The sequence below is a fragment of the Thalassophryne amazonica genome, chromosome 10, assembly GCF_902500255.1.
Source record: "Thalassophryne amazonica chromosome 10, fThaAma1.1, whole genome shotgun sequence".
Taxonomy (NCBI): domain Eukaryota; kingdom Metazoa; phylum Chordata; class Actinopteri; order Batrachoidiformes; family Batrachoididae; genus Thalassophryne; species Thalassophryne amazonica.
The window spans coordinates 9,688,127-9,760,215 of NC_047112.1; the positions used below are offsets into that span (position 1 = coordinate 9,688,127).

The following is a 72,089-nucleotide window of genomic DNA, read 5'->3' on the forward strand; positions in this document are numbered from 1 at the left end:
GTGGCATCCCCCAGGGGTCAACACTGGGTCCAAAACTGTTTACTCTTTATATAATGATATTTCTAAGATATCAAAAACATTAAAACTACTATTGTTTCTGATGAGACAAATATTTTTTTGTTCTGGGGGGATTTAAAGGAACTACTGGTGACAATCACTGCAGAAATGTGCAAATTAAAGAGGTGGTTCGATACGAACAAATTATCATTAAACTTAAGTTAAACTATAATCATGTTATTTGGCAACTGTAATATGGAGACTCAAGTGCAGGTACAAATAGATGGTGTGCATACAGAAAGAGTTCATGAAACTAAGTTTCTTGGTGTTATACTAGATGATATAGTATTTACCACATTTAAATTACTGTGCAGAGGTTTGGGGCAGTACTTACAAATGTACACTACACTCACTATCAATACTACAAAGAGCCATGAAGATCATTCATAATCCCAGTTACAAAGAATATACAACTTCATTATTCTAAAAAAAGTTCATACGGCGGTAGAACAAAATGGTTTTGACAGGGTACAGGGAGGATGAAGGACTTTGATGGTCACCAGTAGTTTCATGTATCCATTTATTACTCACATTTATTTATTGTTTTCTTTTTTGTCTGTAAATATGCACATATGTAAATATGTGTATTCATGAAATGTTTTTACATAAATCTAAGTGCAAATTTGTTTAAAATAATATTTTGAAATCAACCGATGATGAAGAAAAGGACTTCGATATGACAAGGGGTAGGATTGAATAAGCAGATGCTTCTTTCTGTTCCCTTTCTGACACATTATGTTGATGATGTTCTTTGTTTTGTCTTTGTTTTTGTGATTTGTTACTTTTCTATGTTTGTTGTTTGTTTCTTCTTTGTTTTGTTTTTCATGTCAAAAATAAAACCTTCAATCAATCAATCAATCAATCAATCAATCAATCAATCAATCAATCAATCAATCAATCAATCAAACTGTTTCTGGTGGTACCCAAGGATGCCCCAAATACCTGGTACTAAAGACAATTAGTTATTGATTTAGGTCAGTGGTTTGTCTCCAAGTCTTAGACAATCAGACAGGAAGCACCGGGACCCTAAAGACTTGGACCTCCATCTCCAAGGTGAAGGATCAACACTTTCACCGTAAACAGATACACTGCTGACAGCCGAGTCCACGAAGTCATTAAAAGCCTGGATCTTAGTTTGGATCCAGAACCATCACAAACCCAGACAATCTGATGTTTTTACATCGGAGCCTGAAGCTTAAATGTCCCTGATAAGAACAAAGAAACGACAGCGTGTGTCACAGTTACCCGATACAGACGCCGTCACACACATCAGCTCTCCATTAGTACATGTGTGAAGGGATGAGTTTGTACATGAACTCGAACTTGAACCTCCACACCAGAAACACTGAAGTGCTTCAGCTGTGAGAGAAAAACAAATCAGTCAAGGAATTAAAATATGATTTTAAAAGATTGTTAAAAGATGAAACAGAAAGAGAATTAAAAGATGAAAAATGCAATATTTTTGGACATTTTTGAAACCAGTACATCATCAGGAATTTATCAAATTACAAATACAGAAAAATAATGTTTGGTGTTCAAAATTTGTCAGTTGTCTGAATTTATGATGACAGCTTTAATTTTGTTGTTCTTGCAATTATTAATAGTCTTACTTCAAAGAGAATGTTCCATTTTTTAAAGAAATAAGGACAACACATATCAATCCTCGATTGTTATGAAATTGTTGCTATAAAAAAAGACTAAAGGCTAGAAAGTTGCATGTTTTACAGAAATGCATTTGTAATGTTCCATAATGTGTAATTATGTTCTACAAATACTTTAAAACACTGAAAATAAACCACAGTCATTCAACAGATTTTATATGTGGCATGTTAAGAGTGTGCGGTGTTACCGGTGCTGGAGACGGTCCAGATGAGTGTCAGAGTCAGAACCATCTTCATGATGAGGAGTCGGTGATCAGATTCACGTCCGGGGATGAAGTTTGTGGTTCTTAGTCTGATCTGATGTTTTATTCTAGCACAGGGGTGGCCAGGTTCGGTCCTGGAGAGCCACATTCCTGACACTCTTAATTCTCTCCCTGCTCCAACACACGTGAATTCAATGAAAGGCTCATTAAAAGTCTGCTAATGAGTCTTTCATTGGATTCAGGTGTGGTGGAGCAGGGAGACAACTAAGAGTGTCAGAAATGTGGCTCTTGAGGACCGAACTTGGCCACCCCTGTTCTAGCAGCTGTTTAAAGACTGTGCTGTATAAAAACATGAAACCAATTGTTGCTTACATAATGATGATGATGATGAACCAGTTTTGTTGCATTTCAAGACATCAACAATGTTAGGGTGTGTGGCAGGACTGAACTCAAAAATGCAGACATAGACCAAACAAGTGCTGGGGAAAAAAGTGATTATGAAAATGATTTATTTGCAAGATGCTGAGAAGCAGTTCAAAAAAACAAGGGCACATGAGGAGAGTCAGCAGCAAAATCAGGTCAAGTAGATAAGAACAAATACAGGAAAACTAACCAAACACGAAGATGTTGAACCAGAAAAACCCAGCAACTGAGGACCACACGGTGACAAACTAAAGTAGTGACACAGAAATGAGTAGGCAAGCAACAGGTGGTGTGATTGGGAATGTGAGACAGCTGTGAGGGAGACCTGTGACAGACACACACACACACACACACACACACACACACACACACACACACACACACACACACACACACACACACACACACACACACACACACACACACACACACACACAGGGCTGACAATAACAGAGTGACACAAACCGCAAAGAACTCTGTGATGAGTAAAACAAACAGATACCATAACTAAATACTAAACTACAAGAGGAACCACAAAGTAACAAAGTCTGAAAACCAAGGACCAAAAGCTAAAACTAAAGTAGAACTCAAAAATGGCAAAACCATGCAAAACAACACAGCTAACAGATAAGACATAGACAGGGGACAGACCACAATGACATCTGACATAAGGACATAAGACACAGACAGGGGACAGACCACAATGACATCTGACATAATGACATAAGACACAGACAGGGGACATACTACAATGACAGCTAATATAAGGACATAAGACACAGACAGGGGACAGACCACAACAGACAAGTTGAACTGATAATCAAGGAAATTACTTCAAAAGGAGGGGAGCTGAACTGACAAATGAAAATTATTAATTGACTAGTTGGGCGACAATAGTCTTTGAGTCATCAACAACTTATATGGACAATGAATTAAAAAGCTCAAATCTAAGCACTGAAACTCCAAAGTAAATTTAATTTAAATAGACAACTGTAGAACTCTGAGTTGAAAACAGGGTGTGAAAACAGTGAAACACACTGACGTCTCAGTGTTTAGTTCCTCATTCTTTAGTTCCAAACTCTTTCGTCAGACCTGCACAGATGCCGATCAACATCAGATCTGCAGCGTGAAAACCAGATAAGGACTTTTTGTTCCTTGTGTGCGCTTGTGAACATGCAAACTTTACAACCTGCATTAAATTTCTTTGTTTGTTTGTTTGCTTGTTTCTTTCTTTCTTTCTTTCTCTTCATTTTCTTTTTCTTTTCCCGTTTTTCTTTTAACTTGTGTCTCCCTGATGCTTGGACTTGCCGTTTCTGGAGACCCACATTCTGTCACCAAAACATATGTTGAACGCAGTCTTCACTATATTTTACTGAAATATATTTATTGCTTGGAAAGTCCCATTGTGCTGACTGTCATCCTTCTAAGAGAGCGGCACAGTGGTCCATCAAGGTCTCTTTCAATCTTTTTCCTGATGGACTGCAGATCTCCAGATATGTGTACACACACACACACACACACACACACATATATATATATATATATATATATATATATATATACGAGGTCTGTCAATAAAGTATCGTACCTTTTTATTTTTTTTTAAACTATATGGATTTGATTCATATGTTTTCATGTCAGACAAGCTTGAGCACTCCTTGTGGGAGGAGTCATCGGAATTCCTTTGTCTGAGAAGTTGCTGAGAGACTGGCGCTTTGTTTGATCAAACTTTTTTTCTAAACCTGTGAGGCACATCGAAGTGGACACAGTTTGAAAAATTAAGCTGGTTTTCGGTGAAAATTTTAACGGCTGATAAGAGATTTTGAGGTGATACTGTCGCTTTAAGGACTTCCCACGGTGCGAGATGTCGCGCAGCGGTCTCAGGCGCCGTCGTCAGCCTGCTTCAAGCTGAAAACCTCCACATTTCAGGCTCTATTGATCCAGGACGTCGTGAGAGAACAGAGAAGTTTCAGAAGAAGTCGTTTCAGCATTTTATCCGGATATTCCACTGTTAAAGGAGATTTTTTTGTATGCAGAGTGGTGCATACAGAGCAAAAAGAGAAAGAAACACTCAGTGCATCATGGGAACCCCCCAGCAGTCTAAGTCTATAGCAGCATAACTAAGGGATGGTTCAGGGTCACCTGATCCAGCCCTAAATATAAGCTTTAGCAAAAAGGAAAGTTTTAAGCCTAATCTTAAAAGTAGAGAGGGTGTCTGTCTCCCTGATCCGAATTGGGAGCTGGTTCCACAGGAGAGGAGCCTGAAAGCTGAAGGCTCTGCCTCCCATTCTACTCTTACAAACCCTAGGAACTACAAGTAAGCCTGCAGTCTGAGAGCGAAGCGCTCTGTTGGGGCGGATATATATATATATATATATATATATATATATATATATATATATATATATATATATATATATATATCCGGATATATATATATATCCGCACCGTGCATGTTTTATACTGCATTGTATTTGCCTTTCAAACTGTATATATGACAGTAAATATAAGCAAAACATATTCCTGTTTTTAATTGGGACTTTATTTGTAAAAACTAAATATTTACAAAGCCAGCATGAAAAAGTGACATTACAATTTGATAGTTTTGCACGTAAAGTTTTGTATCACTGAGTCTTTGTAAATATGCAAAGTATATTTTTTAGGACATTGTTTAGGGCCCCTTCACACATAACACAATTGAGGCAGAATAGCAGATGAAGGAGGAGTCAAATGGCACTCATGGAAAGTCGGAGATGCACTTGAACGCCTCATAGAACAGTTGCCACCGCCATTCAGGCATGGCTCATGCACTCCATAATTGCGTGCCTTTCGCGCCAGAAACACATTCAAATGGCGGCAACATGAGGTTTCACTGCCATCTGACAGTGTTTGCACCATTCACATGGCATGTCACACGCAAGTCGGGCATATTGTGCTGCGACTGAGGAGCTGCAAATTCATCGGCCATGTCGAAACAATGGCGTGATCAAGGCAGTCTTCACACCAGTGACTGAATGTTGGCGAATTCCATGGGAGTGCCAATTCAACCCACAAAACTAGAGAGCAGTCAGCTAATTTTGAGCTGGATGTGCGGATGGCCCCACATTTTCTAAGTGCCACACAAGTGTGTTAAGGCCCACGTGGTCACATGGCATACAGCGATTCTTGAACGAAAGTAAAAAAGTAAAAAAATCACAAATCATTGAAAAAAGGTCGACGAATGAGCTTTGACTTTTCACGGAATAGCCTGTGAATCAAGAGTGCAAAGGGGACAAAAGAGGAACAAAACGAAACCAAAGCTAACGTTGATCTCCACACTTTAAACAAAATGTGCCTGGAGCCACTGCTGGAGCAGTGTGTTTCTGCATCTCTGTGTTCCAGGACTCGGCACTGGGGCAAAGCTCAGCTGCAAATAGAAGCGTGTGATCCGACCCACTGTGGAGATCTGTGCACACGTTGGTGGATCCACCTGCTCTGGTTCCTCATCCAGAACAAAAGAGGGATCACCTCATTCATCATCAGAATCCTCACTGATCCTCACTCCGTCTTGCTCCAATTTAACAAAAAAACTAAAGCAGTTGTTCAATATTCACTTTTACAAAAAAGAAAAACCACCACCACACAGAGCTGACGGAACCAAGTACACTAAGAGCTGCTGACAGAACCAAGTGCACTAAGAGCTGCTGACAGAACCAAGTGCACTAAGAGCTGCTGACGAAAGCATTAACTGATGGAGCTAAGTGTGCAAAGAGCTGCTGATGAAACCATGATCTGATGGAGCCAAGTGCGCAAAGAGAGGCTGATGAAACCGTGATCTGATGGAGCCCAGTGTGCAAAGAGCTGCTGATGAAACCATGATCTGATGGAGCCAAGTGCGCAAAGAGCTGCTGATGAAACCATGAGCTGATGGAACCAAGTGCGCAAACAGCTGCTGACGAAAGCATTAACTGATGGAGCCAAGTGTGCAAAGAGCTGCTGATGAAACCATGATCTGATGGAGCCAAGTGCGCAAAGACCTGCTCACAAAACCATGATCTGATGGAGCCAAGTGCACAAAGAGCTGCTGATGAAACCATCGTCTGATGGAGCCAAGTGCGCAAAGAGCTGCTGATGAAACCGTGATTTGATGGAGCCAAGTGTGCAAAGAGCTGCTGATGAAACCATGATCTGATGGAGCCAAGTGCGCAAAGAGCTGCTGATGAAACCCTGATCTGATGGAGCCAAGTGCGCAAAGAGCTGCTGCTGAAACTGTGATCTGATGAAGCCAAGTGCGCAAAGAGCTGCTGATGAAACCATGATCTGATGGAGCCAAGTGCGCAAAGAGCTGTTGATGAAATCATCATCTGATGGATCCAAGTGCGCAAAGAGCCTCTGACGAAACCATGATCTGATGGAGCCAAGTGCGCAAAGAGCTGTTGACGAAACCATGCTCTGATGGAACCAAGTGCACAAAGAGCTGCTGATGAAATCATGATCTGATGGATCCAAGTGCGCAAAGAGCCTCTGACGAAACCATGATCTGATGGAGCCAAGTGCACAAAGAGCTGTTGACGAAACCATGCTCTGATGGAGCCAAGTGCACAGAGAGCTGCTGATGAAATCATGATCTGACGGAGCCAAGTGCGCAAAGAACTGTTGACGAAACCATGCTCTGATGGAACCAAGTGCACAAAGAGCTGCTGATGAAATCATGATCTGATGGATCCAAGTGCGCAAAGAGCCTCTGATGAAACCATGATCTGATGGAGCCAAGTGCACAAAGAGCTGTTGACGAAACCATGCTCTGATGGAGCCAAGTGCACAGAGAGCTGCTGATGAAATCATGATCTGACGGATCCAAGTGCGCAAAGAGCCTCTGATGAAACCATGATCTGATGGAGCCAAGTGCGCAAAGAGCTGTTGATGAAATCATCATCTGACGGATCCAAGTGCGCAAAGAGCCTCTGACGAAACCATGATCTGATGGAGCCAAGTGTGCAAAGAGCTGCTGATGAAATCATGATCTGATGGATCCAAGTGCGCAAAGAGCTGCTGACGAAACCATGCTCTGATGGAGCCAAGTGCACAAAGAGCTGCTGATGAAATCATGATCTGACGGATCCAAGTGCGCAAAGAGCCTCTGATGAAACCATGATCTGATGGAGCCAAGTGCGCAAAGAGCTGTTGATGAAACCATGCTCTGATGGAGCCAAGTGCACAGAGAGCTGCTGATGAAATCATGATCTGACGGATCCAAGTGCGCAAAGAGCCTCTGACAAAACCATGATCTGATGGAGCCAAGTGCGCAAAGAGCTGTTGACGAAACCATGATCTGATGGAGCCAAGTGCGCAAAGAGCTGCTGACGAAACCATGATCTGATGGAGCCAAGTGTGCAAAGAGCTGCTGATGAAATCGTGATCTGATGGATCCAAGTGCGCAAAGAGCCTCTGACGAAACCATGATCTGATGGAGCCAAGTGCGCAAAGAGCTGCTGACGAAACCATGATCTGATGGAGCCAAGTGCGCAAAGAGCTGCTGACGAAACCATGATCTGACGGATCCAAGTGCGCAAAGAGCTGTTGACGAAACCATGCTCTGATGGAGCCAAGTCAATCAATCAATCAATTTTTCTATATAGCGCCAAATCACAACAAACAGCCGCCCCAAGGCGCTCCACACTGTAAGGCAAGGCCATACAATAATTATGCCAAGAGCACAAAGAGCTGCTGACAAAACCATGATCTGATGGAGCCAAGTGTGCAAAGAGCCGGTGGCACAGACAGATATTCCTTCAGCTATGACAAGGATTTAAAGTATTGTCAGACTTCATTTTCCTTGAGGCTTTATATGGATATACTTTTTGCCAGACTGTGATGTTAAAATTAACAGGTGAGACTTTATATTTACTCTGTGTGTGAATGGTTTCATATTGAAACAGTCTCTTTGCGTGAGGATGCATCTTTCAGCCAATCAGTGGACAGCATTACACGTATTTCAACTTATTAAGACATATTTTGCAGTAAGAAATTAATTGCAGAGAGCAAATGAATTAAATGATTTTTATTTAAGGTTCAAGTCACAAGATCATTTAGAGAAATGCCATAATTTGCTACAGTCACTGCCTGATACTGATGTGAAACCCAGAGTCAAGGTCGTCCCCACTGATGTGCGGTGCCTCTTTAAATGTCTGCTCACCAATAAGGCAACTGGACCTGACGGCCTGCCAGCTTTCTTACTAAAAAACTGTGCCGAGGAACTTTCTGTGGCTTGGTGTCCTCTATTTCAACAGTCACTTGACCTGCAGAAAGTGCCTTCTTTGTGGAAATTATCACACATATCGCCAATTCCCAAAAAGCCTGGCACCACAGCTAACAATGATCTGCGCCCAGTAGCTTTGACCTCAAATGTAATGAAATGTTTTGAGAGGTTTGTTGTGTCACTATTGGAGAGAGAAGTGGTCTCAATGGTGGACACTAATCAGTTTGCTTACAACAAAAACAGGAGCACTGAAGACGCTGTCCTAAGCATTGTCCATCTTGTGTCTCAACATCTGGAAGATACCAAGGCCTATGCACGCATTCTATTTGTTGATTTTAGTTCTGCTTTTAATACAGTACAAACACATCTGCTTTTAGAGAAACTGTCTGCAATGGGAGTCAGTGCTTTTTTAATAAAATGGTTTTATGCTTTTTTTAAACAACAGAACTCAATGTGTTAAGGTCAGTGGGACACTATCAGACGTCAGACACAGCAACACCGGGGTTCCACAAGGCAGTGTGTCATCACCAGTGCTTTTCACCATTTATACAAATGACTGTAAAAGCACACATCAAAATAATAGCATTTTGAAATATGCAGATGACACTGCTATTGTGAGTCTTTTATCTAAGGATACGGACACATCCTTATATCACAATGAAACTGACAGCTTCACAAAAAGGTGTGAAAGGAACTTTCTTGTGATTAATCCAACAAAAACACAAGAAATTGTTTTTGACCCTTGGCATATATGTGAGCATGAACCTGTCCACATAGATAATATGATCATCCAGCAAGTGGACTCCTACAAATATCTTGGGGTCCACTTGGACAGTGCTCTCTCTCCTGAAAGGCTCACACTGACTCTCTCTGCTCACGGCTGCAGCAGAGGCTGTACTTTTTAAGGAGGCTGAGGCTGTATGGAGTGGGAATAAACATCCTGCTTGTTTTTACAGAGCAACACTTGAGAGCCTCATCTGTTATGGGATCACAGTGTGGTTTGGTACCCTGTCTGTCCAGCTGAAAAACAAGCTTGCTCACATCCATAAAACAGCCATGAATGTAGTAGGGCTAAAAGATTACCTTCCTATTCAAGCCTTATATGAAGAGGCAGTGGTAAGAAGAGGGAAAATCATTTCAAAGGACCCAGAGCATCCTCTTCACAGTATGTCCTGCTGCCTTCGGGACGGAGACTGAGGGTGCCACAGTGTAGGACTAACAGATTTTAGTTGTCCTTTGTCCCATCTTCTATTAAACTGCTGAACACTAGATCTTCACGTACATCAGATTCTCTGCACAGCACTTAACCTGCACTTTACCAACTCTGTGGCTGAATGTGTGTTGTTTGTATCTGTTTTATTGTTTTCTGTACTGTTTTTAAGCAACATGTAGCACTGTGCCCAGGACAAATTTCCCTTTGGGGACAATAAAGTTTTTTCTATTCATTTTTATTCTATGAGTAAATTACAAGAAACGTGTGTCAACAATCGCATAACCTAGGGCCCCTTCACACATAGTACGAATAAGTACACAAATCATGGTGGAACAGCTAGTTTGAGCGAACCACGACAACACTGAGCTGACGGGCAGGCGTGAACAAACCTGCTGCGATGGGTTCATGTAAGTGATGGTTTCGTGCATGAACGTGCATGAAACCATCGCAGTGGGAACACAGTGCAAGGGGTAGGTAAGGTTTGACCTTACTTGTGTGAAGTGCCTTGAGGCAACTTTGTTGTGATTTGGTGCTATATGTATGAAAATAAGTTGAAATTGAGCAGCTGGATTATGTGTAACCACATGACACAGCTGCTGTAAAAAAAACAAAAAAAACATGCCACCCACGGGATTCGAATCTGCAATTTACAATAGCTCTGATGTGAGCCAGAAACTTTACCCCTGCACTATCATTGCTGTCCTGTAAAAGTTGTGGAAAAATGCCTAAAATCAAAAGTACATGAATGTTTTTTTTTGAAAGAGAAAAAAAGTGCCATGATAACTGACCAAACTGCATTTGTTGCGGCGTATTTCTGCTGATATGAGACTGAAATTGGCATATTTGTTGCACTGTTGGCTTGTCATGCAGTCCTGCAGCACGCCGCTCACAGGACAACGCGTGTTCTGTCAGACAGACGTGACATTCAGATCGACTACTGGATGTCCACATGAACTGACAGTTTGTTTCAGCTGGGACAGTTGTCAATGTGCGCACATCTCCAGCCCATCGCAAAACCGATATATGTTTTTATGTATTTCCGCGTGAGGACAGCAAGCACACACATGCGCTCAATGACGTCAAACCCTATCACCCCAACCAAAGGAAAGTCAGCCATGTTACATCATTACTTCCTGGTGTAGGTCCAGGAGGAGGATCATCCTTGTATTGTCTGTGCTTTATAACAGGAATTAAATATTCAAAAATGCGGTTGTGCTTTTGTGTGTGCGTGTGTGTGTGTGTGTGTGTGTGTGTTTGCGGCAGTGTGAGCAGTGCGGCAGCTCTCCTGTATTCTAGCTGATACGTTCCAGATAGCGAGATCGAAAACTGGAACCCTGCAGTTTCTGCTACCTGGGTGATCAATGAAGGTGTCCCCAAAGTAGTCGACTGCAGGCTGGAGCTCCTCAGGCAGTCTCTTCTGAACTAGCTCAAGCAAAGCGACCACATCTTCTGGTGGCACAAAGGCCAGAGCAGGCAACACCCTGGATGCAAGTCAGAGCTTGGCATCAGCAGCATATCTCTCCTGGAGCTCCTCTGCCTGCACCTATGGTACACACACTGAGCCAAATGGTAAAGGTACCCTTGCTTTTACCATTGGTTATATGATATGGACAGTGGTTATATCCTTCTAACCCCCCTTAAGGAGGCTGGTATGTGTGTTCCTCAAGCTCAGGTCCTCTACCAGAGACCTGGGAGTTTGAGGGTTCCGCACTGTATCTTAGCTGTTTCTAGGACTGAACTATTCTAGACAAAGACCTCTGGTGTTGTGTCTGGAGTCTGATGGAGCTGCTCTTCCAATTTGGGGGATACAGCTCCTAGTGCTGCTGTTACCAGTGGGACCACTTTGGACTTTACTTTCCACATCTGCTCCAGTTGCTCCTTCAGTCCTTGGTACTTCTCTATTTTCTCGTGCTCTTTCTGATGATGATGCTGTAGGGCAGCAATAGGGCAGTGCAGGCTCGTTTGAACCCCTACGTAAAATGGTGGGATTTGACAATGTTTTGGGACAGCCGGTGTCAGGATGGCAGAGAATCCCAGGGTGAAGTGTGGGAGTTTCAGCACAAACCATTCGGCTCGGCTCGGTAAACTTAAAAGCATAGCGGACCTGCTGGTTTAAGATGTGCCAGTTTAAATGGTTTCCGCTGAAACTCCCATCCTCCGAGTGGTTGTGCTGACACGCCTACACTCCGCCCAGGGATTAGTCTCTTCCCACAAATAGTGTCAGTTCAAACAGGAAAATGGTGTACTGTTTTGTTTTCAGCTGCAATCACTGAAACAGCCATGAAAAGTGCAGTTTTTTGGTCCCAGTGGAGAAGGGAAAACAAGGCAAATGGGAGAGGTTGTGTTGGTGTTAGTCTACACAGCTAGCCAGAGTAGCTTTGTTCTCTCGCTTACACAACCACCTTGACACATTTGAGCTCCGGGTCATAAACAAACCACAACATGTCCACTTTCCTCCGCATGGTCACTTTTTCTTTGCATTCTTACTTTGCTTGTGTGTAATTTGCACAAAAACTCAGAGAAAGTACTGTGTTTCTGTCCATGGAAGTAGCGAAATTACGTCATAACGCATTACATTTTACTCCTTTAAGTGAGACTGCATTGCTACATTGATGACAAATTTCCCTTATCAACCACTTTATCTTTTTGTTTGGCCAACAGCTGCTTGTCTGTTTAAAATTTGAAGTCCCATAGGACATTAGCCCTGGCATTCTCAACTACCTTCGTGGCGTCTCCCATCAGGACTTGGGGACTTCCTGTACAAGATTCCCAACACTTGGTTGTGCCTCTCAGTGTACACTGTCCCAGCTTGCATCTTGCATCTTGCTACTATGTGCTGAACTGTCTCTGGGTCACATTTGCACAGCCTGCAATTTGGGTCCTGACGGCTGTGGTAGACTCCTGCCTCTATGGATCTGGTGCTTAGGGCTTGTTTCTTGTGCCGACATGATCAGAGCCTCTGTGCTGTCCTTTAGGCTGGCCTTTTCTAGACATAAGGTCCATGTCAGTTGTTGAGGAACCACAACAAACTGATGGGAAATGGGCAACTAGAACAAGATGTACATGGACAAGGATTGACAACATGGAACTGATAGAATGCTGATATGACAGCAGACCCAATGACAGTGGTTATATGCAACGCAAGTTGGAACTATGGGTGAACAGAAGATGAACCTTCACACTCAGTGCTCCAACATCAATAGAAGGAAGCTACTCTCAAAACTGAATACACACACACACAAACACACACACACACACACACACACACACACATATATATATATATATATATATATATATATATATATATATATATATAGACTCACCGTTTGTTGTCCATTCTGTTATTTATCACCAGTTAATGTCAGATTAGTTCTTTATCACCTTTTGTTCTATTTATTTTTATGTGTGGCTTATGTTCTAGTACAAGTTTTCTTGGTTCGTGTTAGTTTGTTTCCCCGATGTCTTTCTCTCTTTTGTGACCACTGTTTTTGGATACTCTTTTTGTGCACCTGTTACCTGACAAACTGTTGGAATGTTTTCACCTGGCTCTGCCAATAAATGACTATGTTTTGATACATCCCTCGAGTGTAACCTGTCTGCATACTCGGGTGCATTATTATAACTAAACCATAACAATTTGTCAATAAATGCGTGCATAAAGTTGTGAATGTCCCACACTATCAGCTGTGGTGCACTTCAGTATTCATGAATAGTGTGGTTCATTTAAGTGGTATACGAGGTCTGTTAGAAAAGTATCGGACCTTTTTATTTTTTTCAAAAACCTGATGAATTTGAATCACGTGTGCTTGCATGAGCCAACCTTGAACCTTCGTGCGCATGCGTGAACTTTTCACGCCTGTCGATTTCATTATTTCCTGGTAAGCAGCCTTTGTGTGAGGTGTGTGTTGTGCGCTCGGTAGATTTCATTTCAAGGAAAAAGACATCAAATTTTGCCAGAAACTGGGCGACAGCCAGGTGGAAACCATTCAGATGATTCAGACGGCTTTCGGTGACGATGCTTTGGGCATCACACAGATTAAGGAGCGGTACAACCGGTTTAAAGACGTCTGCACAACGGTGGAGAGCGAGCCACACTCCGGTCGGCCATCAACATGCTGAAATGACCAGATCATTTCCAAAGTGAACGCTGTGGTGATGCGGGACTGTCGTGTGACTGTCCGAGAAATTGCGGATGAGGTGGGCATCAGCACTTTTCGGTACATTCCACTGTGACAGAAGATTTGGCCATGAAAAGAGTGGCGGTGAAATTCATGCTGCTGCTGACGGTGGAGCAAAAGCGCCTCCGTGTTGAAGTCTCACAGGACATGCTGTGACATGCCCACCTCTTCCACAATGTCTCAGATAGTCACACCACTGAAAAGTCACAGAAAGCCGCCTGAATTATCTGAATGGTTTCCACCTGGCTGTTGCCCAGTTTCTGGCAAAATTTGATGCGGCGCTGCTCCAGTCGTTCTGTCTTTGTCCTTGGAATGAAAAAAAACACCGAGCGCACGACACACACCTCACACAAAGGCTGCTTACCAGGAAATGATGCAATCGACAGGCGTGAAAAAGTTCACACATGCGCACGAAGGTTCAAGGTTTGCTCATGCAAGCACACGTGATTCAAATCCATCAGGTTTTTGCAAAAACTAAAAAGGTACAATACTTTTCTAACAGACCTTGTATTGTATTCTGCCTTCATCTGACCCCAGGGGGCCATGGCTATCCTCTAACAATGTAGCTGATGACTCCTCAAATGAACCCAACACAATGAACTCCATTCCCACACACACAGAGAGTAGTGAAGACGGCAATCAGCCTGTTGAAGGGGCGGTGGTGCTGCCTGGCCAGGTTGGGGGTGCTGCTGTACCCACCTGAGGTGTGCTGCATTGTGATGGCCTGTGGTGTCCTCCACATCTCGCTGATCTCTTGTGATGGCCCCGGCGTCTCCACTGGCTCTGCTGGCAGAGCTGGTGGGGGAGTCTGTGCTGTCTCAAAGGAAACTAAACATAAGTCAATGTCTTTTATATCCTGGAGACTTTACACAGGAGCTGTGTGTATTGTGAGCAGCCTATTGTATGACCAGTATAATGACAACATTTATGAGTTCATCATATGTTTGGGGGGAGGCGATGGTCTAATGGTTTAAGCGTTGGGCTTGAGACCAGAAGATCCTCAGTTGAAATCCCAGCATGACCGAAAAATCACTAAGGTCCTTGGGCAAGGTCCTTAATCCCCTGTGTAGTGTGTAGTGAATGCATTGTATCGCAACACCCTCACATCGGGGTTTTGTAAAGTGCTTTGAGTGTCTGATGCGGATGGAAAAGCACTATATATATATATATATATATATATATATATATATATATATTTATATACACAGTCCATTTACCATTTTACCATTTCTATTAGGGATGATCCTCCACTTAATTGTCCACATTTATATCTGACCATTTTTTACTTCAGTGTGTGTGCTGCTCTGAGCCAACAGCATTTAGTGTCTTCCACATACACTCACTTCTTTCCTTTCATAGTTATCCCAGTTGACAGAGTACCAAATAAACTATCCCTGCATGTCTCCATGTCATTTCCAGTAATCTGTAGCTCACACTCTGTACAATTAATTTTTTGTGTTATGTTGAATTACCAGACTGAGAGGGGAATCCCATGTACCAGGGTCTATTTACAAGGGCTGCAGCTATCGATTATTTTTGTAATTGAAATATTCTATTGATTATTCTGGTGATTAATCGAGTAATCAGATAAAAAGTACTTTTGCATTTTAAAGGTCATCAATAGTCCAGGGCTCTCCTAAACAATGGCACAATGTCGCTGCACCAAAGTCTTGACCACTCTGGCACGTCGGAAGCCATACGGCCGACCGCAAGCAACACTCTGTTAAAGCAGAAGATGCTTTGTGAATCTTTATCTTCCAAGGGAAAATTCTAAGAAATGTCTAAGAATTTGAGAAATTCTAAGATTTTTATTTGAATGACATCACTAAGAGCTACTTCTACTCTTAGGATGCTTTGTGAAAATGGGCCCAGGTCTTTAAGAAGCTCACAGAAGATGTCAAACCAAATTAGCATCATCTCCACCTCAGATCTAATGTGCTTCTGGAGATGTGATCTAGAATTGTGCAGAAATATCATATATACTCATGGGAGTGGAACTTTGTCACATAATCACGTATCAGTCCTGACTGGATCATTTTAAGTACTTTAAATGTGGATAAATGTCTTGGGGATGACTGGGTATTAAATAAACAAATGTTTGGGATTTCACGAGTGACAATGTTATCAATTAATTGTTTTTTTTCTTTTATTATCTAATCTTCTCGTCTATGTTTCAATTGTAATAAAATTGAAATTAGCTCAGTTAGCATTTTAATTTGCATTTTATTGGTTCTTTTCTTCATTTTATTCTATTTAATTTGTCTTATGTGTTTCATCTACAGCACTTTGTGTCAGCTCTGTCTGCCTTAAGGTGCTTTATTAATAAAGTTGGTATGTATGGTATGGTGGTATGGTGTGGTCACAATAAACAGTAATTGAAACATTAAACATGATGTGTATTCCTGCTTCATCTTGAACCAAATGTTTGCCAGAATAAAATATCAGGGGGAGTCTGGTGGTGGTTCCAGATTGTGCAATACGACCAGACACCAAGAGATATTCAGCAGGACGTCCATGTTGATATTTTGGCCATGTGGTGGATTCATCTGTGTGCGATGAGAGGGTTAAAGGGTTAACAACAGATTAAATTTCAATTATTTTCATTTTATTTCACTTATATAGCATCAAATCACGATAAAGCTGCCTCAAGGTGCTTCACACAAGTAAGGCTGAACCTTATCAACCCCAAGAGCAAGAACACAGTGGTAAGAAAAAAACTCCCTCTGATGATATTGATGGAGAAACCTCAAGCAGACCAGACTCAGAGGGGTGACCGTCTGTTTAGGTCATTCTAAGATTTGCAAGATTTTGCAAAGTTTTACAAAACAGAACATAACAGAACATAAGTAGATGCATTTAATGAGAAGTCCATTCAGGCGTCCAGTCCACAGGCAGGGGTCATCCAGCAGCTCATTTCATTCAGTGGGCCTGTTCCCGTGGCAGAGTCCGATCCATGATCAGTTTCAGAAATTATTCAGTCGTCAAATCCAGCCTGTGACTTCATGACATCATCCGCACCTCAGACAGATGACAACAACAAAAAAAATCAGAGTCAGTCAGACAGAAAAAATAAACCTAAGATACAATCATTTACAAGTTTTGTTGAGACAAAATAAAAAAACAAAAACAAACAAACAAGGGAAGCTGGGAGTGGACCACTTGTCTGCCTGGGTGATTGTCACCCAGTGCTCAAGGTGGTTCCATGATTTGGGGAAGATGCATTGCACCAGCACACACTTCTAGACATCATCTGAACAAGAAAACAGGTCAGATGGAAGTGATCCTGTGCACGAGACTATAATTAGACCAACACCAACCAAGCATGTGACCCCCAATCTGGCAACACAGCCGTGTCTGTGAACAAAAAACAAAAAGGGGAAAGAACCTCTTCTACACTTTAATATAGTTTCACTGTGTTCAGTGATGCAACAATAAAGTGGGAGTTCAGAGGTCAGCTGTGAGTAATGCAGGTGACTCATTTTGTTGCGTGTAAAAAAACAGATGACCTTCTTCTTTAGATTAGATGGAACTTTATTGATCCTTTGGGAAGACTCCTCAGGGAAATTGGCCCAATACGTGGATACAGTTACAGATACAGATATAGATTCTTTATTGTCATTGTAACCAGTGCAATGAAAGGTAAGGTGCAGCCTTTCAGTGCAAATACACCCCTGGCAAAAAATGATGGAATCACCAGCCTCTGAGGATGTTCATTCAGTTGTTTAATTTTATAGAAAAAAAGCAGATCACAGACATGACACAAAACTAAAGTCATTTCAAATGGCAACTTTCTGGCTTTAAGAAACACTATAAGAAATCAGGAAAAAAAAATTGTGGCAGTCAGTAACGGTTACTTTTTAGACCAAGCAGAGGGAAAAAAAAATATGGAATCACTCAATTCTGAGGAATAAATGATGGAATCATGAAAAACAAAAGAACGCTCCAACACATCACTAGTATTTTGTTGCACCACCTCTGGCTTTTCTAACAGCTTGCAGTCTCTGAGGCATGGACGTAATGAGTGACAAACAGTACTCTTCATCAGTCTGGCTCCAACTTCTCTGATTGCTGTTGCCAGATCAGCTTTGCAGGTTGGAGCCTTGTCATGGACCATTGTCTTCAACTTCCACCAAAGATTTCAATTGGATTAAGATCCAGACTATTTGCAGGCCATGACATTGACCCAATGTGTCTTTTTGCAAGGAATGTTTTCACAGTTTTTGCTCTACGGTAAGATGCATTATAATCTTGAAAAATGATTTCATCATCCCCAAATGTTGGGGATGATGACTGAATGTTGGCAAATGCCATTGGAGTGCCAATTCAACCCACAATTTGAGTTGGATGTGCAGATGCCCCCCCCATTTTCTAGTGCCACACAAGTGTGTTAAGGCCCGCGCGGTCACATGGCATACAGCGATTCTTGAACGAAGGGAAAAAAAGTAAAAAATCACAAATCGTTGAAAAAAGGTCAATGAATGAGCTTTGAATTTCATGGAATAGCTTATGATAAAGAGCGCAAAAGGGACAAAAGAGGAACAAAATCAACTCAACTCAACTTCACCTTTTTTTCTTATATAGCGCCAAATCACAACAAACAGTGCCCCAAGGCGCTCCATATTGTAAGGCAAGGCCATACAATAATTATGAAAAACCCCAACGGTCAAAACGACCCCCCTATGAGCAAGCACTTGGCAACAGTGGGAAGGAAAAACTCCCTTTTAACAGGAAGAAACCTCCAGCAGAACCAGGCTCAGGGAGGGGCAGTCTTCTGCTGAGACTGGTTGGGGCTGAGGGAAAAAACCAGGAAAAAGACATGCCGTGAAGGGGGGCAGAGATCGATCACTAATGATTAAATACAGAGTGATGCATACGGAGCAAAAAGAGAAAGAAACAGTGCATCATGGGAACCCCCCCACAATCTACGTCTAAAGCAGCATAACCAAGGGATGGTCCAGGGTCACCCGATCCAGCCCTAACTATAAGCCTTAGCGAAAAGGAAAGTTTTAAGCCTAATCTTAAAAGTAGAGAGGGTATCTGTCTCCCTGATCTGAATTGGGAGCTGGTTCCACAGGAGAGGAGCCTGAAAACTGAAGGCTCTGCCTCCCATTCTACTCTTACAAACCCTAGGAACTACAAGTAAGCCCGCAGTCTGAGAGCGAAGCGCTCTAATGGGGTAATATGGTACTACGAGGTCCCTAAGATAAGATGGGACCTGATTATTCAAAACCTTATAAGTAAGAAGAAGAATTTTAAATTCTATTCTAGAATTAACAGGAAGCCAATGAAGAGAGGCCAACACGGGTGAGATATGCTCTCTCCTGCTAGTCCCCGTCAGTACTCTAGCTGCAGCATTCTGAACCAACTGAAGGCTTTTTAGGGAACTTTTAGGACAACCTGATAATAATGAATTACAATAGTCCAGCCTAGAGGAAATAAATGCATGAATTAGTTTTTCAGCATCACTCTGAGACAAGACCTTTCTGATTTTAGAGATATTGCGTAAATGCAAAAAGGCAGTCCTACATGTTTGTTTAATATGCGCTTTGAATGACATATCCTGATCAAAATGACTCCAAGATTTCTCACAGTATTACTAGAGATCAGGGAAATGCCATCCAGAGTAACGATCTGGTTAGACACCATGCTTCTAAGATTTGTGGGGCCAAGTACAATAACTTCAGTTTTATCTGAGTTTAAAAGCAGGAAATTAGAGGTCATCCATGTCTTTATGTCTGTAAGACAATCCTGTAGTTTAGCTAATTGGTGTGTATCCTCTGGCTTCATGGATAGATAAAGCTGGGTATCATCTGCGTAACAATGAAATTTAAGCAATACCGTCTAATAATACTGCCTAAGGGAAGCATGTATAAAGTGAATAAAATTGGTCCTAGCACAGAACCTTGTGGAACTCCATAATTAACTTTAGTCTGTGAAGAAGATTCCCCATTTACATGAACAAACTGTAATCTATTAGACAAATATGATTCAAACCACCGCAGCGCAGTGCCTTTAACCTATGGCATGCTCTAATCTCTGTAATAAAATTTTATGGTCAACAGTATCAAAAGCAGCACTGAGGTCTAACAGAACAAGCACAGAGATAAGTCCACTGTCCGAAGCCATAAGAAGATCATTTGTAACCTTCACTAATGCTGTTTCTGTACTATGAATTCTAAAACCTGACTGAAACTCTTCAAATAGACCATTCCTCTGCAGATGATCAGTTAGCTGTTTTACAACTACCCTCTCAAGAATCTTTGAGAGAAAAGGAAGGTTGGAAATTGGCCTATAATTAGCTAAGATAGCTGGGTCAAGTGATGGCTTTTTAAGTAATGGTTTAATTACTGCCACCTTAAAGGCCTGTGGTACATAACCAACTAACAAAGATAGATTGATCATATTTAAGATTGAAGCATTAAATAATGGTAGGACTTCCTTGAGCAGCCTGGCAGGAATGGGGTCCAATAAACATGCCGATGGTTTGGACGAAGCAACCAATGAAAATAACTCAGACAGAACAACCGGAGAGAAGAGTCTAACCAAATACCGGCATCACTGAAAGCAGCCAAAGATAACGATACATCTTTGGGATGGTTATGAGTAATTTTTCTCTAATAGTCAAAATTTTGTTAGCAAAGAAAGTCATGAAGTCATTACTAGTTAAAGTTAATGGAATACTCAGCTCAAAATGAAACCAAGCTATCTTTGATCTCCACACTTTAAACAAAATCTGCCTGGAGCCACTGCTGGAGCAGTGTGTTTCTGCATCTCTGTGTTCCAGGACTCAGCACTGGGGCAAAGCTCAGCTGCAAATAGAAGCGTGTGATCCGACCCACTGTGGAGATATGTGCACACGTTGGTGGATCCACCTGCTTTGGTTCCTCATCCAGAACAAAAGAGGCATCACCTCATTCATCATCAGAATCCTCACTGATCCTCACTCCGTCTTGCTCCAATTTAAAAAAAAAAAAAAAAACTGAAGCAGTTGTTCAATATTCACTTTTACAAAAAAACCCCACCACATAGAGCTGACGGAACCAAGTACATTAAGAGCTGCTGACCAAACCATGAGCTGATGGAACCAAGTGCCCAAAGAGCTGCTGACAAAACCATGATCTGATGGAGCCAAGTGTACAAAGAGCTGCTGATGAAACCGTGATCTGATGGAGCCAAGTGCACAAAGAGCTGCTGATGAAACCCTGATCTGATGGAGCCAAGTGCGCAAAGAGCTGTTGCTGAAACTGTGATCTGATGGCCAAGTGCACAAAGAGCTGCTGATGAAACCCTGATCTGATGGAGCCAAGTGCGCAAGGAGCTGCTGATGAAACCCTGATCTGATGGAGCCAAGTGCAAAAAGAGCTGCTGACGAAACCGTGATCTCATGGAGCCAATTGCGCAAAGAGCTGCTGACCAAACCATTGTGATGGAGCCAAGTACGCAAAGAGCCTCTGATGAAACCATCGTCTGATGGCGCCAAGTTCGCAAAGAGCCGGTGGCACAGACAGATATTCCTTCAGCTATGACAAGGATTTAAAGTATTTTCAGACTTCATTTTCCATGAGGCTTTATATGGATATACTTTTTGCCAGACTGTGATGTTAAAATTAACAGGTAAGACTTTATATTTACTCTGTGAGTGAATGGTTTAATATTTGAAACAGTCTGTTTGCGTGAGTATGCATCTTTCAGCCAATCAGTGCACAGCATTACACGTATTTCAGCTTATTAAGACACATTTTACAGTAAGAAATTAATTGCAGAGAGCAAATGAATTAAATGATTTTTATTTAAGGTTCGAGTCACAAGATCATTAGAGAAATGCCATAATTTGCTACAGTCACTGCCTGATACTGATGTGAAACCCAGAGTCAAGGTTGACCCCACTGATGTGCAGCGCCTCTTTAAACATCTGCTCACCAATAAGGCAACTGGACCTGACAGTCTGCCAGCTTTCTTACTAAAAACTGTGCCGAGGAACTTTCTGTGGCTTGGTGTCCTCTATTTCAGCAGTCACTTGATCTGCAGAAAGTGCCGCCTTTGTGGAAATTATCACACATATCGCCAATTCCCAAAAAGCCTGGCACCACAGCTAACAATGATCTGCGCCCAGTAGCTTTGACCTCAAATGTAATTAAATGTTTTGAGAGGTTTGTTGTGTCACTATTGGAGAGAGAAGTGGACTCAATGGTGGACACTAATCAGTTTGCTTACAAATAAAAAAGGAGCACTGAAGACGCTGTCCTAAGCATTGTCCATCTTGTGTCTCAATATCTGGAAGATACCAAGGCCTATGCACGCATTCTATTTGTTGATTTTAGTTCTGCTTTTAATACAGTACAAACACATAGCTCTGCTTTTAGGGAAACTGTCTGCAATGGGAGTCAGTGCTTTTTTAATAAATGGTTTTATGCTTTTTTAAACAACAGAACTCAACGTGTTAAGGTCAATGGGACACTATCAGACGTCAGACACAGCAACACCGGGGTTCCACAAGGCAATGTGTCATCGCCAGTGCTTTTCACCATTTATAGTAAAATGACTGTAAAAGCACACATCAAAATAATAGCATTTTGAAATATGCAGATGACACTGCTATTGTGAGTCTTTTATCTGTGTGAAGTGCCTTGAGGCAACTTTGTTGTGATTTGGCGCTATATGTATGAAAATAAATTGAAATTGAGCAGCTGGATTATGTGTAACCACATGACACAGCTGCTTTAAAAAAAAAAAAATACATGCCACCCACGGGATTCAAATCTGCAATTTACAATAGCTCTGATGCGAGCCAGAAACTTTACCCCTGCACTATCATTGCTGTCCTGTAAAAGGTGTGGAAAAATGCCTAAAATCAAAAGTACATAAATGTATTTTTTTGAAAAAGAGAAAAAAGCGCCATGATAACTGACCAAACTGCATTTGTTGCGGCGTATTTCTGCTGATATGTGACTGAAATTGGCATATTTCTTGCACTGTTGGCTTGTCATGCAGTCCAGCTGCACGTCCTGTCAGACAGATGTGACATTCAGATCGACTACTGCGTGTCCACATGAACTGACAGTTCGTTTCAGCTGGGACAGTTGTCAATGTGCGCACTCTCCAGCCCATCGCAAAACCGATATATGTTTTTATGTATTTCCACGTGAGGACAGCAAGCACACACATGCGCTTAATGACGGCAAAACCTATCGCCCCAACCAAAGGAAAGTAAACCATGTTGCGTCATTACTTCCTGGTGTAGTTCCAGGAGGAGGATCATCCTTGTATTGTCTGTGCTTTATAATAGGAATTAAATATTCAAAAGTGCGGTTGTGCTTTTGTGTGTGTGTGTGTGTTTTGAGGCAGTGAGAGCAGTGCGGCAGCTCTTCCTGTGTTCTAGCTGATAGGTTCCAGATAGCGAGGTCGAAAACTGGAACCCTGCACTTTCTCCTACCTAGGTGATCAATGAAGGTGTTCCCAAAGTAGTCGACTGCAGGCTGGAGCTCCTCAGGCAGTCTCTTCTGAACTAGCTCAAGCAAAGCGACCACATCTTCTGGTGGCACAAAGGGCAGAGCAGGCAACACCCTGGATGCAAGTCAGAGCTTGGCATCAGCAGCATATCTCTCCTGGAGCTCCTCTGCCTGCACCTATGGTACACACACTGAGCCAAATGGTAAAGGTACCCTTGCTTTTGCCATTGGTTATATGATATGGACAGTGGTTATATCCTTCTAACCCCCCTTACGGAGTCTGGTATGTGTGTTCCTCAAGCTCAGGTCCTCTACCAGAGACCTGGGAGTTTGAGGGTTCCGCACCGTATCTTAGCTGTTTCTAGGACTGCACTATTCTAGACAAAGACCTCTGGTGTTGTGTCTGGAGTCTGATGGAGCTGCTCTTCCAATTTGGGGGATACAGCTCCTAGTGCTGCTGTTACCACTGGGACCACTTTGGACTTTACTTTCCACATCTGCTCCAGTTGCTCCTTCAGTCCTTGGTACTTCTCTATTTTTTCATGCTCTTTCTGATGATGTTGCTGTAGGGCAGCAATAGGGCAGTACAGGCTCATTTGAACCCCTACGTAAAATGGTGGGATTTGACAATGTTTTGGGACAGCCGGTGTCAGGATGGCAGAGAATCCCAGGGTGAAGTGTGGGAGTTTCAGCACAAAGCATTCGGCTCAGCTTGGAAAACTTAAAAGCATAGCGGACCTGCTGGTTTAAGATGTGCCAGTTTAAATGGTTTCCGCTGAAACTCCCATCCTCCGAGTGGTTGTGCTGACACGCCTACACTCCGCCCAGGGATTAGTCTCTTCCCACAAATAGTGTCAGTTCAAACAGGAAAATGGTGTACTGTTTTGTTTTCAGCTGCAATCACTGAAACAGCCATGAAAAGTGCAGTTTTTTTGGTCCCAGTGGAGAAGGGAAAACAAGGCAAATGGGAGAGGTTGTGTTGGTGTTAGTCTACACAGCTAGCCAGAGTAGCTTTGTTCTCTCGCTTACACAACCACCTTGACACATTTGAGCTCCGGGTCATAAACAAACCACAACATGTCCACTTTCCTCCGATGGTCACTTTTTCTTTGCATTCTTACTTTGCTTGTGTGTAATTTGCACAAAAACTCAGAGAAAGTACTGTGTTTCTGTCCACAGAAGTAGCGAAATTACGTCATATGCATTACATTTTACTCCTTTAAGCGAGACTGCATTGCCCAATTGCTACATTGATGACAAATTTCCCTTATCAACCACTTTATCTTTTTGTTTGGCCAACAGCTGCTTGTCTGTTTAGAATTTGAAGTCCCGTAGGACATTAGCCCTGGCATTCTCAACTACCTTCGGTGGTGTCTCCCATCAGGACTTGGGAACTTCCTGTACAAGATTCCCAACACTTGGTTGTGCCTCTCAGTGTACACTGTCCCAGCTTGCATCTTGCTGCTATGTGCTGAACTGTCTCTGGGTCACATTTGCACAGCCTGCAATTTGGGTCCTGACGGCTGTGGTAGACTCCTGCCTCTATGGATCTGGTGCTTAGGGCTTGTTCTTGCCGACATGATCAGAGCCTCTGTGCTGTCCTTTAGGCTGGCCTTTTCTAGACATAAGGTCCACATCAGTTGTTGAGGAACCACGACAAACTGATGGGAAATAGACAACTGGAACAAGATGTACATGGACAAGGATTGACAACATGGAACTGATAGAATGCTGCTATGACAGCAGACCCAATGACAGTGGTTATATGCAACGCAAGTTGGAACTATGGGTGAACAGAAGATGAACCTTCACACTTACTGAGAAGCACCTGTTAGCTCAGTGCTGTCTTTTGTGACCACTGTTTTTGGATACTCTTTTTGTGCACCTCTTACCTGACAAACTGTTGGACTGTTTTCACCTGGCTCTGCCAATAAATCACTATGTTTTGATACTTGGGTTCATTATTACGACTAAACCATAACAATTTGTCAATAAATGCGTGCATAAAGTTGTAAATGTCCCACACTATCAGCTGTGGTGCACTTCAGTATTCATGAATAGTGGTGTTCATTTATACGAGGTCTGTTAGAAAAGTATTGGACCTTTTTATTTTTTGGAAAAACCTGATGGATTTGAAGCAGGTGTGCTTGCATGAGCCAACCTTGAATTCAAGATTCAAGATTCAAGATTCAAGATTAGTTTATTGCCATTTGTAGTTAAAAAAAAACACATAGGAAATGTTTGTGCAAAAAGCTCAGTGCATCCCACACAAGAAAACGACATTAGACAGACATGAAACAAATTATCACATAAAGACACTTTAACATAACACTAACACTGTGAAATACAAGATACAGAGATCAAGTTAAAAAGTTAAAAAGTTAAGATCAAATAAATAAAATAAAATAAGGTATTGTAGGATTAAAGTGCACTATTCAGGCTAATCACAGCTTGTGGGAAAAAGCTCCTTGCATAACGAGACGTCTTACACCTAATGGTGCGGTACCTTCTTCCAGAGGGAAGAAGCTCAAACATGAGTCTTCCAGGATGGCCAGAAGGATTACTTATGATCTGAGAAGTCTGCTTTTGTACAGAGCCTCCAGCACCGGCAGGTCACAGTTCACAATTTTTTTGGCTGAGCGGACCACCTTATATAACGCTCTCTTGTCTTTGGCAGTAACGTTTCCAAACCAGACTGTGATGGAGCTAACAAGAAGACTTTCAATCATGCACCGATAAAAATTCACAAGGATTTTAGAGTTGATGGTGAATTCTCTAAGTTTCCTCAGGAAGAAGAGACACTGACAAGGCTTTTTAACAATATTTGTGGTGTTTTTGTTCCAACTGAGATCATTGGACAACGTCAGCCCCAGAAATTTACATTCTTCCACAATTTCGACTTTTGAGTCCTCAATAAGGAGAGTGAATGGCTGTTATTTCGACCGAAGTCAACAACAAGTTCGCAAGTTTTAGAAGTGTTCAGGAGCAGATTATTTTCTTTGCTCCAATCCACAACTCTCTGAACTGCTCCTTAATCTGTGTGATGCCCACAGGATCGTCACCGAAAGCAGCCTGAATCATCTGAATGGTTTCCACCTGGCTTTCGCCCAGTTTCTGGCAAAATTTGATGCGGCGCTGCTCCAGTCGTTCCGTCTTTTCCTTGAAATGAAAATCTGCCGAGAGCACTGCACATGTCCTCACACAAAGGCTACTTACCAGAAAATGATGCAATCGACAGGCGTGAAAAAGTTCACTCATGGTTCAAGGTTGGCTCATGTAAGCACACGTGATTCAAATCCTTCAGGTTTTTGCAAAAAATAAAAAGGTACGATACTTTTCTAACAGACCTCGTATTGTATTCTGTCTTCATCTGACCCCAGGGGGCCATGGCTATCCTCTAAAAATGTAGCTGATGACTCCTCAAATGTACCCCAACACATTGAACTCCATTCCCACACACAGAGAGTAGTGGAGAGGGCAATCAGCCTGTTGAAGGGGCGGTGGTGCTGCCTGACCAGGTTGGGGGGTGCTGCTGTACCCACCTGAGGTGTGCTGCATTGTAATGGCCTGTGGTGTCCTCCACATCTCGGTGATCTCTTGTGATGGCCCCGGCATCTCCACCAACAGAGCCGGTGGAGATGCCAGGGCCATCAGAGCCGGTGGGGGAGTCTGTGCTGTCTCAAAGGAAATTAAACATAAGTCAATGTCTTTTATATCCTGGAGATTTTACACAGGAGCTGTGTGTATTGTGAGCAGCCTATTGTATGACCAGTATAATGACAACATTTATGGGTTCATCATATGTTTGGGGGGAGGTGATGGTCTAGTGGTTTACGCGTTGGACTTGAGACCAGAAGATCCTCAGTTGAAATCCCAGCCTGACCGAAAAATCACTAAGGTCCTTGGGCAAGGTCCTTAATCCCCTGTGTGTGTGTGTGAATGCATTGTATCGCAACACCCTCACATCGGGTGAATGTGAGGCATTATTTGTAAAGTGCTTCGAGTGTCTGATGCAGATGGAAAAGTGATATATATATATATATATATATATATATATATATATATATATATATATATATATATATATATACAGTCCATTTACCATTTTACCATTTCTATTTGGGATGATCCTCCACTTAATTGTCCACATTTATATCTGACCATTTTTTACTTTAGTGTGTGTGTCCTGCTCTGAGCCAACAGCATTTACAGTCTTCCACACACACACTTTTTTCCTTTCATATTTATCCCAGTTGACAGAGTACCAAATAAACTATCCCTGCATGTCTCCATGTCATTTCCAGTAATCTGTAGCTCACACTCTGTATAATTAATTTTTTGTGTTAATGTTGAATTACTGGACTGAGAGGGGAATCCCACATACCAGGGTCTATTTACAAGGGCTGCAGCTATTGATTATTTTTGTAATTGAAATATTCTATCGATTATTCTGGCGATTAATTGAGTAATCAGATAAAAAGTACTTTTGCATTTTTAAAGGTCATCAATAGTCCAGGGCTCTCCTAAACAATGGCACAATGTCGCTACACCAAAGTCTTGACACTTTGCTGAAATGGCGATGGGATGTGTCTTTCTGTTTTGTTTTATTTACCATTTTTTAGTTTTTTTATGTTGGTGGACAGGGTCCCTGCATGATTTTTTTTTTCCCTGTCTGCATATATAGTAATGGTAAATGTCACACTGGCAGAACCATTTATTAACATTAATACACATATATGCAATTTATTCTTGCAGGACAGAAGGTATGTAGTGCATGAGTGAATGTGGTGTGCGTGTGTGACCCCCATCCGCCCTTCCCGATCACCCTATAACATCCTACTCAAAGCCAACTGACAACTTCTATCAGGAGGGACAGACCACCAAAACAACATGAAGACAGACAAAAACGAAAGACAAGTGGTGAAAGCAATAACTGTGAAGTGAGACACCGAGGAGACGGGGCCCCAACATAAAACATGGCGAACAAACCACCACACATGAACAAGCAGTGACAGCGACAGTCTGTTGTCTAGTTAGTGAACATTCATTCCCTAATGTAGGACACCAGAGTCTCGATCCCCTTAAGAGCACCCAAATCCGAATTGTGGTGTCGGCCACGAACACGTAACCAGCCACACACAGAGACCCAGATCACAGCCATATCTGATCACTACTGTGGCTGGTGTGTGGAGCCAAGATAATAGTACAGAACCTTACCGTAAGACATGGACCACTCTGGCACGTCAAAAGCCATACGGCCGGCCGCAAGCAACAATGGAAAAGGGCCCAGGACGCAGGGCCCCAGGAGGAACCAGGCGAAAAAGGGAAGCGGAAGGGCACAGGGGCCAGGAAGGGCAGCCAGCAGAGCCACCGGGGCAGCACGACGGACCAACAAGGGAGCGGCCAGACGGCGCCGGAACGCACCCCCTGCATGATTTTTTTAATCCCTCTTTCTCTATGATTCAGCAGATGTATTTCAGCTGGAGGTAGCCTCAACGTCAGTTTTTTTATTTTATTTAAATCAGTTTTTGTGAAGAGTTTGTGTTGTCCAAAAAAGAAAAAAATTAAAAAGCGAAACATTCAGTGTGAGTCTGAACAAAACAGACTCTTTTTAAGTTGAAAGAGTTGAAAGAGTGGACTGTTGCTGAGAGGATCTTCTTTCAGTGACTGTTTGTCAGTGTGGCCGGGGACGGAGCTGTAGCTCAGACCTAGACAGAGACAGAGAGCAGCTGGCCGCCGTGCAAATAGTCACTCCCCATGTGAGAGGACCGTGTGTTTTTTAAAATAGACAAACACACTGCTTTGCTTTAAATGCACATTAAGTCTATTTCAGATGATCAGCCTGGACCGTCTTTCTCTTAAAAGGCTATTTTTTAACTTTTTAACTGTGTGTGATGTTGGAAAGTGGTAGTTATCATTGCTAATTTGATTAGCTGTTATGCTCCAGTCATCTTCTGTTTTTTTTTTTTTCTGGGGTCGTTGTAGCGCCACACACCCGCCTAACATATGTACTCAGTGTTGCCACAGTTACTTTGAAAAAGTAATCCAATTACTGATTACTGATTACTCCTTGAAAAGTAACTTAGTTACTTTACTGATTACTCAATTGTAAAAGTAACTAAGTTAGATTACTAGTTACGCGTTACTAAGTAACGCGTTACCGGCATCACTGTATGTACTACAACGTTAAACAAAGCTTCGAGGCACAGAATTTGCCTCGAACAATTTTTTGTAATCAAATTATTTGAGTTACTCGGCTAATTGTTTCAACCCTACTATTTATATGGATTTGCATATTTAAATAGATGTGTGGACAGGGAGGAATTTGATACTTTTGCATGTGAACTCAGTTCCATGTTGATTGGGATGTACAAAAGGAAGGTGTTAAGATCCATTTATACGCAGACTTTGATACATCTGACTTTTTTGTGCGTCGACATTTTCTGGGTTTTAGCATACGTCGTGTTTCAACAGGAAATTCACGCACATCTTCTTACATGAGGCCCCTGGTGTTCACTCTGCAGATCTGATGTGGATTGACGTGTGTGCAGGTCTGAGGAATGAGTTGGGAGCCAAAGAATGAGGAATTAAACACTGAGACGTCAGTGTGCTTCACTGTGTTCACACCCTGTTTTCAACTCAGAGTTGTTTATTTAAATTAAAGTTACTTTGGCATTTCAGTGCTTAGATTTGACCTTTTTAATTTATGGTCCAGATGAGTCGTTGTTGTCCAACTCCTTAATTAATGAGTTTCATGATTCGATCCAGTTCTCCGTTCAGCCCCCCTCCTTTTGGAGAATTTTCCTTGATTATCTGTTCAGCTTATCAATGTCCTGAAATGCAGCAAAACTGGTTGATCATCGTCATCATCATGTGAGCAACAAAGATATTTCTGGTTTCTGGTTGACATTTCATACAGTCTTTTCACAGCTGCTGCAGTGAATAACACATCAGATCAGACAGAGAACCATCGACTTCATCCCATCATCTGATCACCAACTCCACATCATGAAGCTGCTTCTGACTCTGACCCTCCTCTGGACCATCTACAGCAGCGGTAACACCGCACACTCTTAGCATGTCACATTTAAAATCTGTTGCATGAGTAATTTTTGATGTTTTGAAGTATTTGTAGAACAGAATTATGTATTTTGGAACATTTTGCATTTCTACAAGACAACTTTCTAGCCTTTCATCTTTTTTTTATAGCAACAATTTCATCGAGGGTGATATGTGTCGTCCTTATTTCTGCCTGAAATTCTAAATGAAAACATTTTCTCAAAAAGCACCATCTGTAAATCCCGTTTAGACCAGAATTATTGATATTGCTGAAAATTTAAAACTTTTTTGGAAGAGTTTCAGCCAGAACAGTTTAAACCCAGACTGTGTAATTACAAGATCAACAAAATTAAAGCTGTCATCAGAAATTCAGACTTCACCTGACACATTTTACACTAAACATGATTTTTTTTTTTCTATTTATAGTTTGTTAAATTCCTACTTGTTTAAAGAATGTCCAAAAATGTTGAATTTGTTTCATGCTGCTGTTACTCTGAAGATCATATTTTACTTCACTGACTGATTTCTTTTTTCTCTCACAGCTGGAGCACTTCAGTGTTCCACGTGCTCTGGTTCATGTACTAACCCAGTCCTTCTCAACTGTGCTAATGGAGAGCAGATGTGTGGAACGGCGTCTGTATCAGGTAGCTGTGACACACGCTGTCGTCTCTTTGTTCTTATCAGGGAAATTTAAGCTTCAGGCTCCGATGTGAAAACATCAGAGTGACTCAGTTTGTGATGGTCCAGGATCAAAACTAAGATCCAGGGCCTGTATTCATGATGCAAACTCTGACCAAAGAGTGGACAGAAACCTTTATCTTTGTGAGGAGGTGAGTTGACCCCGTTGATATGGGTGACAACAGTCTTGTAAGAGCTGTGATTGGTTGTCTGTGCTGCTTGTTATGAATGTACAGTAAAATCAACCGATCATATAACCTGAACTCTATTAAGAAATGTGTCATCGTGAAAATAATTTAATGTCATGATGATGAAACTCAGCAAAAATAAATGAATTGTTACACAGCTTCAAAATGTTTGAACAAACCTCATTCACATGCAGATTATTATATTGATTAGTTTATTGTTATGCTACCATCTCCAGCAGCGCCTGAGCAAACATGTGCAGCACCTGAACTTGACTCCAAAATGTTTTCAGTCACCTTTAACAAATATCTCCTTGATTTTCTAGCAAATTTAACTTCACTAGCTGTTGGCACCCAACAGTTCTTCAGGGGATGTGCTGGTTCCAACCTGTGTACGTCAGCAGGACCTCTAACAGCTTCACTTCATGTTGGTGTTGCATCTGTGCGCATATCAGCTGAGTGCTGTAACACAGATAACTGCAACAACAAGACTCTGCCTGGTAAATCAGTTCTGATGGTTTGATGATCAACAGTCAGACTGCATCCTGGTGTTAGTTTGTGTTCTGGAAACATCAATCAGATTCTGATTCCTCTCTGTTTCAGTCCCCATCGCTCCTGCAAATGTCGCAAACAGTCTGAAGTGTTTCACTTGTGATCCAATAACATCTCAGTGCAACATTACAATACAGTGTGAAGGAGTGGAGGACCGCTGTTTCAATACCAAAGGTCAGTCTTTATGATGCAACAACATCAAAGCACACACTCATTTTCTTCATCATCACAGTTTGATATTTACAAGACTCAGGTGATTTCAGGGTATTTAAGTTCATTTGTGTTTAAAACTGGTTTCATCATTTATAGTGTCGCTTCCAAGTTTTGGAGTCAACGGGACCATCTCTGGCTGTGCCTCTTCAAACTTGTGCTCAAACTTTGCCAGTGCTGTGATGCAATTTGTGCCAAACATTGGGAACATCACCAGTGGACCCACCTGCTGCACGGGCAATTTGTGTAATTCTGCAACAACAACTTCCGGTCACTCCTGTTTCACACTGAGCCTGATGCATCTCCTGCTTGGATTCTTAATTTTTTCCTTTTTCTAGGATTTTCCATCTTTCATGAATCTGAATCTTTTTCCATCTGTCATTTGTGTACGTTATTTTGGGGTTTTAAACACATACGTATTTGTGTTGTATTGAGCTTAATTAATCGATCTTTACACATTTGTGGCTATTCTGTGATTTCAATTATTGAATCTGACTTGCTGAGAATCCACAAAGCATCAGGGCTCATATTCACAAAGCATCCTAAGGCTCAAAGTATTTCTTAGTGACGTCGTTCTCCTCCCTCTTCTTAACAGTTTTGCACCTTTGGAGCTCTGTTAAAGCAGAAGATGCTTTGTGAATATCTTTTATCTTCCAAGGGAAAATTCTAAGAAATGTCTGAGAATTTGAGAAATTCTAAGATTTTTATTTGAATGACATCACTAAGAGCTACTTCTACTCTTAGGATGCTTTGTGAAAATGGGCCCAGGTCTTTCAGAAGCTCACAGAAGATGTCGAACCAAATTCTCATCATCTCCACCTCAGACCTAATGTGCTTCTGGAGATGTGATCTAGAATTGCACAGAAATATCATATATACTCATGGGAGTGGAACTTTGTCACATAATCACGTATCAGTCCTGACTGGATCATTTTAAGTACTTTAAATGTGGATAAATGTCTTGGGGATGACTGGGTATTAAATAAACAAATGTTTGGGATTTAATGAGTGACAATGTTATCAATTACTTGTTTTTTTCTTTTATTATCTAATCTTGTCTTCTATGTTTCAATTGTAATAAAATGGAAATTAGCTCAGTTAGTGTTTTAATTTGCATTTTATTGGTTCTTTTCTTCATTTTATTGTATTTTAATTTGTCTTATGTGTTTCATCTACAGCACTTTGTGTCAGCTCTGTCTGCCTTAAGGTGCTTTATTAATAAAGTTGGTATGTTATGGTATGGTGGTATGGTGTGGTCACATATGCACATTGAAGGACATTCCTGATCAAAATGACTCCAAGATTTCTCACAGTATTACTAGAGGTCAGGGTAATGCCATCCAGAGTAAGAATCAGGTTAGACACCATGTTTCTAAGATTTGTGGGGCCAAGTACAATAACTTCAGTTTTAACTGAATTTAAAGCAGGAAATTAGAGGTCATCCATGTCTTTATGTCTGTAAGTCATTCCTGCAGTTTAACTAATTGGTGTGTGTCCTCTGCCTTCATGGATAGATAAAGTTGGGTATCATCTGCGTCACAATGAAAATTTAAGCAATGCTTTCTAATAAGTAATGGTTTAATTACTGCCACCTTAAAAGCCTGTGGTACATAGCCAACTAATAAGATAGATTGATCATATTTAAGATCGAAGCATTAATTAATGGTAGGGCTTCCTTGAGCAGCCTGGTAGGAATGGGGTCTAATAGACATGTTGATGGTTTGAAGGAAGTGACTAATGAAAATAACTCAGACAGAACAATCGGAGAGAAAGAGTCTAAACAAATACCAGCATTACTGAAAGCCGCCAAAGATAACGATATGTCTTTGGGATGGTTATGAGTAATTTTTTCTCTAATAGTTAAAATTTTATTAGCAAAGAAAGTCATGAAGTCATTACTAGTTAAAGTTAAAGGAATACTCGGCTCAATAGAGCTCTGACTCTTTGTCAGCCTGGCTACAGTGCTGAAAAGAAACCTGGGGTTGTTCTTATTTTCTTCAATTAGTGATGAGTAGTAAGATGTCCTAGCTTTACGGAGGGCTTTTTATAGAGCAACAGACTCTTTTACAGGCTAAGTGAAGATCTTCTACATTAGTGAGACGCCATTTCCTCTCCAACTTACGGGTTATCTGCTTTAAGCTGCGAGTTTGTGAGTTATACCACGGAGTCAGGCACTTCTGATTTAAGGCTCTCTTTTTCAGAGGAGCTACAGCATCCAAAGTTGTGCTCAATGAGGATGTAAAACTATTGATGAGATAATCTATCTCACTCACAGAGTTTAGGTAGCTACTCTGCACTGTGTTGGTATATGGCACTGGAGAACATAACAAAGAAGGAATCATATCCTTAAACCTAGTTACAGCGCTTTCTGAAAGACTTTTACTGTTCTGAAACTTTTCCCCACTGCTGGGTAGTCCATTAAAGTAAATGTAAATGTTATTGAGAAATGATCAGACAGAAGGGGGTTTTCAGGGAATACTGTTAAGTCTTCAATTTCCATACCATAAGTCAAAACAGGATCTAAAGTATGATTAAAGTGGTGGGTGGACTCATTTACATTTTGAGCAAAGCCAATTGAGTCTAATAATAGATTAAATGCAGTGTTGAGGCTGTCATTCTCAGCATCTATGTGGATGTTAAAATCGCCCACTATAATATCTTATCTGAGCTAAGCACTAAGTCAGACAAAAGGTCTGAAAATTCACAGAGAAACTCACAGTAACGACCAGGTGGATGATAGATAACAACAAATAAAACTGGTTTTTTGGGACTTCCAATTTGGATGGACAAGAGTAAGAGTCAAGCTTTCAAATGAATTAAAGCTCTGTCTGGGTTTTTGATTAATTAATAAGCTGGAATGGAAGATTGCTGCTAATCCTCCACCTCGGCCCGTGCTACGAGCATTCTGACAGTTAGTGTGACTCGGGGGTGTTGAGACTACAACTCTGCTTCCTGGTCCCAACCCTGGATAGTCACGGTTTGGAGGGTGAAGGTAATTTATTTGCAAGAATCCCCGCAAAGTCCCTCTGTTAAATAAAAGACATGTGCAGAAGAGGTTATAATTTGCCAAAGAACACATCAACTGGCCTAAAGAAAATGGAGGAATATTTTGTGGACTGATGAGAGTAAAACTGTTCTTTTTGGGTCAAAGGGCCGTGGACAGTTTGTGAGATGACCCCCACACTCTGAATTCAAGCCTCAGTTCACAGTGAAGACAGTGAAGCATGGTGGTGCAAGCATCTTGATATGGGCATGTTTCTCCTACTATGGTGGTGGGCCTATATATTGCATACCAGGTATCATGGATCAGTTTGGATATGTCAAAATGCTTGAAGAGGTCATGTTGCCTTATGCTGAAGAGGACATGCCCTTGAAATGGGTGTTTCAACAAGACAATGACCCCAAGCACACTAGTAAACACGCAAAATCTTGGTTCCAAACCAACAAAATTAATGTCTCGCAGATGTGAAGAAATCATGAAAAACTGTGGTTATACAACAAAATACTAGTTTAGTGATTCACAGGATTGCTAAAAAAAAGCAGTTTGAACATAATAGTTTTGAGTTTGTATCATCAACAGCAGATGCTACTATTATTGTGAACACCCCCTTTTCTACTTTTTTTTTTACTAATAGCCCAATTCCATAGCCTTAAGAGTGTGCATATCATGAATGCTTGTCTTGTTGGATTTGTGAGAATCTCCTGAATCTACTGGTACCTTGTTTCCCATGTAACAATAAGAAATATACTCAAAACCTGGATTAATCTTTTAGTCACATAGCACTTCTATTATTCTGAACACTACTGTATATCATCATGCTTGGACATTGCTTGTGGCATCCCCCAGGGGTCAACACTGGGTCCAAAACTGTTTACTCTTATATAATGATATTTCTAAGATATCAAAACATAAAACTACTATTGTTTCTGATGAGACAAATATTTTTTTGTTCTGGGGGGATTTAAAGGAACTACTGGTGACAATCACTGCAGAAATGTGCAAATTAAAGAGGTGGTTCGATACGAACAAATTATCATAAACTTAAGTTAAACTATAATCATGTTATTTGGCAACTGTAATATGGAGACTCAAGTGCAGGTACAAATAGATGGTGTGCATACAGAAAGAGTTCAATGAAACGAAGTTTCTTGGTGTTATACTAGATGATATAGTATTTACCACATTTAAATTACTGTGCAGAGGTTTGGGGGCAGTACTTACAAATGTACACTACACTCACTATCAATACTACAAAGAGCCATGAAGATCATTCATAATCCCAGTTACAAAGAATATACAACTTCATTATTCTAAAAAAAGTTCATACGGCGGTAGAACAAAATGGTTTTGACAGGGTACAGGGAGGATGAAGGACTTTGATGGTCACCAGTAGTTTCATGTATCCATTTATTACTCACATTTATTTATTGTTTTCTTTTTTGTCTGTAAATATGCACATATGTAATATGTGTATTCATGAAATGTTTTTACATAAATCTAAGTGCAAATTTGTTTAAAATAATATTTTGAAATCAACCGAGATGAAGAAAAGGACTTCGATATGACAAGGGGTAGGATTGAATAAGCAGATGCTTCTTTCTGTTCCCTTTCTGACACATTATGTTGATGATGTTCTTTGTTTTGTCTTTGTTTTTGTGATTTGTTACTTTTCTATGTTTGTTGTTTGTTTCTTCTTTGTTTTGTTTTCATGTCAAAAATAAAACCTTCAATCAATCAATCAATCAATCATCAATCAATCAATCATCAATCAATCAATCAATCAATCAAACTGTTTCTGGTGGTACCCAAGGATGCCCCAAATACCTGGTACTAAAGACAATTAGTTATTGATTTAGGTCAGTGGTTTGTCTCCAAGTCTTAGACAATCAGACAGGAAGCACCGGGACCCTAAAGACTTGGACCTCCATCTCCAAGGTGAAGGATCAACACTTTCACCGTAAACAGATACACTGCTGACAGCCGAGTCCACGAAGTCATTAAAAGCCTGGATCTTAGTTTGGATCCAGAACCATCACAAACCCAGACAATCTGATGTTTTTACATCGGAGCCTGAAGCTTAAATGTCCCTGATAAGAACAAAGAAACGACAGCGTGTGTCACAGTTACCCGATACAGACGCCGTCACACACATCAGCTCTCCATTAGTACATGTGTGAAGGGATGAGTTTGTACATGAACTCGAACTTGAACCTCCACACCAGAACACTGAAGTGCTTCAGCTGTGAGAGAAAAACAAATCAGTCAAGGAATTAAAATATGATTTTAAAAGATTGTTAAAGATGAAACAGAAAGAGAATTAAAAGATGAAAACTGCAATATTTTTGGACATTTTTGAAACCAGTACATCATCAGGAATTTATCAATTACAAATACAGAAAAATAATGTTTGGTGTTCAAAATTTGTCAGTTGTCTGAATTTATGATGACAGCTTTAATTTTGGTGTTCTTGCAATTATTAATAGTCTTACTTCAAAGAGAATGTTCCATTTTTTAAAGAAATAAGGACAAACACATATCAATCCTCGATTGTTATGAAATTGTTGCTATAAAAAAAAAGACTAAAGGCTAGAAAGTTGCATGTTTTACAGAAATGCATTTGTAATGTTCCATAATGTGTAATTATGTTCTACAAATACTTTAAAACACTGAAAATAAACCACAGTCATTCAACAGATTTTATATGTGGCATGTTAAGAGTGTGCGGTGTTACCGGTGCTGGAGACGGTCCAGATGAGTGTCAGAGTCAGAACCATCTTCATGATGAGGAGTCGGTGATCAGATTCACGTCCGGGGATGAAGTTTGTGGTTCTTAGTCTGATCTGATGTTTTATTCTAGCACAGGGTGGCCAGGTTCGGTCCTGGAGAGCCACATTCCTGACACTCTTAATTCTCTCCCTGCTCCAACACACGTGAATTCAATGAAAGGCTCATTAAAAGTCTGCTAATGAGTCTTTCATTGGATTCAGGTGTGGTGGAGCAGGGAGACAACTAAGAGTGTCAGAAATGTGCTCTTGAGGACCGAACTTGGCCACCCCTGTTCTAGCAGCTGTTTAAAGACTGTGCTGTATAAAAACATGAAACCAATTGTTGCTTACATAATGATGATGATGATGAACCAGTTTTGTTGCATTTCAAGACATCAACAATGTTAGGGTGTGTGGCAGGACTGAACTCAAAAATGCAGACATAGACCAAACAAGTGCTGGGGAAAAAAGTGATTATGAAAATGATTTATTTGCAAGATGCTGAGAAGCAGTTCAAAAAAACAAGGGCACATGAGGAGAGTCAGCAGCAAAATCAGGTCAAGTAGATAAGAACAAATACAGGAAAACTAACCAAACACGAAGATGTTGAACCAGAAAAACCCAGCAACTGAGGACCACACGGTGACAAACTAAAGTAGTGACACAGAAATGAGTAGGCAAGCAACAGGTGGTGTGATTGGGAATGTGAGACAGCTGTGAGGGAGACCTGTGACAGACACACACACACACACACACACACACACACACACACACACACACACACACACACACACACACACACACACACACACACACACACACACACACACACACACACACACACACACACAGGGCTGACAATAACAGAGTGACACAAACCGCAAAGAACTCTGTGATGAGTAAAACAAACAGATACCATAACTAAATACTAAACTACAAGAGGAACCACAAAGTAACAAAGTCTGAAAACCAAGGACCAAAAGCTAAAACTAAAGTAGAACTCAAAAATGGCAAAACCATGCAAAACAACACAGCTAACAGATAAGACATAGACAGGGGACAGACCACAATGACATCTGACATAAGGACATAAGACACAGACAGGGGACAGACCACAATGACAACTAACATAATGACATAAGACACAGACAGGGGACATACTACAATGACAGCTAATATAAGGACATAAGACACAGACAGGGGACAGACCACAACAGACAAGTTGAACTGATAATCAAGGAAATTACTTCAAAAGGAGGGGAGCTGAACTGACAAATGAAAATTATTAATTGACTAGTTGGGCGACAATAGTCTTTGAGTCATCAACAACTTATATGGACAATGAATTAAAAAGCTCAAATCTAAGCACTGAAACTCCAAAGTAAATTTAATTTAAATAGACAACTGTAGAACTCTGAGTTGAAAACAGGGTGTGAAAACAGTGAAACACACTGACGTCTCAGTGTTAGTTCCTCATTCTTTAGTTCCAAACTCTTTCGTCAGACCTGCACAGATGCCGATCAACATCAGATCTGCAGCGTGAAAACCAGATAAGGACTTTTTGTTCCTTGTGTGCGCTTGTGAACATGCAAACTTTACAACCTGCATTAAATTTCTTTGTTTGTTTGTTTGCTTGTTTCTTTCTTTCTTTCTTTCTCTTCATTTTCTTTTTCTTTTCCCGTTTTTCTTTTAACTTGTGTCCTCCCTGATGCTTGGACTTGCCGTTTCTGGAGACCCACATTCTGTCACCAAAACATATGTTGAACGCAGTCTTCAACTATATTTACTGAAATATATTTATTGCTTGGAAAGTCCCATTGTGCTGACTGTCATCCTTCTAAGAGAGCGGCACAGTGGTCCATCAAGGTCTCTTTCAATCTTTTTCCTGATGGACTGCAGATCTCCAGATATGTGTACACACACACACACACCACACACATATATAATATATATATATATATATATATATATATACGAGGTCTGTCAATAAAGTATCGTACCTTTTTATTTTTTTTTAAACTATATGGATTTGATTCATATGTTTTCATGTCAGACAAGCTTGAGCACTCCTTGTGGGAGGAGTCATCGGAATTCCTTTGTCTGAGAAGTTGCTGAGAGACTGGCGCTTTGTTTGATCAAACTTTTTTTCTAAACCTGTGAGGCACATCGAAGTGGACACAGTTTGAAAAATTAAGCTGGTTTTCGGTGAAAATTTTAACGGCTGATAAGAGATTTTGAGGTGATACTGTCGCTTTAAGGACTTCCCACGGTGCGAGATGTCGCGCAGCGGTCTCAGGCGCCGTCGTCAGCCTGCTTCAAGCTGAAAACCTCCACATTTCAGGCTCTATTGATCCAGGACGTCGTGAGAGAACAGAGAAGTTTCAGAAGAAGTCGTTTCAGCATTTTATCCGGATATTCCACTGTTAAAGGAGATTTTTTTGTATGCAGAGTGGTGCATACAGAGCAAAAAGAGAAAGAAACACTCAGTGCATCATGGGAACCCCCCAGCAGTCTAAGTCTATAGCAGCATAACTAAGGGATGGTTCAGGGTCACCTGATCCAGCCCTAAATATAAGCTTTAGCAAAAAGGAAAGTTTTAAGCCTAATCTTAAAAGTAGAGAGGGGTGTCTGTCTCCCTGATCCGAATTGGGAGCTGGTTCCACAGGAGAGGAGCCTGAAAGCTGAAGGCTCTGCCTCCCATTCTACTCTTACAAACCCTAGGAACTACAAGTAAGCCTGCAGTCTGAGAGCGAAGCGCTCTGTTGGGGCGGATATATATATATATATATATATATAATATATATTATATATATATATATATATATATATATTATATATATCCGGATATATATATATCCGCACCGTGGCATGTTTTATACTGCATTGTATTTGCCTTTCAAACTGTATATATGACAGTAATATAAGCAAAACATATTCCTGTTTTTAATTGGGACTTTATTTGTAAAAACTAAATATTTACAAAGCCAGCATGAAAAGTGACATTACAATTTGATAGTTTTTGCCCGTAAAGTTTTGTATCACTGAGTCTTTGTAAATAGCAAAGTATATTTTTTAGGACATTGTTTAGGGCCCCTTCACACATAACACAATTGAGGCAGAATAGCAGATGAAGGAGGAGTCAAATGGCACTCATGGAAAGTCGGAGATGCACTTGAACGCCTCATGAACAGTTGCCACCAGCCATTCAGGCATGGCTCATGCACTCCATAATTGCGTGCCTTTCGCGCCAGAAACACATTCAAATGGCGGGCAACATGAGGTTCACTGCCATCTGACAGTGTTTGCACCATTCACATGGCATGTCACACCGCAAGTCGGGCATATTGTGCTGCGACTGAGGAGCTGCAAATTCATCGGCCATGTCGAAACAATGGCGTGATCAAGGCAGTCTTCACACCAGTGACTGAATGTGGGCGAATTCCATGGGAGTGCCAATTCAACCCACAAAACTAGAGAGCAGTCAGCTAATTTTGAGCTGGATGTGCGGATGGCCCACATTTCTAAGTGACACACAGTGTGTTAAGGCCCACGTGGTCACATGGCATACAGCGATTCTTGAACGAAGTAAAAAAGTAAAAAAATCACAAATCATTGAAAAAAGGGTCGACGAATGAGCTTTGACTTTTCACGGAATAGCCTGTGAATCAAGAGTGCAAAGGGGACAAAAGAGGAACAAAACGAAACCAAAGCTAACGTTGATCTCCACACTTTAAACAAAATGTGCCTGGAGCCACTGCTGGAGCAGTGTGTTTCTGCATCTCTGTGTTCCAGGACTCGGCACTGGGGCAAAGCTCAGCTGCAAATAGAAGCGTGTGATCCGACCCACTGTGGAGATCTGTGCACACGTTGGTGGATCCACCTGCTCTGGTTCCTCATCCAGAACAAAAGAGGGATCACCTCATTCATCATCAGAATCCTCACTGATCCTCACTCCGTCTTGCTCCAATTTAACAAAAAAACTAAAGCAGTTGTTCAATATTCACTTTTACAAAAAAGAAAACCACCACCACACAGAGCTGACGGAACCAAGTACACTAAGAGCTGCTGACAGAACCAAGTGCACTAAGAGCTGCTGACAGAACCAAGTGCACTAAGAGCTGCTGACGAAAGCATTAACTGATGGAGCTAAGTGTGCAAAGAGCTGCTGATGAAACCATGATCTGATGGAGCCAAGTGCGCAAAGAGAGGCTGATGAAACCGTGATCTGATGGAGCCCAGTGTGCAAAGAGCTGCTGATGAAACCATGATCTGATGGAGCCAAGTGCGCAAAGAGCTGCTGATGAAACCATGAGCTGATGGAACCAAGTGCGCAAACAGCTGCTGACGAAAGCATTAACTGATGGAGCCAAGTGTGCAAAGAGCTGCTGATGAAACCATGATCTGATGGAGCCAAGTGCGCAAAGACCTGCTCACAAAACCATGATCTGATGGAGCCAAGTGCACAAAGAGCTGCTGATGAAACCATCGTCTGATGGAGCCAAGTGCGCAAAGAGCTGCTGATGAAACCGTGATTTGATGGAGCCAAGTGTGCAAAGAGCTGCTGATGAAACCATGATCTGATGGAGCCAAGTGCGCAAAGAGCTGCTGATGAAACCCTGATCTGATGGAGCCAAGTGCGCAAAGAGCTGCTGCTGAAACTGTGATCTGATGAAGCCAAGTGCGCAAAGAGCTGCTGATGAAACCATGATCTGATGGAGCCAAGTGCGCAAAGAGCTGTTGATGAAATCATCATCTGATGGATCCAAGTGCGCAAAGAGCCTCTGACGAAACCATGATCTGATGGAGCCAAGTGCGCAAAGAGCTGTTGACGAAACCATGCTCTGATGGAACCAAGTGCACAAAGAGCTGCTGATGAAATCATGATCTGATGGATCCAAGTGCGCAAAGAGCCTCTGACGAAACCATGATCTGATGGAGCCAAGTGCACAAAGAGCTGTTGACGAAACCATGCTCTGATGGAGCCAAGTGCACAGAGAGCTGCTGATGAAATCATGATCTGACGGAGCCAAGTGCGCAAAGAACTGTTGACGAAACCATGCTCTGATGGAACCAAGTGCACAAAGAGCTGCTGATGAAATCATGATCTGATGGATCCAAGTGCGCAAAGAGCCTCTGATGAAACCATGATCTGATGGAGCCAAGTGCACAAAGAGCTGTTGACGAAACCATGCTCTGATGGAGCCAAGTGCACAGAGAGCTGCTGATGAAATCATGATCTGACGGATCCAAGTGCGCAAAGAGCCTCTGATGAAACCATGATCTGATGGAGCCAAGTGCGCAAAGAGCTGTTGATGAAATCATCATCTGACGGATCCAAGTGCGCAAAGAGCCTCTGACGAAACCATGATCTGATGGAGCCAAGTGTGCAAAGAGCTGCTGATGAAATCATGATCTGATGGATCCAAGTGCGCAAAGAGCTGCTGACGAAACCATGCTCTGATGGAGCCAAGTGCACAAAGAGCTGCTGATGAAATCATGATCTGACGGATCCAAGTGCGCAAAGAGCCTCTGATGAAACCATGATCTGATGGAGCCAAGTGCGCAAAGAGCTGTTGATGAAACCATGCTCTGATGGAGCCAAGTGCACAGAGAGCTGCTGATGAAATCATGATCTGACGGATCCAAGTGCGCAAAGAGCCTCTGACAAAACCATGATCTGATGGAGCCAAGTGCGCAAAGAGCTGTTGACGAAACCATGATCTGATGGAGCCAAGTGCGCAAAGAGCTGCTGACGAAACCATGATCTGATGGAGCCAAGTGTGCAAAGAGCTGCTGATGAAATCGTGATCTGATGGATCCAAGTGCGCAAAGAGCCTCTGACGAAACCATGATCTGATGGAGCCAAGTGCGCAAAGAGCTGCTGACGAAACCATGATCTGATGGAGCCAAGTGCGCAAAGAGCTGCTGACGAAACCATGATCTGACGGATCCAAGTGCGCAAAGAGCTGTTGACGAAACCATGCTCTGATGGAGCCAAGTCAATCAATCAATCAATTTTTCTATATAGCGCCAAATCACAACAAACAGCCGCCCCAAGGCGCTCCACACTGTAAGGCAAGGCCATACAATAATTATGCCAAGAGCACAAAGAGCTGCTGACAAAACCATGATCTGATGGAGCCAAGTGTGCAAAGAGCCGGTGGCACAGACAGATATTCCTTCAGCTATGACAAGGATTTAAAGTATTGTCAGACTTCATTTTCCTTGAGGCTTTATATGGATATACTTTTTGCCAGACTGTGATGTTAAAATTAACAGGTGAGACTTTATATTTACTCTGTGTGTGAATGGTTTCATATTTGAAACAGTCTCTTTGCGTGAGGATGCATCTTTCAGCCAATCAGTGGACAGCATTACACGTATTTCAACTTATTAAGACATATTTTGCAGTAAGAAATTAATTGCAGAGAGCAAATGAATTAAATGATTTTTATTTAAGGTTCAAGTCACAAGATCATTTAGAGAAATGCCATAATTTGCTACAGTCACTGCCTGATACTGATGTGAAACCCAGAGTCAAGGTCGTCCCACTGATGTGCGGTGCCTCTTTAAATGTCTGCTCACCAATAAGGCAACTGGACCTGACGGCCTGCCAGCTTTCTTACTAAAAAACTGTGCCGAGGAACTTTCTGTGGCTTGGTGTCCTCTATTTCAACAGTCACTTGACCTGCAGAAAGTGCCTTCTTTGTGGAAATTATCACACATATCGCCAATTCCCAAAAAGCCTGGCACCACAGCTAACAATGATCTGCGCCCAGTAGCTTTGACCTCAAATGTAATGAAATGTTTTGAGAGGTTTGTTGTGTCACTATTGGAGAGAGAAGTGGTCTCAATGGTGGACACTAATCAGTTTGCTTACAACAAAAACAGGAGCACTGAAGACGCTGTCCTAAGCATTGTCCATCTTGTGTCTCAACATCTGGAAGATACCAAGGCCTATGCACGCATTCTATTTGTTGATTTTAGTTCTGCTTTTAATACAGTACAAACACATCTGCTTTTAGAGAAACTGTCTGCAATGGGAGTCAGTGCTTTTTTAATAAAATGGTTTTATGCTTTTTTTAAACAACAGAACTCAATGTGTTAAGGTCAGTGGGACACTATCAGACGTCAGACACAGCAACACCGGGGTTCCACAAGGCAGTGTGTCATCACCAGTGCTTTTCACCATTTATACAAATGACTGTAAAAGCACACATCAAAATAATAGCATTTTGAAATATGCAGATGACACTGCTATTGTGAGTCTTTTATCTAAGGATACGGACACATCCTTATATCACAATGAAACTGACAGCTTCACAAAAAGGTGTGAAAGGAACTTTCTTGTGATTAATCCAACAAAAACACAAGAAATTGTTTTTGACCCTTGGCATATATGTGAGCATGAACCTGTCCACATAGATAATATGATCATCCAGCAAGTGGACTCCTACAAATATCTTGGGGTCCACTTGGACAGTGCTCTCTCTCCTGAAAGGCTCACACTGACTCTCTCTGCTCACGGCTGCAGCAGAGGCTGTACTTTTTAAGGAGGCTGAGGCTGTATGGAGTGGGAATAAACATCCTGCTTGTTTTTACAGAGCAACACTTGAGAGCCTCATCTGTTATGGGATCACAGTGTGGTTTGGTACCCTGTCTGTCCAGCTGAAAAACAAGCTTGCTCACATCCATAAAACAGCCATGAATGTAGTAGGGCTAAAAGATTACCTTCCTATTCAAGCCTTATATGAAGAGGCAGTGGTAAGAAGAGGGAAAATCATTTCAAAGGACCCAGAGCATCCTCTTCACAGTATGTCCTGCTGCCTTCGGGACGGAGACTGAGGGTGCCACAGTGTAGGACTAACAGATTTTAGTTGTCCTTTGTCCCATCTTCTATTAAACTGCTGAACACTAGATCTTCACGTACATCAGATTCTCTGCACAGCACTTAACCTGCACTTTACCAACTCTGTGGCTGAATGTGTGTTGTTTGTATCTGTTTTATTGTTTCTGTACTGTTTTTAAGCAACATGTAGCACTGTGCCCAGGACAAATTTCCCTTTGGGGACAATAAAGTTTTTTCTATTCATTTTTATTCTATGAGTAAATTACAAGAAACGTGTGTCAACAATCGCATAACCTAGGGCCCCTTCACACATAGTACGAATAAGTACACAAATCATGGTGGAACAGCTAGTTTGAGCGAACCACGACAACACTGAGCTGACGGGCAGGCGTGAACAAACCTGCTGCGATGGGTTCATGTAAGTGATGGTTTCGTGCATGAGCGTGCATGAAACCATCGCAGTGGGAACACAGTGCAAGGGGTAGGTAAGGTTTGACCTTACTTGTGTGAAGTGCCTTGAGGCAACTTTGTTGTGATTTGGTGCTATATGTATGAAAATAAGTTGAAATTGAGCAGCTGGATTATGTGTAACCACATGACACAGCTGCTGTAAAAAAAACAAAAAAAACATGCCACCCACGGGATTCGAATCTGCAATTTACAATAGCTCTGATGTGAGCCAGAAACTTTACCCCTGCACTATCATTGCTGTCCTGTAAAAGTTGTGGAAAAATGCCTAAAATCAAAAGTACATGAATGTTTTTTTTTTGAAAGAGAAAAAAAGTGCCATGATAACTGACCAAACTGCATTTGTTGCGGCGTATTTCTGCTGATATGAGACTGAAATTGGCATATTTGTTGCACTGTTGGCTTGTCATGCAGTCCTGCAGCACGCCGCTCACAGGACACGCGTGTTCTGTCAGACAGACGTGACATTCAGATCGACTACTGGATGTCCACATGAACTGACAGTTTGTTTCAGCTGGGACAGTTGTCAATGTGCGCACTCTCCAGCCCATCGCAAAACCGATATATGTTTTTATGTATTTCCGCGTGAGGACAGCAAGCACACACATGCGCTCAATGACGTCAAACCCTATCACCCCAACCAAAGGAAAGTCAGCCATGTTACATCATTACTTCCTGGTGTAGGTCCAGGAGGAGGATCATCCTTGTATTGTCTGTGCTTTATAACAGGAATTAAATATTCAAAAATGCGGTTGTGCTTTTGTGTGTGCGTGTGTGTGTGTGTGTGTGTGTGTTTGCGGCAGTGTGAGCAGTGCGGCAGCTCTCCTGTATTCTAGCTGATACGTTCCAGATAGCGAGATCGAAAACTGGAACCCTGCAGTTTCTGCTACCTGGGTGATCAATGAAGGTGTCCCCAAAGTAGTCGACTGCAGGCTGGAGCTCCTCAGGCAGTCTCTTCTGAACTAGCTCAAGCAAAGCGACCACATCTTCTGGTGGCACAAAGGCCAGAGCAGGCAACACCCTGGATGCAAGTCAGAGCTTGGCATCAGCAGCATATCTCTCCTGGAGCTCCTCTGCCTGCACCTATGGTACACACACTGAGCCAAATGGTAAAGGTACCCTTGCTTTTACCATTGGTTATATGATATGGACAGTGGTTATATCCTTCTAACCCCCCTTAAGGAGGCTGGTATGTGTGTTCCTCAAGCTCAGGTCCTCTACCAGAGACCTGGGAGTTTGAGGGTTCCGCACTGTATCTTAGCTGTTTCTAGGACTGAACTATTCTAGACAAAGACCTCTGGTGTTGTGTCTGGAGTCTGATGGAGCTGCTCTTCCAATTTGGGGGATACAGCTCCTAGTGCTGCTGTTACCAGTGGGACCACTTTGGACTTTACTTTCCACATCTGCTCCAGTTGCTCCTTCAGTCCTTGGTACTTCTCTATTTTCTCGTGCTCTTTCTGATGATGATGCTGTAGGGCAGCAATAGGGCAGTGCAGGCTCGTTTGAACCCCTACGTAAAATGGTGGGATTTGACAATGTTTTGGGACAGCCGGTGTCAGGATGGCAGAGAATCCCAGGGTGAAGTGTGGGAGTTTCAGCACAAACCATTCGGCTCGGCTCGGTAAACTTAAAAGCATAGCGGACCTGCTGGTTTAAGATGTGCCAGTTTAAATGGTTTCCGCTGAAACTCCCATCCTCCGAGTGGTTGTGCTGACACGCCTACACTCCGCCCAGGGATTAGTCTCTTCCCACAAATAGTGTCAGTTCAAACAGGAAAATGGTGTACTGTTTTGTTTTCAGCTGCAATCACTGAAACAGCCATGAAAAGTGCAGTTTTTTTGGTCCCAGTGGAGAAGGGAAAACAAGGCAAATGGGAGAGGTTGTGTTGGTGTTAGTCTACACAGCTAGCCAGAGTAGCTTTGTTCTCTCGCTTACACAACCACCTTGACACATTTGAGCTCCGGGTCATAAACAAACCACAACATGTCCACTTTCCTCCGCATGGTCACTTTTTCTTTGCATTCTTACTTTGCTTGTGTGTAATTTGCACAAAAACTCAGAGAAAGTACTGTGTTTCTGTCCATGGAAGTAGCGAAATTACGTCATACGCATTACATTTTACTCCTTTAAGTGAGACTGCATTGCTACATTGATGACAAATTTCCCTTATCAACCACTTTATCTTTTTGTTTGGCCAACAGCTGCTTGTCTGTTTAAAATTTGAAGTCCCATAGGACATTAGCCCTGGCATTCTCAACTACCTTCGGTGGCGTCTCCCATCAGGACTTGGGGACTTCCTGTACAAGATTCCCAACACTTGGTTGTGCCTCTCAGTGTACACTGTCCCAGCTTGCATCTTGCATCTTGCTACTATGTGCTGAACTGTCTCTGGGTCACATTTGCACAGCCTGCAATTTGGGTCCTGACGGCTGTGGTAGACTCCTGCCTCTATGGATCTGGTGCTTAGGGCTTGTTCTTGTGCCGACATGATCAGAGCCTCTGTGCTGTCCTTTAGGCTGGCCTTTTCTAGACATAAGGTCCATGTCAGTTGTTGAGGAACCACAACAAACTGATGGGAAATGGGCAACTAGAACAAGATGTACATGGACAAGGATTGACAACATGGAACTGATAGAATGCTGATATGACAGCAGACCCAATGACAGTGGTTATATGCAACGCAAGTTGGAACTATGGGTGAACAGAAGATGAACCTTCACACTCAGTGCTCCAACATCAATAGAAGGAAGCTACTCTCAAAACTGAATACACACACACACAAACACACACACACACACACACACACACACACATATATATATATATATATATATATATATATATATATATATATATAGACTCACCGTTTGTTGTCCATTCTGTTATTTATCACCAGTTAATGTCAGATTAGTTCTTTATCACCTTTTGTTCTATTTATTTTTATGTGTGGCTTATGTTCTAGTACAAGTTTTTCTTGGTTCGTGTTAGTTTGTTTCCCCGATGTCTTTCTCTCTTTTGTGACCACTGTTTTTGGATACTCTTTTTGTGCACCTGTTACCTGACAAACTGTTGGAATGTTTTCACCTGGCTCTGCCAATAAATGACTATGTTTTGATACATCCCTCGAGTGTAACCTGTCTGCATACTCGGGTGCATTATTATAACTAAACCATAACAATTTGTCAATAAATGCGTGCATAAAGTTGTGAATGTCCCACACTATCAGCTGTGGTGCACTTCAGTATTCATGAATAGTGTGGTTCATTTAAGTGGTATACGAGGTCTGTTAGAAAAGTATCGGACCTTTTTATTTTTTTCAAAAACCTGATGAATTTGAATCACGTGTGCTTGCATGAGCCAACCTTGAACCTTCGTGCGCATGCGTGAACTTTTTCACGCCTGTCGATTTCATTATTTCCTGGTAAGCAGCCTTTGTGTGAGGTGTGTGTTGTGCGCTCGGTAGATTTTCATTTCAAGGAAAAAGACATCAAATTTTGCCAGAAACTGGGCGACAGCCAGGTGGAAACCATTCAGATGATTCAGACGGCTTTCGGTGACGATGCTTTGGGCATCACACAGATTAAGGAGCGGTACAACCGGTTTAAAGACGTCTGCACAACGGTGGAGAGCGAGCCACACTCCGGTCGGCCATCAACATGCTGAAATGACCAGATCATTTCCAAAGTGAACGCTGTGGTGATGCGGGACTGTCGTGTGACTGTCCGAGAAATTGCGGATGAGGTGGGCATCAGCACTTTTTCGGTACATTCCACTGTGACAGAAGATTTGGCCATGAAAAGAGTGGCGGTGAAATTCATGCTGCTGCTGACGGTGGAGCAAAAGCGCCTCCGTGTTGAAGTCTCACAGGACATGCTGTGACATGCCCACCTCTTCCACAATGTCTCAGATAGTCACACCACTGAAAAGTCACAGAAAGCCGCCTGAATTATCTGAATGGTTTCCACCTGGCTGTTGCCCAGTTTCTGGCAAAATTTGATGCGGCGCTGCTCCAGTCGTTCTGTCTTTGTCCTTGGAATGAAAAAAACACCGAGCGCACGACACACACCTCACACAAAGGCTGCTTACCAGGAAATGATGCAATCGACAGGCGTGAAAAAGTTCACACATGCGCACGAAGGTTCAAGGTTTGCTCATGCAAGCACACGTGATTCAAATCCATCAGGTTTTTGCAAAAACTAAAAAGGTACAATACTTTTCTAACAGACCTTGTATTGTATTCTGCCTTCATCTGACCCCAGGGGGCCATGGCTATCCTCTAACAATGTAGCTGATGACTCCTCAAATGAACCCCAACACAATGAACTCCATTCCCACACACACAGAGAGTAGTGAAGACGGCAATCAGCCTGTTGAAGGGGCGGTGGTGCTGCCTGGCCAGGTTGGGGGTGCTGCTGTACCCACCTGAGGTGTGCTGCATTGTGATGGCCTGTGGTGTCCTCCACATCTCGCTGATCTCTTGTGATGGCCCCGGCGTCTCCACTGGCTCTGCTGGCAGAGCTGGTGGGGGAGTCTGTGCTGTCTCAAAGGAAACTAAACATAAGTCAATGTCTTTTATATCCTGGAGACTTTACACAGGAGCTGTGTGTATTGTGAGCAGCCTATTGTATGACCAGTATAATGACAACATTTATGAGTTCATCATATGTTTGGGGGGAGGCGATGGTCTAATGGTTTAAGCGTTGGGCTTGAGACCAGAAGATCCTCAGTTGAAATCCCAGCATGACCGAAAAATCACTAAGGTCCTTGGGCAAGGTCCTTAATCCCCTGTGTAGTGTGTAGTGAATGCATTGTATCGCAACACCCTCACATCGGGGTTTTGTAAAGTGCTTTGAGTGTCTGATGCGGATGGAAAAGCACTATATATATATATATATATATATATATATATATATATATTTATATACACAGTCCATTTACCATTTTACCATTTCTATTAGGGATGATCCTCCACTTAATTGTCCACATTTATATCTGACCATTTTTTACTTCAGTGTGTGTGCTGCTCTGAGCCAACAGCATTTAGTGTCTTCCACATACACTCACTTCTTTTCCTTTCATATTTATCCCAGTTGACAGAGTACCAAATAAACTATCCCTGCATGTCTCCATGTCATTTCCAGTAATCTGTAGCTCACACTCTGTACAATTAATTTTTTGTGTTATGTTGAATTACCAGACTGAGAGGGGAATCCCATGTACCAGGGTCTATTTACAAGGGCTGCAGCTATCGATTATTTTTGTAATTGAAATATTCTATTGATTATTCTGGTGATTAATCGAGTAATCAGATAAAAAGTACTTTTGCATTTTTAAAGGTCATCAATAGTCCAGGGCTCTCCTAAACAATGGCACAATGTCGCTGCACCAAAGTCTTGACCACTCTGGCACGTCGGAAGCCATACGGCCGACCGCAAGCAACACTCTGTTAAAGCAGAAGATGCTTTGTGAATCTTTTATCTTCCAAGGGAAAATTCTAAGAAATGTCTAAGAATTTGAGAAATTCTAAGATTTTTATTTGAATGACATCACTAAGAGCTACTTCTACTCTTAGGATGCTTTGTGAAAATGGGCCCAGGTCTTTAAGAAGCTCACAGAAGATGTCAAACCAAATTAGCATCATCTCCACCTCAGATCTAATGTGCTTCTGGAGATGTGATCTAGAATTGTGCAGAAATATCATATATACTCATGGGAGTGGAACTTTGTCACATAATCACGTATCAGTCCTGACTGGATCATTTTAAGTACTTTAAATGTGGATAAATGTCTTGGGGATGACTGGGTATTAAATAAACAAATGTTTGGGATTTCACGAGTGACAATGTTATCAATTAATTGTTTTTTTTCTTTTATTATCTAATCTTCTCGTCTATGTTTCAATTGTAATAAAATTGAAATTAGCTCAGTTAGCATTTTAATTTGCATTTTATTGGTTCTTTTCTTCATTTTATTCTATTTTAATTTGTCTTATGTGTTTCATCTACAGCACTTTGTGTCAGCTCTGTCTGCCTTAAGGTGCTTTATTAATAAAGTTGGTATGTTATGGTATGGTGGTATGGTGTGGTCACAATAAACAGTAATTGAAACATTAAACATGATGTGTATTCCTGCTTCATCTTGAACCAAATGTTTGCCAGAATAAAATATCAGGGGGAGTCTGGTGGTGGTTCCAGATTGTGCAATACGACCAGACACCAAGAGATATTCAGCAGGACGTCCATGTTGATATTTTGGCCATGTGGTGGATTCATCTGTGTGCGATGAGAGGGTTAAAGGGTTAACAACAGATTAAATTTCAATTTATTTTCATTTTATTTCACTTATATAGCATCAAATCACGATAAAGCTGCCTCAAGGTGCTTCACACAAGTAAGGCTGAACCTTATCAACCCCAAGAGCAAGAACACAGTGGTAAGAAAAAAACTCCCTCTGATGATATTGATGGAGAAACCTCAAGCAGACCAGACTCAGAGGGGTGACCGTCTGTTTAGGTCATTCTAAGATTTGCAAGATTTTGCAAAGTTTTACAAAACAGAACATAACAGAACATAAGTAGATGCATTTAATGAGAAGTCCATTCAGGCGTCCAGTCCACAGGCAGGGGTCATCCAGCAGCTCATTTCATTCAGTGGGCCTGTTCCCGTGGCAGAGTCCGATCCATGATCAGTTCAGAAATTATTCAGTCGTCAAATCCAGCCTGTGACTTCATGACATCATCCGCACCTCAGACAGATGACAACAACAAAAAAAATCAGAGTCAGTCAGACAGAAAAAATAAACCTAAGATACAATCATTTACAAGTTTTGTTGAGACAAAATAAAAAAACAAAAACAAACAAACAAGGGAAGCTGGGAGTGGACCACTTGTCTGCCTGGGTGATTGTCACCCAGTGCTCAAGGTGGTTCCATGATTTGGGGAAGATGCATTGCACCAGCACACACTTCTAGACATCATCTGAACAAGAAAACAGGTCAGATGGAAGTGATCCTGTGCACGAGACTATAATTAGACCAACACCAACCAAGCATGTGACCCCCAATCTGGCAACACAGCCGTGTCTGTGAACAAAAAACAAAAAGGGGAAAGAACCTCTTCTACACTTTAATATAGTTTCACTGTGTTCAGTGATGCAACAATAAAGTGGGAGTTCAGAGGTCAGCTGTGAGTAATGCAGGTGACTCATTTTGTTGCGTGTAAAAAAACAGATGACCTTCTTCTTTAGATTAGATGGAACTTTATTGATCCTTTGGGAAGACTCCTTCAGGGAAATTGGCCCAATACGTGGATACAGTTACAGATACAGATATAGATTCTTTATTGTCATTGTAACCAGTGCAATGAAAGGTAAGGTGCAGCCTTTCAGTGCAAATACACCCCTGGCAAAAATGATGGAATCACCAGCCTCTGAGGATGTTCATTCAGTTGTTTAATTTTATAGAAAAAAAGCAGATCACAGACATGACACAAAACTAAAGTCATTTCAAATGGCAACTTTCTGGCTTTAAGAAACACTATAAGAAATCAGGAAAAAAAAATTGTGGCAGTCAGTAACGGTTACTTTTTTAGACCAAGCAGAGGGAAAAAAAAATATGGAATCACTCAATTCTGAGGAATAAATGATGGAATCATGAAAAACAAAAGAACGCTCCAACACATCACTAGTATTTTGTTGCACCACCTCTGGCTTTTCTAACAGCTTGCAGTCTCTGAGGCATGGACGTAATGAGTGACAAACAGTACTCTTCATCAGTCTGGCTCCAACTTTCTCTGATTGCTGTTGCCAGATCAGCTTTGCAGGTTGGAGCCTTGTCATGGACCATTTTCTTCAACTTCCACCAAAGATTTTCAATTGGATTAAGATCCAGACTATTTGCAGGCCATGACATTGACCCAATGTGTCTTTTTGCAAGGAATGTTTTCACAGTTTTTGCTCTACGGTAAGATGCATTATAATCTTGAAAAATGATTTCATCATCCCCAAATGTTGGGGATGATGACTGAATGTTGGCAAATGCCATTGGAGTGCCAATTCAACCCACAATTTTGAGTTGGATGTGCAGATGCCCCCCCCATTTTCTAAGTGCCACACAAGTGTGTTAAGGCCCGCGCGGTCACATGGCATACAGCGATTCTTGAACGAAGGGAAAAAAGTAAAAAAATCACAAATCGTTGAAAAAAGGTCAATGAATGAGCTTTGAATTTCATGGAATAGCTTATGAATAAAGAGCGCAAAAGGGACAAAAGAGGAACAAAATCAACTCAACTCAACTTCAACTTTTTTTCTTATATAGCGCCAAATCACAACAAACAGTTGCCCCAAGGCGCTCCATATTGTAAGGCAAGGCCATACAATAATTATGAAAAACCCCAACGGTCAAAACGACCCCCTATGAGCAAGCACTTGGCAACAGTGGGAAGGAAAAACTCCCTTTTAACAGGAAGAAACCTCCAGCAGAACCAGGCTCAGGGAGGGGCAGTCTTCTGCTGAGACTGGTTGGGGCTGAGGGAAAAAACCAGGAAAAAGACATGCCGTGAAGGGGGGCAGAGATCGATCACTAATGATTAAATACAGAGTGATGCATACGGAGCAAAAAGAGAAAGAAACAGTGCATCATGGGAACCCCCCCACAATCTACGTCTAAAGCAGCATAACCAAGGGATGGTCCAGGGTCACCCGATCCAGCCCTAACTATAAGCCTTAGCGAAAAGGAAAGTTTTAAGCCTAATCTTAAAAGTAGAGAGGGTATCTGTCTCCCTGATCTGAATTGGGAGCTGGTTCCACAGGAGAGGAGCCTGAAAACTGAAGGCTCTGCCTCCCATTCTACTCTTACAAACCCTAGGAACTACAAGTAAGCCCGCAGTCTGAGAGCGAAGCGCTCTAATGGGGTAATATGGTACTACGAGGTCCCTAAGATAAGATGGGACCTGATTATTCAAAACCTTATAAGTAAGAAGAAGAATTTTAAATTCTATTCTAGAATTAACAGGAAGCCAATGAAGAGAGGCCAACACGGGTGAGATATGCTCTCTCCTGCTAGTCCCCGTCAGTACTCTAGCTGCAGCATTCTGAACCAACTGAAGGCTTTTTAGGGAACTTTTAGGACAACCTGATAATAATGAATTACAATAGTCCAGCCTAGAGGAAATAAATGCATGAATTAGTTTTTCAGCATCACTCTGAGACAAGACCTTTCTGATTTTAGAGATATTGCGTAAATGCAAAAAGGCAGTCCTACATGTTTGTTTAATATGCGCTTTGAATGACATATCCTGATCAAAAATGACTCCAAGATTTCTCACAGTATTACTAGAGATCAGGGAAATGCCATCCAGAGTAACGATCTGGTTAGACACCATGCTTCTAAGATTTGTGGGGCCAAGTACAATAACTTCAGTTTTATCTGAGTTTAAAAGCAGGAAATTAGAGGTCATCCATGTCTTTATGTCTGTAAGACAATCCTGTAGTTTAGCTAATTGGTGTGTATCCTCTGGCTTCATGGATAGATAAAGCTGGGTATCATCTGCGTAACAATGAAAATTTAAGCAATACCGTCTAATAATACTGCCTAAGGGAAGCATGTATAAAGTGAATAAAATTGGTCCTAGCACAGAACCTTGTGGAACTCCATAATTAACTTTAGTCTGTGAAGAAGATTCCCCATTTACATGAACAAACTGTAATCTATTAGACAAATATGATTCAAACCACCGCAGCGCAGTGCCTTTAATACCTATGGCATGCTCTAATCTCTGTAATAAAATTTTATGGTCAACAGTATCAAAAGCAGCACTGAGGTCTAACAGAACAAGCACAGAGATAAGTCCACTGTCCGAAGCCATAAGAAGATCATTTGTAACCTTCACTAATGCTGTTTCTGTACTATGATGAATTCTAAAACCTGACTGAAACTCTTCAAATAGACCATTCCTCTGCAGATGATCAGTTAGCTGTTTTACAACTACCCTCTCAAGAATCTTTGAGAGAAAAGGAAGGTTGGAAATTGGCCTATAATTAGCTAAGATAGCTGGGTCAAGTGATGGCTTTTTAAGTAATGGTTTAATTACTGCCACCTTAAAGGCCTGTGGTACATAACCAACTAACAAAGATAGATTGATCATATTTAAGATTGAAGCATTAAATAATGGTAGGACTTCCTTGAGCAGCCTGGCAGGAATGGGGTCCAATAAACATGCCGATGGTTTGGACGAAGCAACCAATGAAAATAACTCAGACAGAACAACCGGAGAGAAAGAGTCTAACCAAATACCGGCATCACTGAAAGCAGCCAAAGATAACGATACATCTTTGGGATGGTTATGAGTAATTTTTTCTCTAATAGTCAAAATTTTGTTAGCAAAGAAAGTCATGAAGTCATTACTAGTTAAAGTTAATGGAATACTCAGCTCAAAATGAAACCAAAGCTATCTTTGATCTCCACACTTTAAACAAAATCTGCCTGGAGCCACTGCTGGAGCAGTGTGTTTCTGCATCTCTGTGTTCCAGGACTCAGCACTGGGGCAAAGCTCAGCTGCAAATAGAAGCGTGTGATCCGACCCACTGTGGAGATATGTGCACACGTTGGTGGATCCACCTGCTTTGGTTCCTCATCCAGAACAAAAGAGGCATCACCTCATTCATCATCAGAATCCTCACTGATCCTCACTCCGTCTTGCTCCAATTTAAAAAAAAAAAAAAAAAAACTGAAGCAGTTGTTCAATATTCACTTTTACAAAAAAACCCCACCACATAGAGCTGACGGAACCAAGTACATTAAGAGCTGCTGACCAAACCATGAGCTGATGGAACCAAGTGCCCAAAGAGCTGCTGACAAAACCATGATCTGATGGAGCCAAGTGTACAAAGAGCTGCTGATGAAACCGTGATCTGATGGAGCCAAGTGCACAAAGAGCTGCTGATGAAACCCTGATCTGATGGAGCCAAGTGCGCAAAGAGCTGTTGCTGAAACTGTGATCTGATGGAGCCAAGTGCACAAAGAGCTGCTGATGAAACCCTGATCTGATGGAGCCAAGTGCGCAAGGAGCTGCTGATGAAACCCTGATCTGATGGAGCCAAGTGCAAAAAGAGCTGCTGACGAAACCGTGATCTCATGGAGCCAATTGCGCAAAGAGCTGCTGACCAAACCATGATGTGATGGAGCCAAGTACGCAAAGAGCCTCTGATGAAACCATCGTCTGATGGCGCCAAGTTCGCAAAGAGCCGGTGGCACAGACAGATATTCCTTCAGCTATGACAAGGATTTAAAGTATTTTCAGACTTCATTTTCCATGAGGCTTTATATGGATATACTTTTTGCCAGACTGTGATGTTAAAATTAACAGGTAAGACTTTATATTTACTCTGTGAGTGAATGGTTTAATATTTGAAACAGTCTGTTTGCGTGAGTATGCATCTTTCAGCCAATCAGTGCACAGCATTACACGTATTTCAGCTTATTAAGACACATTTTACAGTAAGAAATTAATTGCAGAGAGCAAATGAATTAAATGATTTTTATTTAAGGTTCGAGTCACAAGATCATTTAGAGAAATGCCATAATTTGCTACAGTCACTGCCTGATACTGATGTGAAACCCAGAGTCAAGGTTGACCCCACTGATGTGCAGCGCCTCTTTAAACATCTGCTCACCAATAAGGCAACTGGACCTGACAGTCTGCCAGCTTTCTTACTAAAAAACTGTGCCGAGGAACTTTCTGTGGCTTGGTGTCCTCTATTTCAGCAGTCACTTGATCTGCAGAAAGTGCCGCCTTTGTGGAAATTATCACACATATCGCCAATTCCCAAAAAGCCTGGCACCACAGCTAACAATGATCTGCGCCCAGTAGCTTTGACCTCAAATGTAATTAAATGTTTTGAGAGGTTTGTTGTGTCACTATTGGAGAGAGAAGTGGACTCAATGGTGGACACTAATCAGTTTGCTTACAAATAAAAAAGGAGCACTGAAGACGCTGTCCTAAGCATTGTCCATCTTGTGTCTCAATATCTGGAAGATACCAAGGCCTATGCACGCATTCTATTTGTTGATTTTAGTTCTGCTTTTAATACAGTACAAACACATCTGCTTTTAGGGAAACTGTCTGCAATGGGAGTCAGTGCTTTTTTAATAAAATGGTTTTATGCTTTTTTAAACAACAGAACTCAACGTGTTAAGGTCAATGGGACACTATCAGACGTCAGACACAGCAACACCGGGGTTCCACAAGGCAATGTGTCATCGCCAGTGCTTTTCACCATTTATAGTAAAATGACTGTAAAAGCACACATCAAAATAATAGCATTTTGAAATATGCAGATGACACTGCTATTGTGAGTCTTTATCTGTGTGAAGTGCCTTGAGGCAACTTTGTTGTGATTTGGCGCTATATGTATGAAAATAAATTGAAATTGAGCAGCTGGATTATGTGTAACCACATGACACAGCTGCTTTAAAAAAAAAAAAAATACATGCCACCCACGGGATTCAAATCTGCAATTTACAATAGCTCTGATGCGAGCCAGAAACTTTACCCCTGCACTATCATTGCTGTCCTGTAAAAGGTGTGGAAAAATGCCTAAAATCAAAAGTACATAAATGTATTTTTTTGAAAAAGAGAAAAAAGCGCCATGATAACTGACCAAACTGCATTTGTTGCGGCGTATTTCTGCTGATATGTGACTGAAATTGGCATATTTCTTGCACTGTTGGCTTGTCATGCAGTCCAGCTGCACGTCCTGTCAGACAGATGTGACATTCAGATCGACTACTGCGTGTCCACATGAACTGACAGTTCGTTTCAGCTGGGACAGTTGTCAATGTGCGCACTCTCCAGCCCATCGCAAAACCGATATATGTTTTTATGTATTTCCACGTGAGGACAGCAAGCACACACATGCGCTTAATGACGGCAAAACCTATCGCCCCAACCAAAGGAAAGTAAACCATGTTGCGTCATTACTTCCTGGTGTAGTTCCAGGAGGAGGATCATCCTTGTATTGTCTGTGCTTTATAATAGGAATTAAATATTCAAAAGTGCGGTTGTGCTTTTGTGTGTGTGTGTGTGTGTTTTGAGGCAGTGAGAGCAGTGCGGCAGCTCTTCCTGTGTTCTAGCTGATAGGTTCCAGATAGCGAGGTCGAAAACTGGAACCCTGCACTTTCTCCTACCTAGGTGATCAATGAAGGTGTTCCCAAAGTAGTCGACTGCAGGCTGGAGCTCCTCAGGCAGTCTCTTCTGAACTAGCTCAAGCAAAGCGACCACATCTTCTGGTGGCACAAAGGGCAGAGCAGGCAACACCCTGGATGCAAGTCAGAGCTTGGCATCAGCAGCATATCTCTCCTGGAGCTCCTCTGCCTGCACCTATGGTACACACACTGAGCCAAATGGTAAAGGTACCCTTGCTTTTGCCATTGGTTATATGATATGGACAGTGGTTATATCCTTCTAACCCCCCTTACGGAGTCTGGTATGTGTGTTCCTCAAGCTCAGGTCCTCTACCAGAGACCTGGGAGTTTGAGGGTTCCGCACCGTATCTTAGCTGTTTCTAGGACTGCACTATTCTAGACAAAGACCTCTGGTGTTGTGTCTGGAGTCTGATGGAGCTGCTCTTCCAATTTGGGGGATACAGCTCCTAGTGCTGCTGTTACCACTGGGACCACTTTGGACTTTACTTTCCACATCTGCTCCAGTTGCTCCTTCAGTCCTTGGTACTTCTCTATTTTTTCATGCTCTTTCTGATGATGTTGCTGTAGGGCAGCAATAGGGCAGTACAGGCTCATTTGAACCCCTACGTAAAATGGTGGGATTTGACAATGTTTTGGGACAGCCGGTGTCAGGATGGCAGAGAATCCCAGGGTGAAGTGTGGGAGTTTCAGCACAAAGCATTCGGCTCAGCTTGGAAAACTTAAAAGCATAGCGGACCTGCTGGTTTAAGATGTGCCAGTTTAAATGGTTTCCGCTGAAACTCCCATCCTCCGAGTGGTTGTGCTGACACGCCTACACTCCGCCCAGGGATTAGTCTCTTCCCACAAATAGTGTCAGTTCAAACAGGAAAATGGTGTACTGTTTTGTTTTCAGCTGCAATCACTGAAACAGCCATGAAAAGTGCAGTTTTTTTGGTCCCAGTGGAGAAGGGAAAACAAGGCAAATGGGAGAGGTTGTGTTGGTGTTAGTCTACACAGCTAGCCAGAGTAGCTTTGTTCTCTCGCTTACACAACCACCTTGACACATTTGAGCTCCGGGTCATAAACAAACCACAACATGTCCACTTTCCTCCGCATGGTCACTTTTTCTTTGCATTCTTACTTTGCTTGTGTGTAATTTGCACAAAAACTCAGAGAAAGTACTGTGTTTCTGTCCACAGAAGTAGCGAAATTACGTCATATGCATTACATTTTACTCCTTTAAGCGAGACTGCATTGCCCAATTGCTACATTGATGACAAATTTCCCTTATCAACCACTTTATCTTTTTGTTTGGCCAACAGCTGCTTGTCTGTTTAGAATTTGAAGTCCCGTAGGACATTAGCCCTGGCATTCTCAACTACCTTCGGTGGTGTCTCCCATCAGGACTTGGGAACTTCCTGTACAAGATTCCCAACACTTGGTTGTGCCTCTCAGTGTACACTGTCCCAGCTTGCATCTTGCTGCTATGTGCTGAACTGTCTCTGGGTCACATTTGCACAGCCTGCAATTTGGGTCCTGACGGCTGTGGTAGACTCCTGCCTCTATGGATCTGGTGCTTAGGGCTTGTTCTTGTGCCGACATGATCAGAGCCTCTGTGCTGTCCTTTAGGCTGGCCTTTTCTAGACATAAGGTCCACATCAGTTGTTGAGGAACCACGACAAACTGATGGGAAATAGACAACTGGAACAAGATGTACATGGACAAGGATTGACAACATGGAACTGATAGAATGCTGCTATGACAGCAGACCCAATGACAGTGGTTATATGCAACGCAAGTTGGAACTATGGGTGAACAGAAGATGAACCTTCACACTTACTGAGAAGCACCTGTTAGCTCAGTGCTGTCTTTTGTGACCACTGTTTTTGGATACTCTTTTTGTGCACCTCTTACCTGACAAACTGTTGGACTGTTTTCACCTGGCTCTGCCAATAAATCACTATGTTTTGATACTTGGGTTCATTATTACGACTAAACCATAACAATTTGTCAATAAATGCGTGCATAAAGTTGTAAATGTCCCACACTATCAGCTGTGGTGCACTTCAGTATTCATGAATAGTGGTGTTCATTTATACGAGGTCTGTTAGAAAAGTATTGGACCTTTTTATTTTTTGGAAAAACCTGATGGATTTGAAGCAGGTGTGCTTGCATGAGCCAACCTTGAATTCAAGATTCAAGATTCAAGATTCAAGATTAGTTTATTGCCATTTGTAGTTAAAAAAAAACACATAGGAAATGTTTGTGCAAAAAGCTCAGTGCATCCCACACAAGAAAACGACATTAGACAGACATGAAACAAATTATCACATAAAGACACTTTAACATAACACTAACACTGTGAAATACAAGATACAGAGATCAAGTTAAAAAGTTAAAAAGTTAAGATCAAATAAATAAAATAAAATAAGGTATTGTAGGATTAAAGTGCACTATTCAGGCTAATCACAGCTTGTGGGAAAAAGCTCCTTGCATAACGAGACGTCTTACACCTAATGGTGCGGTACCTTCTTCCAGAGGGAAGAAGCTCAAACATGAGTCTTCCAGGATGGCCAGAAGGATTACTTATGATCTGAGAAGTCTGCTTTTGTACAGAGCCTCCAGCACCGGCAGGTCACAGTTCACAATTTTTTTGGCTGAGCGGACCACCTTATATAACGCTCTCTTGTCTTTGGCAGTAACGTTTCCAAACCAGACTGTGATGGAGCTAACAAGAAGACTTTCAATCATGCACCGATAAAAATTCACAAGGATTTTAGAGTTGATGGTGAATTCTCTAAGTTTCCTCAGGAAGAAGAGACACTGACAAGGCTTTTTAACAATATTTGTGGTGTTTTTGTTCCAACTGAGATCATTGGACAACGTCAGCCCCAGAAATTTACATTCTTCCACAATTTCGACTTTTGAGTCCTCAATAAGGAGAGGTGAATGGCTGTTATTTCGACCGAAGTCAACAACAAGTTCGCAAGTTTTAGAAGTGTTCAGGAGCAGATTATTTTCTTTGCTCCAATCCACAACTCTCTGAACTGCTCCTTAATCTGTGTGATGCCCACAGGATCGTCACCGAAAGCAGCCTGAATCATCTGAATGGTTTCCACCTGGCTTTCGCCCAGTTTCTGGCAAAATTTGATGCGGCGCTGCTCCAGTCGTTCCGTCTTTTCCTTGAAATGAAAATCTGCCGAGAGCACTGCACATGTCCTCACACAAAGGCTACTTACCAGAAAATGATGCAATCGACAGGCGTGAAAAAGTTCACTCATGGTTCAAGGTTGGCTCATGTAAGCACACGTGATTCAAATCCTTCAGGTTTTTGCAAAAAATAAAAAGGTACGATACTTTTCTAACAGACCTCGTATTGTATTCTGTCTTCATCTGACCCCAGGGGGCCATGGCTATCCTCTAAAAATGTAGCTGATGACTCCTCAAATGTACCCCAACACATTGAACTCCATTCCCACACACACAGAGAGTAGTGGAGAGGGCAATCAGCCTGTTGAAGGGGCGGTGGTGCTGCCTGACCAGGTTGGGGGGTGCTGCTGTACCCACCTGAGGTGTGCTGCATTGTAATGGCCTGTGGTGTCCTCCACATCTCGGTGATCTCTTGTGATGGCCCCGGCATCTCCACCAACAGAGCCGGTGGAGATGCCAGGGCCATCAGAGCCGGTGGGGGAGTCTGTGCTGTCTCAAAGGAAATTAAACATAAGTCAATGTCTTTTATATCCTGGAGATTTTACACAGGAGCTGTGTGTATTGTGAGCAGCCTATTGTATGACCAGTATAATGACAACATTTATGGGTTCATCATATGTTTGGGGGGAGGTGATGGTCTAGTGGTTTACGCGTTGGACTTGAGACCAGAAGATCCTCAGTTGAAATCCCAGCCTGACCGAAAAATCACTAAGGTCCTTGGGCAAGGTCCTTAATCCCCTGTGTAGTGTGTAGTGAATGCATTGTATCGCAACACCCTCACATCGGGGTGAATGTGAGGCATTATTTGTAAAGTGCTTCGAGTGTCTGATGCAGATGGAAAAGTGATATATATATATATATATATATATATATATATATATATATATATATATATATATATATATACAGTCCATTTACCATTTTACCATTTCTATTTGGGATGATCCTCCACTTAATTGTCCACATTTATATCTGACCATTTTTTACTTTAGTGTGTGTGTCCTGCTCTGAGCCAACAGCATTTACAGTCTTCCACACACACACACTTTTTTCCTTTCATATTTATCCCAGTTGACAGAGTACCAAATAAACTATCCCTGCATGTCTCCATGTCATTTCCAGTAATCTGTAGCTCACACTCTGTATAATTAATTTTTTGTGTTAATGTTGAATTACTGGACTGAGAGGGGAATCCCACATACCAGGGTCTATTTACAAGGGCTGCAGCTATTGATTATTTTTGTAATTGAAATATTCTATCGATTATTCTGGCGATTAATTGAGTAATCAGATAAAAAGTACTTTTGCATTTTTAAAGGTCATCAATAGTCCAGGGCTCTCCTAAACAATGGCACAATGTCGCTACACCAAAGTCTTGACACTTTGCTGAAATGGCGATGGGATGTGTCTTTCTGTTTTGTTTTATTTACCATTTTTTAGTTTTTTTATGTTGGTGGACAGGGTCCCTGCATGATTTTTTTTTTCCCTGTCTGCATATATAGTAATGGTAAATGTCACACTGGCAGAACCATTTATTAACATTAATACACATATATGCAATTTATTCTTGCAGGACAGAAGGTATGTAGTGCATGAGTGAATGTGGTGTGCGTGTGTGACCCCCATCCGCCCTTCCCGATCACCCTATAACATCCTACTCAAAGCCAACTGACAACTTCTATCAGGAGGGACAGACCACCAAAACAACATGAAGACAGACAAAAACGAAAGACAAGTGGTGAAAGCAATAACTGTGAAGTGAGACACCGAGGAGACGGGGCCCCAACATAAAACATGGCGAACAAACCACCACACATGAACAAGCAGTGACAGCGACAGTCTGTTGTCTAGTTAGTGAACATTCATTCCCTAATGTAGGACACCAGAGTCTCGATCCCCTTAAGAGCACCCAAATCCGAATTGTGGTGTCGGCCACGAACACGTAACCAGCCACACACAGAGACCCAGATCACAGCCATATATCTGATCACTACTGTGGCTGGTGTGTGGAGCCAAGATAATAGTACAGAACCTTACCGTAAGACATGGACCACTCTGGCACGTCAAAAGCCATACGGCCGGCCGCAAGCAACAATGGAAAAGGGCCCAGGACGCAGGGCCCCAGGAGGAACCAGGCGAAAAAGGGAAGCGGAAGGGCACAGGGGCCAGGAAGGGCAGCCAGCAGAGCCACCGGGGCAGCACGACGGACCAACAAGGGAGCGGCCAGACGGCGCCGGAACGCACCCCCTGCATGATTTTTTTAATCCCTCTTTCTCTATGATTCAGCAGATGTATTTCAGCTGGAGGTAGCCTCAACGTCAGTTTTTTTATTTTATTTAAATCAGTTTTTGTGAAGAGTTGTGTGTTGTCCAAAAAAGAAAAAAATTAAAAAGCGAAACATTCAGTGTGAGTCTGAACAAAACAGACTCTTTTTTAAGTTGAAAGAGTTGAAAGAGTGGACTGTTGCTGAGAGGATCTTCTTTCAGAGACTGTTTGTCAGTGTGGCCGGGGACGGAGCTGTAGCTCAGACCTAGACAGAGACAGAGAGCAGCTGGCCGCCGTGCAAATAGTCACTCCCCATGTAGAGAGGACCGTGTGTTTTTTAAAATAGACAAACACACTGCTTTGCTTTAAATGCACATTAAGTCTATTTCAGATGATCAGCCTGGACCGTCTTTCTCTTAAAAGGCTATTTTTTAACTTTTTAACTGTGTGTGATGTTGGAAAGTGGTAGTTATCATTGCTAATTTGATTAGCTGTTATGCTCCAGTCATCTTCTGTTTTTTTTTTTTTCTGGGGTCGTTGTAGCGCCACACACCCGCCTAACATATGTACTCAGTGTTGCCACAGTTACTTTGAAAAAGTAATCCAATTACTGATTACTGATTACTCCTTGAAAAAGTAACTTAGTTACTTTACTGATTACTCAATTGTAAAAGTAACTAAGTTAGATTACTAGTTACGCGTTACTAAGTAACGCGTTACCGGCATCACTGTATGTACTACAACGTTAAACAAAGCTTCGAGGCACAGAATTTGCCTCGAACAATTTTTTGTAATCAAATTATTTGAGTTACTCGGCTAATTGTTTCAACCCTACTATTTATATGGATTTGCATATTTAAATAGATGTGTGGACAGGGAGGAATTTGATACTTTTGCATGTGAACTCAGTTCCATGTTGATTGGGATGTACAAAAGGAAGGTGTTAAGATCCATTTATACGCAGACTTTGATACATCTGACTTTTTTGTGCGTCGACATTTTCTGGGTTTTAGCATACGTCGTGTTTCAACAGGAAATTCACGCACATCTTCTTACATGAGGCCCCTGGTGTTCACTCTGCAGATCTGATGTGGATTGACGTGTGTGCAGGTCTGAGGAATGAGTTGGGAGCCAAAGAATGAGGAATTAAACACTGAGACGTCAGTGTGCTTCACTGTGTTCACACCCTGTTTTCAACTCAGAGTTGTTTATTTAAATTAAAGTTACTTTGGCATTTCAGTGCTTAGATTTGACCTTTTTAATTTATGGTCCAGATGAGTCGTTGTTGTCCAACTCCTTAATTAATGAGTTTCATGATTCGATCCAGTTCTCCGTTCAGCCCCCCTCCTTTTGGAGAATTTTCCTTGATTATCTGTTCAGCTTATCAATGTCCTGAAATGCAGCAAAACTGGTTGATCATCGTCATCATCATGTGAGCAACAAAGATATTTCTGGTTTCTGGTTGACATTTCATACAGTCTTTTCACAGCTGCTGCAGTGAATAACACATCAGATCAGACAGAGAACCATCGACTTCATCCCATCATCTGATCACCAACTCCACATCATGAAGCTGCTTCTGACTCTGACCCTCCTCTGGACCATCTACAGCAGCGGTAACACCGCACACTCTTAGCATGTCACATTTAAAATCTGTTGCATGAGTAATTTTTGATGTTTTGAAGTATTTGTAGAACAGAATTATGTATTTTGGAACATTTTGCATTTCTACAAGACAACTTTCTAGCCTTTCATCTTTTTTTTATAGCAACAATTTCATCGAGGGTGATATGTGTCGTCCTTATTTCTGCCTGAAATTCTAAATGAAAACATTTTCTCAAAAAGCACCATCTGTAAATCCCGTTTAGACCAGAATTATTGATATTGCTGAAAATTTAAAACTTTTTTGGAAGAGTTTCAGCCAGAACAGTTTAAACCCAGACTGTGTAATTACAAGATCAACAAAATTAAAGCTGTCATCAGAAATTCAGACTTCACCTGACACATTTTATACACTAAACATGATTTTTTTTTTCTCTATTTATAGTTTGTTAAATTCCTACTTGTTTAAAGAATGTCCAAAAATGTTGAATTTGTTTCATGCTGCTGTTACTCTGAAGATCATATTTTACTTCACTGACTGATTTCTTTTTTCTCTCACAGCTGGAGCACTTCAGTGTTCCACGTGCTCTGGTTCATGTACTAACCCAGTCCTTCTCAACTGTGCTAATGGAGAGCAGATGTGTGGAACGGCGTCTGTATCAGGTAGCTGTGACACACGCTGTCGTCTCTTTGTTCTTATCAGGGAAATTTAAGCTTCAGGCTCCGATGTGAAAACATCAGAGTGACTCAGTTTGTGATGGTCCAGGATCAAAACTAAGATCCAGGGCCTGTATTCATGATGCAAACTCTGACCAAAGAGTGGACAGAAACCTTTATCTTTGTGAGGAGGTGAGTTGACCCCGTTGATATGGGTGACAACAGTCTTGTAAGAGCTGTGATTGGTTGTCTGTGCTGCTTGTTATGAATGTACAGTAAAATCAACCGATCATATAACCTGAACTCTATTAAGAAATGTGTCATCGTGAAAATAATTTAATGTCATGATGATGAAACTCAGCAAAAAATAAATGAATTGTTACACAGCTTCAAAATGTTTGAACAAACCTCATTCACATGCAGATTATTATATTGATTAGTTTATTGTTATGCTACCATCTCCAGCAGCGCCTGAGCAAACAATGTGCAGCACCTGAACTTGACTCCAAAATGTTTTCAGTCACCTTTAACAAATATCTCCTTGATTTTCTAGCAAATTTAACTTCACTAGCTGTTGGCACCCAACAGTTCTTCAGGGGATGTGCTGGTTCCAACCTGTGTACGTCAGCAGGACCTCTAACAGCTTCACTTCATGTTGGTGTTGCATCTGTGCGCATATCAGCTGAGTGCTGTAACACAGATAACTGCAACAACAAGACTCTGCCTGGTAAATCAGTTCTGATGGTTTGATGATCAACAGTCAGACTGCATCCTGGTGTTAGTTTGTGTTCTGGAAACATCAATCAGATTCTGATTCCTCTCTGTTTCAGTCCCCATCGCTCCTGCAAATGTCGCAAACAGTCTGAAGTGTTTCACTTGTGATCCAATAACATCTCAGTGCAACATTACAATACAGTGTGAAGGAGTGGAGGACCGCTGTTTCAATACCAAAGGTCAGTCTTTATGATGCAACAACATCAAAGCACACACTCATTTTCTTCATCATCACAGTTTGATATTTACAAGACTCAGGTGATTTCAGGGTATTTAAGTTCATTTGTGTTTAAAACTGGTTTCATCATTTATAGTGTCGCTTCCAAGTTTTGGAGTCAACGGGACCATCTCTGGCTGTGCCTCTTCAAACTTGTGCTCAAACTTTGCCAGTGCTGTGATGCAATTTGTGCCAAACATTGGGAACATCACCAGTGGACCCACCTGCTGCACGGGCAATTTGTGTAATTCTGCAACAACAACTTCCGGTCACTCCTGTTTCACACTGAGCCTGATGCATCTCCTGCTTGGATTCTTAATTTTTTCCTTTTTCTAGGATTTTCCATCTTTCATGAATCTGAATCTTTTTCCATCTGTCATTTGTGTACGTTATTTTGGGGTTTTAAACACACATACGTATTTGTGTTGTATTGAGCTTAATTAATCGATCTTTACACATTTGTGGCTATTCTGTGATTTCAATTATTGAATCTGACTTGCTGAGAATCCACAAAGCATCAGGGCTCATATTCACAAAGCATCCTAAGGCTCAAAGTATTTCTTAGTGACGTCGTTCTCCTCCCTCTTCTTAACAGTTTTGCACCTTTGGAGCTCTGTTAAAGCAGAAGATGCTTTGTGAATATCTTTTATCTTCCAAGGGAAAATTCTAAGAAATGTCTGAGAATTTGAGAAATTCTAAGATTTTTATTTGAATGACATCACTAAGAGCTACTTCTACTCTTAGGATGCTTTGTGAAAATGGGCCCAGGTCTTTCAGAAGCTCACAGAAGATGTCGAACCAAATTCTCATCATCTCCACCTCAGACCTAATGTGCTTCTGGAGATGTGATCTAGAATTGCACAGAAATATCATATATACTCATGGGAGTGGAACTTTGTCACATAATCACGTATCAGTCCTGACTGGATCATTTTAAGTACTTTAAATGTGGATAAATGTCTTGGGGATGACTGGGTATTAAATAAACAAATGTTTGGGATTTAATGAGTGACAATGTTATCAATTACTTGTTTTTTCTTTTATTATCTAATCTTGTCTTCTATGTTTCAATTGTAATAAAATGGAAATTAGCTCAGTTAGTGTTTTAATTTGCATTTTATTGGTTCTTTTCTTCATTTTATTGTATTTTAATTTGTCTTATGTGTTTCATCTACAGCACTTTGTGTCAGCTCTGTCTGCCTTAAGGTGCTTTATTAATAAAGTTGGTATGTTATGGTATGGTGGTATGGTGTGGTCACAATAAACAGTAATTGAAACATTAAACATGACGTGTATTCCTGCTTCATCTTGAACCAAATGTTTGCCAGAATAAAATATCAGGGGGAGTCTGGTGGTGGTTCCAGATTGTGCAATACGACCAGACACCAAGAGATATTCAGCAGGACGTCCATGTTGATATTTTGGCCATGTGGTGGATTCATCTGTGTGTGATGAGAGGGTTAAAGGGTTAACAACAGATTAAATTTCAATTTATTTTCATTTTATTTCACTTATATAGCACCAAATCACAATAAAGCTGCCTCAAGGTGCTTCACACAAGTAAGGCTGAACCTTATCAACCCCAAGAGCAAGAACACAGTGGTAAGAAAAAAAACTCCCTCTGATGATATTGATGGAGAAACCTCAAGCAGACCAGACTCAGAGGGGTGACCGTCTGTTTAGGTCATTCTAACGGTTGCAAAATTTTGCAAAGTTTTACAAAACAGAACATAAGTAGATGCATTTAATGAGAAGTCTATTCAGGCGTCCAGTCCACAGGCAGGGGTCATCCAGCAGCTCATTTCATTCAGTGGGCCTGTTCCCGTGGCAGAGTCCGATCCATGATCAGTTCAGAAATTATTCAGTCGTCAAATCCAGCCTGTGACTTCATGACGTCATCCGCACCTCAGACAGACAGAAAAAACAACAACAAAAAAACAGAATCAGTCGGCCAGAAAAAATAAACCTAAGATACAATCATTTACAAGTTTTGTTGAGACAAGATTAAAAAAACAAAAACAAACAAGAGAAGCTGGGAGTGGACCACTTGTCTGCCTGGGTGATTATCACCCAGTGCTCAAGGTGGTTCCATGATTTGGGGAAGATGCATTGCACCAGCACACACTTCTAGACATCATCTGAACAAGAAAACAGGTCAGATGGAAGTGATCCTGTGAGACTATAATTAGACCAACACCAACCAAGCATGTGACCCCCAATCTGGCAACACAGCCGTGTCTGTGAACAAAAGACAAAAAGGGGGAAGAACCTCTTCTACACTTTAATATAGTTTTACTGTGTTCAGTGATGTGGTTTGGCAACAATAAAGTGGGAGTTCAGAGGTCAGCTGTGAGTAATGCAGGTGACTGATTTTGTTGCGTGTAATACAACAAATGACCTTCTTCTTTAGATTAGATGGAACTTTATTGATCCTTTGGGAAGACTCCTTCAGGGAAATTGGCTCAATACCTGGATACAGTTACAGATATAGAAAAAGATTCTTTATTGTTATTGTAACCAGTGCAGTGAAAGGTAAGGTGCAGCCTTTCAGTGCAAATATAAACCTGAATAAACCACACGCAGACTTGAAAGGTCTGGAGAAGACAAGAAAAATAAACATACACATACACACACACACACACACATACATATATATATATATACATATATACATATATATACACATATATATACAAATATATACACACATATATATATATATACACACACATATATATATATATATATATATATATATATATATATATGAAATTTATGCAGACATGATTATTGCCACCCTTTAAGACATTTCCTGTTGATCATCATCAGAACTGATATTTATGACCCCCAACAGCTAATAAGCTAAACCTAGATTTATAAATAAGAGCAACACCCCCGCCTTGCTTCGCATCTCGAGGGATGTGACTAAATGTTTATGCTGGTGGGCAGGCCTCATTTAAGGGGAGGACAGCTGTAGGTTTAAGCCAGGTTTCACATAACCCAATCATATCTAAGTGTAGATCCATAATTAGATCATTAATCAACAATGATTTTGAGGATTGTGATCTTATGTTAATGAGACACAGACTAAGCACCTCAGTGGGGTTGACAGTTGAACTGTTTGGGTTTAGGGGTGGTTCCAGAGTAGCATATATAAGATGCCTGGAAGTAAGTTTAGGTTTGAGACATTCCACGTGAGTTGTAGGTAGCAGACATGAAATCTTTCATATTGTTGGAACAGCCAACAGGCCGTTCCTCAATTTCAACATCATCCAATGAGTAATGGGTATTAAGTTTACAATGCATATCCCTCTATGATTTTTATGGACACGTCTACGGAAGCAGGCCACAGACTCAACTTGTTGAATTTCCCTCCCTGGCAGATAAACTTCACTATCACCATAGTGGATTTTCTGCACTGATTTCCCCGTTAAGCTAATGGATTCAACACCCACATTTGTCATAAACCTTGCAGGGTCTCTAATCACCTGCTCCGTGGCCTGCTGTAAAATCCTAATGTTACCCTCCGTGTAGAGCTCTATCTATGTTCACAGACAAGATGGTGGCACCTTCCCCAGTAGGGTGGAGGCCATCCGGCATCAGCAAGCCATGGTGGCCCCAGAACAATGGCCAGTTATCAATAAACCTAAAGTCTTGCTGTCTACAAAATTGCACCAGCCACCTATTTAACAATGTCAGTCTGCTAAATGCCTCATCATTACCCTGGGAGGGGACCAGAGACTATTAGTCGATACAACTTAACTTAATTTCAGTGTTGAGTTTATGATCAAACATTTGTTAATTTAGTTAAATTTATTGATACATTATAACACCAATTCATTCATCCATCCATCCATTTTCTTCACCTGTCTATTCCAATTAATGGTCATGGGGGCTGGATCTCATCACAGCAGTCCACCAAATCATGAATTGACTTTTGTCTGCCACAGCCAGCTGAAAGATGAGTGATCTCTTGACCTTGGCACTAGGGGT

The 72,089-nt window shown here is 41.6% G+C and overlaps 2 protein-coding genes and 1 long non-coding RNA gene across 3 annotated transcripts; 2 read left to right on the forward strand and 1 right to left on the reverse strand.

Moving 5' to 3' along the window:
* Positions 1 to 16,379: 16,379 nt before the first annotated feature.
* Positions 16,380 to 38,114, reverse strand: LOC117518315. The gene is made up of 3 exons (XR_004562951.1): positions 37,842 to 38,114; positions 37,238 to 37,350; positions 16,380 to 16,522 (listed from the first exon to the last, which is right to left on the reverse strand). It is a non-coding gene; the product is annotated as an uncharacterized LOC117518315 (long non-coding RNA).
* LOC117518308 lies at positions 30,325 to 33,349 on the forward strand. Its single transcript, XM_034179409.1, has 5 exons — positions 30,325 to 30,482; positions 31,027 to 31,128; positions 31,674 to 31,847; positions 31,951 to 32,073; positions 32,209 to 33,349. The coding sequence occupies exons 1-5, from the start codon at positions 30,434 to 30,436 to the stop codon at positions 32,445 to 32,447; spliced, it is 687 nt and encodes a 228-aa protein (XP_034035300.1). The 5' UTR covers positions 30,325 to 30,433; the 3' UTR covers positions 32,448 to 33,349.
* Positions 38,115 to 66,304: 28,190 nt separating the features above from the next.
* LOC117518309 lies at positions 66,305 to 69,380 on the forward strand. The gene is made up of 5 exons (XM_034179410.1): positions 66,305 to 66,462; positions 67,010 to 67,111; positions 67,659 to 67,832; positions 67,936 to 68,058; positions 68,194 to 69,380. The coding sequence occupies exons 1-5, from the start codon at positions 66,414 to 66,416 to the stop codon at positions 68,430 to 68,432; spliced, it is 687 nt and encodes a 228-aa protein (XP_034035301.1). The 5' UTR covers positions 66,305 to 66,413; the 3' UTR covers positions 68,433 to 69,380.
* Positions 69,381 to 72,089: the final 2,709 nt, after the last annotated feature.

What these genes read in the sequence shown, in the direction of transcription:
- LOC117518308 (XM_034179409.1), top strand. Translation starts at nt 30,434, where the DNA reads ATGAAGCTGCTTCTGACTCTGACCCTCCTCTGGACCATCTACAGCAGC. An exon ending in CTGGACCATCTACAGCAGCG is followed by an intron (nt 30,483 to 31,026) that starts GTAACACCGCAC and finishes TTTCTCTCACAG; the next exon opens with CTGGAGCACTTCAGTGTTCC. An exon ending in CCGCTGTTTCAATACCAAAG is followed by an intron (nt 32,074 to 32,208) that starts GTCAGTCTTTAT and finishes CATCATTTATAG; the next exon opens with TGTCGCTTCCAAGTTTTGGA.
- LOC117518309 (XM_034179410.1), top strand. Translation starts at nt 66,414, where the DNA reads ATGAAGCTGCTTCTGACTCTGACCCTCCTCTGGACCATCTACAGCAGC. An exon ending in CAACAACAAGACTCTGCCTG is followed by an intron (nt 67,833 to 67,935) that starts GTAAATCAGTTC and finishes TCTCTGTTTCAG; the next exon opens with TCCCCATCGCTCCTGCAAAT. An exon ending in CCGCTGTTTCAATACCAAAG is followed by an intron (nt 68,059 to 68,193) that starts GTCAGTCTTTAT and finishes CATCATTTATAG; the next exon opens with TGTCGCTTCCAAGTTTTGGA.